This window comes from Cornus florida, unplaced genomic scaffold (assembly GCF_030987335.1).
Source record: "Cornus florida cultivar Cherokee Brave unplaced genomic scaffold, ASM3098733v1 CherokeeBrave_3.0.0_Hap2_Chr06, whole genome shotgun sequence".
NCBI classification, from domain to species: Eukaryota; Viridiplantae; Streptophyta; class Magnoliopsida; order Cornales; family Cornaceae; genus Cornus; species Cornus florida.
Genome location: NW_026775576.1, coordinates 41,525,371 through 41,597,459, shown reverse-complemented (window position 1 = coordinate 41,597,459; position 72,089 = coordinate 41,525,371). Strand labels below are relative to the sequence as shown.

The window sequence follows — 72,089 nt, the reverse complement described above, 5'->3', positions numbered from 1 at the left end:
TACGGAGGATTATAGCGTCATCTACTACAAAGACAGAGTATATGGCAATGACAGAGGCAGCAAGGAGATGATTTGGTTACAAGGTTTGTTAACAGAGTTAGGATTCGAACATGTGAAGAATGTTTTGCACAATGATAGTCAAAGTATGGTACATCTGGCAAAGAATTTAGCATTTCATTCAAGGACCAAGCATATAGGACTTCGATATCACTTCATTAGATCTTTGTTAGAAGATGGGGTGTTGACACTTGAGAAAATACTGGGCACCAAAAATCCGGCTGACATGTTAACCAAGATAGTGACCATGGAGAAACTGAAGCTATGCGTAGCTTCAGTTGGTTTTCTAGCTTGAAGACAGAGAAAAAAGCACCGACATGCATGGACATGCATGAGAAGAAGATGGAATGAGTTTACAAGTGCTTCAACCTCTAAATGGGAGATTGTTGTGGTTTTGTGGAGTCTGATTAGGTAATTATTTTTTACGAAGATATAATTATATGAAAACTTCAAGACTGCTGAAGTTTAGGGAAAATTCAGTTTTCTGATCTGATTTAACTTCCTTATTGGTTTAGAGAAAATTCAGTTTCTTAATCTGATTTGACTTCCTTATTGGTTTTGAATTCTACAAAAAGTAATTTCTTGTAGGACAAATACTTTGGGGGTATAAATATCAACCCTAATCAGTTCTTAGGGTGTGGTAAAAAAAAAAAAAAAAAAAAAAAAAAAAAAAAAAAAAAAAGAGAAGAAAAAAGAGAGAATCATCGTACGTGTTGTGTGATTGATTAATTTATGTTAATATAAGAGAGAGCAATTAAGAGAGATTGAGAGAGAATTCTCCATGGTAATTCTTCATCTTCTTCATAGTGAATTTGTTTAGTGTGATTCATGAATGTAGCCCTAAGATTTGGGTGATGTGATACCCCCGGATTTTCGAATGCGGGCTGGCCAGGCTCACGCCCGAATACCCAGAGATATCAAAAACAAATCGATAATAAACGAACATAGAATACAAAAGGATAATTAAGAATAGGTAAAATGCTGAAAAGAAAACTAAAATGATAATCTATAAATAAATCCTCAGAATAAATTTTCATTAAATAATAAATCTTCTGATACATCCAATCCTCCAAAATGCAACTCAGGAATCCATACTGTGTGCACCCCTAGAAAATCTCAAACTAATAGAATCAATAGTAACACTTATTTACAACTGAATACTAAAACATAAAGTAATATCCTATGTAGAAGATCCAGAAGAATGATGTTAACTGGTTTCTGCTCTGCAAAATCAAAATCTACATAGACCTAAAAAATAAATAATGGGTCAGGCCCACAAACAAGTTCTTTGTACTACATCTAACAGAGACCTAAAGAACGAATACATCATAGTCAACTCATGCAATAGCTAAGTAGTCCATATATATAGATACACACTAAAGGAACCTCACTAGACTATAGGGTTATCTCAATCTGAATAGTAGGCAATATGCAAAACGCACATATAGTGGGCATAAGTACCTAGACCTACCAAAGTACACAACTACACTATATCTAGCTACACATCCATGGCAATATACGCACCCTAACCATGATCCTGAGACTCAAGCTCATATCATAGCATATAACTATATATATATAATCCATCATATCCAAACATAAAAGTAAACCATAGTATGTCATCCAACTATGATATTAACCCGACACGAGTATAAGTAGGACTTAATATTTTTAGTTAATCCATTCCTTTATACATGAATAGGTAGGACTTAACATTTTTAGTTAATCCATTCCTAATATGTCACCATCCCATACTAGTGCATATAATGCATACAATTCATAAATGATGCTACAGTTATAAGATCACATCAAATAAATCCATACATAGCATGATATAACTCATACAGATATTACTTTGCATTTAATTGAGCAAAATGTAACAAATTCTAAATAGCATGCACTGAATTTATCTCATAAAAATTTACATGCATCTCAAATAATTATACTCCTCCACAATCTGATCAAATTTATTTAAAACCAAATAATTGATTAAAATAATTTAATCCAACCATATGTAATTAAATACATATAACATTATCCTAAAAAATAATTTTAAATATAATAATTAAATGAAATCATTAATTAATCCAATTACGTGTATTAAAATAAATACCACGTTACTACCAATTTAAACATTATCTTTACTTTCCACTAAAGTGGTAAAACTATCCAACCACTAACTATTGTCCAAAAGTGGTTATATTAATTGACCACATAACACATTATATTAACATTAATGCTAAAGTTCCAACATCTAACCAATACATTATTATCCTATTGGTCCACTGACTAGTGTCCAAAAATGGTTATATTAATTAACCACATAACACGTTACACGTTATTATCCTATTGGTTATAATAGTTTTAGGATAAAATATGTATTAAAAACATTAATATAATGTACGTATATTTTACCAACACATAACAATGCTAGTTATCCAAATATCAATAACCACTTAACCCATAATACCACTTACAGTGTTAAAAGAAACTAAAAACAAACAACAAAATACGCTGCCTTAACAAAGAATTTCGGTCGACCGATTCCCTAATTCGGTCGGCCGAAACACCTATATCGGTCGGCCAAAACACCCACATCGGTCGACCGAAACACCTACATCGGTCGATCGAAATAAGTCGTCTTCTTCCTCGCAATTGCTATTTCAGACCTGCAACTCCTCTATTTGGGTCCTAAATTATTGTATTGAAGTCTAATATGATTATCAATGTTATTTAATACAAAGATACACAAGCCCTAACAATTAAAACAAAGAATTATACATAAACATTCAAGAACAACAAATCAAGAACATAAACATATAACCACATATAACCACATACAACCTCTGTTTTAATCCGAATTAAGCATGCATACTCGTTTAATTATCTTGCGTAATTATCCTAAAGCTGTCCTAAACATGCATTGAACCCTAGATCAAAGATGAGGAGTAGAACATAGAACTTGCCTTTAAGGGTTTTGAATTAAAAACCCAACTCCCTCCTTTCTTCTCCGGCCAATTGCTCAACGCCTACAGCTTTTGGCTACCGTCGATCTCCTCTGTTGAATTGGACAACACCCACGAATAGTCCTTCCTTCTTCCTCCTTGGTTCGGCCTTCCCTTAGCCAAAACCCCTCTTTTTCTCCTCTGTTATTTTCTCTCTCTCTGTAACTCTCTTTATCTATGTAAATAATATATATCAAAATATCAATATAGCCTCCCACAGACCTATACTATTATATATATATAGGTTAAGATCTAACCCTAATCCTATTTGTAAAACAAGTTAGTACAAAGGGAAAATAATAAAAGAAAAAGAAACAAAGTAATATTCATATATATATCCTATGTCATCAACGTGATACATAGATATATATATATATATATATATATATATATATATATATATATATATATATATATAATATTGATGAGCACTGAAAAGTGCGCATTTAAACCCGTTAAGCTTAGGCATTCTAGTACCTTTATCTATCTTACTTTGCCGTTTTAGACTTATTACATGTTATTTATATTTTCAGGCACTAATCCCAAAATTGAGCTAACTCAGCCAAATAAGAGCTTAATTGAAGCAATCCTGAGATAAACCAAAGGAGGGAGCAAAGTGGGGAAACAAAGGAGCAAAAAGGAATCAAAGTTGTGCAGCTGAAAAGTTCGATCGATCCAACTTAGAGTTCGATCGATCGAACATCTATGATCGATCACAGTACTTCTCGATAGATCCAACCTTGGCCTTTGCTGAAATTCCAAATTCGATCGATCGAACATCACCTTCGATCGATCGAACCCTATTTTGTCCTATTCAAATGATTGATCTTATCCACAGCTGTACGCCTACCAACCACTTTTGTCCTTTTCCCCATAAATATTTTCGAAATATCTCAGCCTTGTCCTTATCCGGAGGAGTCAGACCACTTCGATCGATCCAAGATGCAGTTCGATCGATCGAACCCATCTTCGATCGATCCAAGTTAAGGTTCGATCGATCGAACTTCCTCCGGCGAGAAAAAGTTAAAGTCCAGCTCATTTATTCCGGCCTTCACCCAATCATTGGAGAATATGCCTTGCACGACCACAACTCATCATAGGGTATATTTGACCTACCTATATAAGGAATATGATACACTTTTTGGAGAGCTCTCTAGAGTCTCTTGTCACACATTGAAAATCATCTTGGAGGCTATTCTTGGAGAGGAAGAAGAGAGGAAGCTAGAGCAACCTTTGGAGGAGACCTTCATCATCAAGGAGTAGATTTTCACCATGGATTTAGTCCTTGAGGGTTGGAGCTTTATCACCATGAGTGGCTAGGCATCCTCTTGGGGCTAGAGTTAGCCCCAAACATGCTTTCTTTACCTAATCTTGTGTAATTTTGAGGGATTTGTGTTGTAATGCATATTTTGATTCTTGAACTTATGAAGATCTTGATTATTCATTGAGTTTTATGGATTAATGCTTCTAATTGATCATTTTCTCTATCTATATGTCTATGTATGCTAGAGTAGATGCTCACCTCTAGATTCAATGTTATTGATGCATGTCTATGTGTATTAATGCCTTTAATCTTGAGATTGCCAAAATATGAAGTTCTTAATGTAATGCTCTTGTTATGTCTCTAAATGGTTCATACTTATTCCTTGATGGATTGTGCTTCTCTTTTAAGTAGTGTAGTGTTAGTTGGGGAAACAATTCATGCTTGTTCTTTGATGTTCCATGCTTTTGAATGCAAGAAGCATATGCTCTAATATTGTGGTGTAATGGAATTTTGAGCTTAATGAAGGATTAATGATTAGTTATGATATGTTGTATCTTTCACATGTGTTTAGACAATTTATTCCTCTCCCAATAGATATTTTGTACCTCTCACATGATGTTTAGATAATGCATGTTTAACTAAGTCATCCTTATGGATTGCTTGGACTTTGAGCTTAATGAAAGAGTCAATGACTTGAATTGTTATTTTGTTATCTTCACATGATGTTTAGACAATATATTCCTCTACCAATAGATGTATTGTGGCCTCACACATGTTGATTGAGACAATTTGCACTTGTTGAGTCACCCTTACCAATTGAATGTCTTTTACACACACAACATTGTTGCAACACATTCATTTCCCTCATTAGTCACTTGATTATGGTTTGGAATAGTATTGTTTGGTGGTGATCTCTACACCCCAAGACCTTTCATTCTTACTTACTCTCTATCTTATTGCATTGCTTTATTATAGTTTAGCTCATTTAGTATAATCAACCAATCAATCAACAATTGTGTGATCATTCGACCTACTAACCCTAATTACCATAGTTTCACAATTCGATACACCATCAAATCCCTTGGGACGATCCCTACTCGCCCTTTCTATATTTTATATTGAGAAAGGTAGTAGTGGCTTTCTATAAATGTAAAACTTGGCCACCTCCTAAATTCTCACACAACTCCTCAAGCTTGACTTGGTATCGCGACCCTTGTAAAGGACCGGTCAAATATAATTTATAACTATATAAATATTACTACTATATTAATTATTATTAATAACTATAATTGATGATAATTATTATTATAATCTCCTTATACACATATATACCCATATATATATGTACACCAATCCATGGGTAAAAATCTGTACCCATTAAGACTCTTATCCAAATAGTCCATGCGACTCAATGGTTTGGTCTATTACTACTATCCAAATCAATCCTTTAAAATAAAAAATAATTAAATAAATAACACTACCAATTAAACATTTACATAGCATATAACTATAAACAACTACTCAAATAAATCACATCATTTACACACACAATTTAATTAAACAAATGATATGAATAACACATAGATAAATAGCCAATTAATCATGTAACACTTAAATCAATTAAACACATAAACAATTAGCCAAATAACCAATTAAACAATTAAAATCTAATTAAAACAAAAAAATAAATACCGAGACTGTCCTTTTAAAATTAGGGCTAATACAGGTGAATCATGTATATCTTGTGTTCTTATGTGTGATTTTTTTTATTCTTCGTGATTACTTATTTATTTCTTGAATAGCGTTGTTTATTTTGCGTTTCTGCCAGAACAATTGGTATTAAATCCGGTTGATTGTGCAAAGCAACTCCAACATATTCTAAGGATGTTTTTACAATTTTATCATTGTATCAAATATGTAATAATGCCGGTATACCATATCTTGCATTATTAATCAAATTTAATTATTTGCATATGGGATCTATGAATTAATTTTGTTGTAGTCTGATCAGCAATTCATGTTCGGCTCCTAAAAACCGTGATCCTTTCCAAGTGCGGAAAGGAGGGTGAATTGCGGGCATGCGAGAAACTACTGTCATTCCAAAGTGGATATCCGAATAATTATCTAGTAGGAGATTGTAGGGATCAGGCGACTGTACGAAGGATTGAAATTACCACCTTCAGAGGTTCTTTTTGCCTTGAAAATGGACTTCTGGACTACTCTATGGCTAGTGGAAAGAAGAGCGGTATTGAAAGTGCAGGACTTCAATGTAAGGTGCTGGAAAGTAAGAAAAATAAGTGCATGACTTGAATTAAACATATTAAAGGTGCATTACATGAATGTAAAGGGGCATGAAATGTAATTGAAAGATAAGGTGTTATTTGTTATGTGTGTTGAACAGGATTTGTATGTTAAGCCTAAGTGCTCTATTTATAGAGTTTCTTTGCAGCAGTTGGAAATATAGTAGTTTCAGCAGCTTACATTTGGCTTTTCCTCAGACTGCCAAGTGTCCCATGATCTTTCAGCCTTCTCTCAATGTTACCAAGTGTAAAACCATATTCTCCTATGATTTACAACTGATAAATAGTGGTATTGGCAGATGTATACATGTTTATAAACCTTCTCCCACATTTTGGAACTGCCCAGATGGAAAGGCAACAGTTACAGCAGCAGTTGAGAACTTCCACCTGGAAGATCCAGATCTTGCCACGTGTCCCATGTCTTCCTTAGTCTTCTCCCTCATGCATGGTCTTCTCCTTTATTTCAAACTCGAGTTTATTAACTTAACCCTTATCATCCACAATCAACGACAACTTCCTCAGTTAGTGGCAATAATGGCATGAAACACTGCCACTTTCAACTGAAGGATATTGGTCAAGTACCCCACATCTTTGATAACTTTTCCCTTCTCAGAATTTTTCTTTCTGTATAACTCTATATAGATCATGCATGTATATAGAAGTTATTTGCAGACCACGTTCTCCTCAGCTTTGTGTAACTTCCTTCCAGTTGAACTTTCCTTTTTGGTCTTTGTTTCATGGCGTCGTGGCCCCTGAATATCAACGACTTCTTCGTTGTGGGATAAATTTGATATAAATATATATGTGCATAAATATATATATATATATATATATATATATATATATATTTATAAATATAAATCATCCCATATCCCTTTTCTTCTGCAGACCACGTTCCTTGGATTTTTGGTAATTCCCCTTCTTGAGACTTTCCTTATGAGTTTAGAGTTCATGACACCATGGACTCCTTGATTTTAGCAGCCTCTCCATCGTAAGTTATATTCTAATATATATATATATATATATATATATATATATTTGTACACACACATATATATGTGTGTGTATATCCAGAAATATATTTTGCTATTAATCAACTTCCCTAAAGAATTGATATAATATGGTAAGTTCCTCAGAACTCGCCATGTGTCAAGAGCTAATTGGTTGACTTTGTCTTTAGAAATTTCCTGAGGTTACCTTCATGGTAGTATTTCCATGTCATAATTCCTCTTTCCAAATAGGAATATGTGGACCCTTGATTTAAAGATGGCAAGTCCTAGTTGGACTCACCTCTTTTCCTTTTAAAATAGAAACCCCTCGTGGTAGGACTGTTGTCTTTGATTTCAATTGCTACGTAATATTAAATAACTTTCAATAATAACTTATTAGAGTTGCGATTCAGCGTGGTAAGTTCCATTGGAATTCGCCACATACTTCTTCCTTATTGGTGGATAACACAAAATCAACCTTCAGCAATTTCATACTATGCTTCCTCTTTTGGATATTTAAAGCATCAATCCAATGTGGTAAGCTCATTGGAACTCGCCACATGTCGCCTTTCCATTGGGCCAAAAATAATGAAGTAAACAATTCGCATAGGAATAGGACACTAGCAGCAGTGGATGAACACTAGAACGTTGTAGTCAATTGGAACGTGTTAAATTGTGACGGTCTTTTATAGAAGGTTTCAATATTAACAAAATCTTGAGCAGCCTTCTAGACATTGGCATGGATTAATTTTGTACTAAAAACCTAGAATATCTAGAGGAGATTAAATGATAAAAAAATTAGAATTTATTTTTTTATTATTATTATTTTGTAATAATCGAAAAATCTAGAGAATGTAAAGAGGTGAGAGTGGGCTATAAATTACCCAAAAATAAAGCTTGTAATGCATAACATCCAATCTCCTCTCATGGTTAGACAAAGCATTCCACTCAAATTCTACCCTAATTTATTACTGAGTGTAAAAGAAAACAACTCATTGTGGTGGAATAATTCTAATGATGTGGGGCTTTCAGACTTATATGTGGTAAATGGCAGCGGTATTTGTTGAAAAATCCTACATTATTATGTGATGATTTTACAAACATATGATATCAAACTGTGTCTTATCATAAGCTCGTTTTAAATAGATTGGGGAGGTGATTAGATGATCAGCCCAGTTTGAAAATTGAATATAAAATAAGAAATGGAAGAAAATGATAGATGTACAATTTTTTTTATTATTATTATTATTAGGGCAAATTTCGTAAAACCCCCAAAACTATTAAAAAATTATCATAAACCCCAACCTGTTTCTAAAAACCCCTATACTTTTAAAAAGTGTTCACATTGACCCAATATCCGTATCCGACCCGTTAATTGGGCTGTGAAATGACAAATCTAACCTTACCATTTAATATTAAATTAAAAATTATTTTTTTAAATTACAAAAATAATTTAATTCAAAGCTTAAATTTCATTCAAAGCTTAAACCCGTGGCGGATCCAAAACCTAACAGCGGCGCTCCCGTTCCCGCTCCCCATCCTCCTCGCGCAATCCTCCCCTAGTCCAACGATCTAGTTCTGGACTAGAATTACGAAAACCCGAACCAAAACTTGAAGATTTTGCAGGCATTAGCTTCTTCACAGATGCCCAATTATCAACTTCATCAGCCCTAGACATGCCTCTTACCTCAACACCACAACTACCAAGCGACCCGTACCGATTAGAGAGGCCGGAATCGAAGGACGGTAGAGATTTCTTCCCCGATGCCCAATTATTGACCTCATCAGCTCTTGAGGGTTGATGAAAGCAGCTAGCTTCCCTAAGAAGCCAAAAGCAAGCGCACAGCTGCCGCCATTTCTAGGACCGACTGACGCCTCAAACGAAAGTGCGCTCCTACGTACTAGCTGAAGAAAGGAGAGCTTTGGAAGATGACCAAAGATGCCACTCGTGACCTCTATCAATCGGTCGTATAGGAAAATACGAAGAAAGAGTGAAGCTTTCAATTATTCCTTTTTGGTGAGACACCTCTTCCCTCCCTTTAAAAAATCAGAATAAGGTAAGCTTCCAAAGCTCTCTCCGAAACCCTAGAAGGCGAACCCCTACTATCGTCATCGAATCCACCATCGTAAGATCTCCGATTACTTCCGCAAGTATTATCACCATCTCCGTCTCTATCTCGCATACGACCCGGTCCTCCACCGGACTGCATTTCCTCCGTAGACCGCTCCTTCAGCCCGGTCGAAAGCCTGAGCATCTCTTCCGGCGTCAAGCCTTTGTAATCAAACGCCGATTCTGGGCGCTGCATCTTGAATTCCTGCAAGCTCATCTTATCTTCTTCGTCTTGGTGCTCACCGCATCCCTCAAACTCGGAAAGCTCTTCGAATCCCGGCCACCCGCCGTCACAGAAGCAGCCGCCGCCTTCTCCGCTTGCTCCCTATGTAAGGGTGTGTTTGTAATTTAATAAAAATAATTTTTATTTTTTAATTTAATATTAAATGGTAAGGTCAAATTTGTCATTTCACAGCCCAATTAATGGGTCGGATACGGATATTAGGGCAATGTGAACACTTTTTAAAAGTATAGGGGTTTTTAGAAACAGGTTGGGATTTTATGATCATTTTTTAATAGTTTTGGAGGTTTTACGAAATTTGCCCTTATTATTATTATTAAAAAAATAGCTACAAAGAGCTGGCAAATTTCATAATGAAGAAGGATCTGTTTGTTTTTTTAATGCTATTTAAAACTTGGCTGGCTCACATACAGGAATTTATTGATCATTGTAAAAAATTATTACACTCTAATAAACCCTATTGATCCTACAGTTAACAGCACTAGTGCCGAGGAGGTTAAGGCAATTGTGGACCATCTCGGGTCTGACAAGAGCCCAAGTCTGGATGGATGGATGGATGGATGGGCAAGATGTAATAAAGACTCAAAATTTCTCTCAAATAATTGTATTAATTAAGAAAAGAATTGGAATTCAAATATGGTGATCCTTCATTTGATTGATTCCTAAAATTAATAAATGTGTGAAAGTTGCAGGTTACAGGGCAATGGTTTTGCAAAATCATTACTAAGCTCTTGGCCACCAGATCAAAAACTATCTTGGAAATTTTGTTGGAAATGAACAAACGGAACCTACATGACAAAATAATTATTATTATATTTAACGGTTATCATATTTAGTGTGAATAAATTTTTTTGTTCATTGGTAAACAATAAATTATTTTTGTATATATATAAACTATCAAAATAAAAATATATGAAAATATTTCTTCTCGCAATTTTGGAATGTGAGAAATCATGGAGGAGCATGCCCTACTCTTGTTCAGTGGTGCCTCACAAGCCACAATCTCCGTCTCATATTCTGAATTCGAAATTAATGTATATAAATAGTTCTTCTAAAACAATAGTAAAAAACTATATCTCTACATATAATGATGATATAATTAATAGTATGGAGGATGAGATGGGGGCGGAGGAGACTTGTAGTCATATGGAAGGTGGGAAATTTCAATGGTGGTAGTGGTGACATAGGAAATGTGTGGAGGTGGTGGTGGTGGTGGTGGTGGTGACTTCAAAAGGAGAGGAGGTGATTTGTAATAATTACGAGGCGATGGTGATAGAGGTGGTGGAGGTGGGGGTCTTGTAGTAGTTCGGAGTTGGTGGCGACTTAGATGGCGGGGGTGGGGATTTGTAGTAGTATGGTGGTGATGATGATGTTGATGATGGAAGTGGGGACTTGTAGTAGTATGGAGGAGGAAATGGTGATGGCGGTGGTGGTGATTTGTAACGGTAGGGTGGAGGAGGGGGTAGTGAATGTGGTGGGGAAGCCTTGTAAAAATATGTAGGTGGTGGTGATGGTGAAAGTGGTGGTGGGGATTTGTAGTAATATGATGGAGCCGGAGAATGGGATGGTGGAGGTGGTGATTTGTAGCAGTAAGGCAGTGGAGGAGATGGGGATGGTGGTAGAGGTGACTTGTAACAGTAGGGAGGTGATGGTGATGGTGATGGTGATGGTGGCGACTAGTAAATGTAGGGGGGAGGTGGTGATTTGTAGTAATAAGGTGGTGGAGGTGACAGTGATGGAGGAGGTGGTGATTTATAGTGATAGGGAGGTGGTGGTGATGGAGAGGGAGGTGGTGGAGATTCATAATGGTAAGAAGGGGGTGGTGATGAAGAGGAAGGTGGCGGGGATTTATTATAGTAAGGAGGGGGTGGTGACTTGTAGTAAGGTGGTGGAGAGGGCGATGGTGGAGGTGGAGGAGGAGGTGGTGGTGACGGTGACGGTGACGGTGACGGTGGAGGTGGAGACTTGTAAATGCATTGGGGAGGTGGCAATGGTGATGGCGGAGGTGGTGATTTGTAGTAGTAAGGTGATGGAGCTGACAATGATGGAGGAGGTGGAGATGGAGAGGGAGGTGGCAGGGATTTATAATAGTAAGGAGGGGGTGGTGATGGAGATGGAGGAGGTGGTGGTGGTGGTGACTTGTAGTAAGGTGGTGGAGGAGAGGGCGATGGTGGAGGTGGAGACTTGTAATTGTACACTGTTGGAGGAGACCCGGATGATGGAGATGGGGGTGGTGGCGATTTATAATAATATTGTTGGGGTGGAGAAGGAGACGGTGGAGGTGGAGGTGGTGACTTATAGTAATAAGGTGGCGGAGAAGACGGATATGGTGGTGATTTATACAAGTATGGCAGATTAATATAAGGGTTGTCAGCAACTACCGAAGTCGTTATCAACCAAAACTCGCCTGAAAATATAGTTCTTAGAACTAATGGTTTGTGTCTTGCATTGTGAAGGAAATGAGCATCCCTATAAATAACAATTCCGCGATCCAGATTGAAAACTAAACATGCTGGAATAGAATATGTATATCCAACTATTAAATTAAGAGTGGCTTCCCACTAAGAGATCAGTTTGAGGCCATGAACAAGTAGAGATGGAGAGTAGGTGATATGCTATACCGTTGTATAATCTCAATTTTTTCGTCACGTGAGAAAAGGCGTTTCGAGCAAATGGATTCACAGTTTCTCTATAATGAGGCAAGAAAGAGAGAAACATACATTCAAGTTTTAAACCAAGCCAATCTTCCTCACTAATCTACAATACATTTCGAGACAGATCTTAAACCGATAAATCCAGAAGTTTAATGCCACGGTAGGGGTAATTGCTATAAGCATTCAACTTTAATAGCAAAACTGTAAAAAACGTAGTGATACAAATTCCAACCTCACCGGCAAAACCATCAAGTACAAGGTTTATGGACTTCATTTATTACAAAAGCAAATAGAAAGGTAGATCTACTGAAGACAACAACGATGACCGCAAGTAACATTCTGTGTGAAGAAATGAAAACCTAAAAGAAGAATAGGAAGACGAACCAAAAACAAATGAAGCCACTTCTCTTTATGCTCAGTATCTCTCTAATTTGTTAGTGTTTTCGACGAGTCACCAAACACCTCAGTGTAACAAATGGGGCAAGCCTGATTAAACAACGACACGGTCAACAAACATACTGGCTTGATGGTAAATTAAGGACCATATATGATAAGTTATTAGAAATATTACCTTGTTGATGCTAAGCCATCTTGTACCACAATCAGCATGATAGACATGTTTGCACGGAAGGGTCATCTGCCGGTCACCTCGTTTATATTCCATCTGGCAAATTACACACCTGTTTTACAAGAAGAGAAAAGAAAAGCAGTTGGACCATCGAGCAAGGGGATGCAAAATTTTATATAATGTAAATGTAAAGCAAAATTCTATCCAATGCTTCAAGTCATTAGAAAGAAAAGGAAATGCTGTTTCTTTTACTACGCGAGATAGAAGAACGTATGGTCTCAATAATCACCTTTAGAAAGGATTCTTTCGGTAATCATTAAAAGTTGACCTCACAAGCATATAAGTGAACTATTTTCAGACATTATATCTATATCCGTTTTATGCATTTACCAAGCATCTCTCACAATCTTCCCAGGGATGCAGAAACCAAATGGGACAATTTTACTGTCCAAAAATTTTAGCTTTTTATTGCAGATTAACGATCTAAAAGAAAATTCCCTAGCTTTTTAAAAATCCAACTTGTTCCCCAGAATCAGCTTCAACTAAAATTCAAACTGAAGTTAAAATGTCAAAGACTTTCTACGAAGAAAGACATGTCAATAAGGAATTTTATTTTAACAGTTTTGGAAATAGTTATCCAAGAAGACCAAGTATATTCAAGGTTTAAACACAATGGGTTTGGTAACAATAAGATATAAGACTCGAGTGTTTTAGTTCTTTAAGATGTTAACTATGATTCTCTACATTATAATTTTCTCAACAATGATGAAATTCTTCCTGTCCCAAGCTATTTTAGTAATAATTTTCTATGACTTTATTACCTCAATGCTTACCATGATATGAATTGTAAATATGTCAAAAAGAGAGACTCTCATATTCCTAAAACATTTACAAGGGAAGCCTTTCACATTAAGGAATGAGATTTTTTATATTTCAATAAATTCTGGAGAAGACAGTACAAAACAGCAAAATTCACAAGTCTATTTGATATTCGCATGATGCACATTATCATCCAAATAGTTTCTTTTAGATAAGTAATTATCACCCAAATAGTTCACAGAAATGAAGCGTGCAATAGCATTTTCACACAGTTTCTAATGTGATGTAGATTGGTGCATCCAAGTTGTTTAAAGAGGAAAAAGCATGCAATGGCATGCTGGACTGATTCATCATTAGGTGTCATTTCAAAGGGAACGCATCCTCGCCAAGAAAAGTTCTCTCCAAGCATCTACGAGTATTAATCCTAGGGCTGTTAAGGCGCCACATCAACAATTTAGTTGGTTAGTAAATATGGTATCGTGTGGACTAAAACACGCCGTTACGGAACTTACGACACTTTCCCATCCAACTTTCAGATTCAGGCAGCAGTTTACCTTCCTACAATTGAATTTTTCTCTCTCAAAACCAGTCAATCTTTCTCTTTGAAAATATGATTCCATTGTTTCTCTCGGAAAACACCAGCGGCATAATGTATGAATGATCCTTCTCTATCTCAGAACACGCTGATAATTATTATTCCCTCTTAATATCAATCTAGCAGAACACGGATCGTTGGAAAATATAGGTCTGATTAATTTTGCAAACCTTCAACTGTAGCAGTCAAAGATTGATGATAGTAGATTAGTAGAGGACAAACGAAAGAGGGAAGCCTGCTGTGAAGGGTAACTGTTATCACGCATAAGGGCGAGTTTTAGTCTAAAAGATACCATATTCACTATAAAATAAGTTGTTGATGTGGCACAACAGCTGTGGGATTAAATACCTGCAGATGCTGGGAGAGAACTTTCCTTGGAGAGGATCCATTTCCTATTTCAAATCCACGGTTTTAGGTTACTAAATCAATTGGATTTCGTGGATTTAAAGTTCATATATCCAATGAGTTATCCAAATCCGATGTATGGATTTGAGCACGTGAAATCCGCAAATCGAAACGTTTGATTAGTGAATACATGAACTAGTTGTTCCTCTAACTTCACAAAGGGCACAGAAATATCTCCATTATTCATTATTCAGCTCCACAAAGGGCATACTTCAGCTAGCTAGCTGTTCATCTATCCTCTGTGAAGACGAAGCAACATAGAGAACAATCTGAGTCTCACACTAAGTTCAACTAAAACCTGAGGGTTGTTATTTTTCTAGTCACTAAAAAGTGTTTCTAAACTTGCTTTTGGCATGGAAAGTATTTTCAAAAGCTCAGGGTTATTGCTTGGTACACTCCCCACATCCCTGATTAAAGAGGACTACACCTGGCGGGCCCTCGAGATGGATTTTTGAAATGAATTTTGAGCACATTTTGTGCAAACTAATGCAGTGAGAATCGGTACTCGCTGTTTTAGCACCAGTACTTAATCACCAAGCATTCAACTTTTGAGCATCACTACTTGACGTTCCAGAAAATCTACCCAGCCTCCTTTCTGTTTCAATGAACAGTCCTTGTTTATGGCATTATGGTTCCATTTCAGTTGACCTGCCGGTTTAGCTGCTAAGTGTTAGCCTTTACCCAGAAAAGGAAGTTTGAAAACATTCCTACAGTACTACTCGTTATCATTTCACACTTGCAATGTTATCCTATATACATCAGTAATACATTGAAAATTCCAATTAATGTATGTGTTGTCTTAGAACAATATATAAATCTAAACAAAAAGAAAACATCTTCAAGAAGTTGAGTATTCTCTCCTATTAAAAGACAGTCATGTTGGGAAAAACTAGCAAATGCTTAGCAGGAAAGAGGAAAAAATTACAAATGGCACTTTAACCATGTATATGCGCTTCATCGGCAGCCAATAAATCGTATCCTTAAATTGACGCTGCTAATTCTACTTTATATATATATTTTTTTTTTTTCTTAAGATTAGAATTTCCTATGTGAAATGTTTGTTGCAACATGCAACAGTAAACATTCCCGAGAAAAAAATAAAATTTAAAAATTATACCATTTTTCCTAAAGGTTCTAAAAATTTGTTGACTGCTGATGAACAATTCAACTTAATAGCACCAGAAATTCAAATAGCTTAACAAGACAACAGGATGAGCAATTCAATACTTGAAAAAATGACTGCAGCTGGTGAATTGAGAGAAAAGAGATAAAATAGTTAACATGCCTAAAGGTTACCTCTCATTTCTTGATTTCTTTCTTGAGAAGAGGCCACGCTTGAACTTTGAGATGGGAAGCAAGGAGATAAGATTTTGGGAAAGACCACGGCTTTGAGTTCCAACTGCCTCACCTAACTCAAGTAATTCCTGCAAATGAAATTCTTGCTGATATGTTGAATAACTTATATGCACAAATTAAGCCATGGTTAAACCACATGTACAAGAGCTTTAATTATAGTTGCTATTGATTTTCAATAGTGGCTGTTGACACACAAAACGGAACATACTGTTAACTAGTTGTGTATTGGAAATTACACACCAAAATATCAGTTTCATTTTTGTTTCCATAATTGGATACCTGTACGCAAATCAGCACATTGCCCAGATATGAACCTTGATCAAACAGAAAAACAGTAGCACCTTCATTTCTTCACTTTGAAATAAAGAAGAAAAAATTAATTCAACATCTAAGACCCATCTGGTATGATGATCTGCAAAGGTACTATGTTCCACCATAACAATTGTTGAAGTTCCTAAACAGGGCATAAATCAACTAATTTCAACATTTCTAATGACGATCCAGTGTTATCAAGATGTCTAAGCACCCCAAATCAATAGGGTTTACCTTAAATTGGTGTAGCTTTAGTAATATGTAGACACATCTATGGAACACAAAGGAAGTTTTATATCAAATATGAGTTCATAAGAAATTGTTTCATAAGATATACATTAAACAACATAGACACAAATATATTAACACAATAAATTATTAAAGCATAGTAGAGGATATAAAGTAATAAAAATTTCCAGTCAATGGCAAGTGATAAAACTTATTTTTTGATTCATGTGGTTGCTCGAAAACAAGAAAGTTAAGAAACTACATGCACAGACAAAAAACAGCAATTTTGATTGTCTATATATCATTAGATGTCCAGCTGAAAGCAGCAAATTTTAACAAACAAGTTATAATGCCAACATGGCATCTTATTAACAATTTTTAATAATCATATCTCATAAACCCACAGAGTGATTTAGTTTATGTGAGCTTCGTGAATCAACCAAGAGATCCCAGGTACAACTTCTACTGTTGCCTTGCCCAATACATGGGAAATGTGTGTGTGGTTTCTAATCCCGCTTCTAAAGGGGGTGGGGACACCCCTTGTCACAATTAAATAATAATAACAATCATAACTAAAAAAAAATTCATATCATGATTTCCGCAAGGTCAAGCAGTATGATTGGTCATCTACACCATTCAATTGCATTGCTTTTGACACATGTAGACAATCTAAATCATTTTGAAACAATGTTTGCAAAAATCTTTACATCAAATGGTTGGAAACCATTGGATGACACCAGCTGCTGACTACATTATTTTCTAAGTAATACCCTCAAATAATGAACCTATTTTATCCCAAATGTTCCACATAACCAACTAGAGCTATTGAGGACCAGTTTGGCTGAAGTCATTCAGGCTACATCACAAGCTCACACTTTGTTCCAAGCTTTCCCTAGTCATCACATAGCCATCACAATATATGATTGTGAGTAATGGTTCAGTCAGGCAACATGATGCTTTAGTGATCCACTCAAACACTCTTGAGTCTCTGACTAGATAAAAAGGAATGGAAACGATAAAATTTCTACTCTAATAGGTAAAACAATAAACCTAGCCGGAAGATAAAAACTTCTTTGGAGTGTGAAGGCAGAAATTTCTTCGCAGTGTTAAGGCAAGAAAACCATCAATATTAGTGAAACTAATAGAATCATTTAATTATAAATCTAAAACCATGAGAAGAAAAGTAGATTTTTTGAGTTGTGGAATCTTGTATTTGGCATGTATGACCATTTAATATGATGCAAACCTGTACCATAAAGCAAAAAAACTGCAAGGTGTTGCATTTCAAAATAAATTCCAACCTCGGGAAGTCAAAATCAAAATTGATAATTATTCCAATATTTTATACAAGTTCGGTAAGATATCTACTAGAAAAGATTAAAAAAAAAACAAAAAACAAAAAGTTCCAGAAAAAAAATTCTGAAAAGATAAAGATAAAAAATTTTAATGTACTTTGCGAAAACTTCTAGCTGATGTCTTGTGTTTTGACCCTTGCATACCATCAGATGTTATAAATATAAATGGGCTCAAATGCAAATTTTGGGTGCAAATACATGTCTTAAGTGCAATATTTGTCTAATCTTTAAATCTTAAAATCCGGGAGAGCAATTTTCTTGCCATCCTAATGATAAGGTTATACGACATTTTCCTGTAAAACTATGGGTTTGATACAGGTAGTCAAGCTAATTTTGTAATAGCAGTGGAATAAAAGAAGAAATTTAAAGAACCCCAAGTAATTGGGAAAAGGCTTGGTTGTTGTTGTTGTTGTATAGATAACAGGAAATTTCTGGTGAAATATTAAAATATAGCAATATTCCTTTGAAATAATTAAGTGTTTTTTATTGTTTATCTGAGTCTGACACACTTGCTGGGTGTCCAATAGTGATGCATCAGACAATCCCATGTTGTTCTTGAATCATGCTAAGTCATGAGTTTACCAAACATTTCAACTTCCAAGTGACTTAGTTTGAATACTGTACAGATGCTTATAAAAAAGCGACCTTCTCCATGAACTTGTCAAACTCGCTGTATGACTTTTATGTGCACATGTGACGTGTCTGAAAGTTCAAGTTAAACACTTGGATGAACCAAATGCAGTAGAAGACTTGTCTTCATACCTTTTTTAATATCAATGTTTGACTAAATCAAGTAATAAATGTTATATGAGTTTGTTGCTATTCATATAATATGGATGTTGGATGTTTCAAGGCCATATCATTGTATGGTTCAATTTAATAATATTTATCCATTCATGAATCAGAACAAGCTACTAAACTGAGATTTTTTTTCCCCTTAACAGTGGGCACTTATTATGTACATCTACATATATTTTCATTCTCATTAGAGCTTCTGCTACTCATTTGCCTAAAAAATAAAGACTTAAAATCAGAAATCCAAAGTGCGACTTTATAGCACATACTTTATCCAAAAGCTAACGCATTTAAACAAAATTAGAACCAAAAATTTTGTTTCATCTTTCTTCGTATTTTCGGTTGGATGCAATATATTGGATTTACATGTCCATGATAGAAAATGCAAAGTATATTTATCTCATAACCAAAAGAGATCTTATTAAGCAAAGAGAGCACATAAAGGTTTTACATATCAAACCTCATAAGTCATGTGGTCAGGATCAACGTTGTCTTGCCAAATAACCTGAATCAGTCCACAGACAAGATGAAAGAAATTAATTAACTGCCTCAGGATCCTACCTCAACTTATTAAATAAATATGTATGAATTTTATTTCAAATAAGAGTAAGAAGGGGAAGAAAAAAAGGAGAAGAAGGTGGGACTTGAAATGGAGCGGATTCATGTGAAATATGACCCGAATCCATATTTTAATGACAGAATCCATATCCAATTCCGAATCTGGATAGGATCCTATGAACAGGATCCATATCCGACCATAATTTAAACATGATCTAAAATAGATTAAGATATAGTTGATCCGGGTTGAGCCTCAAGTAAAATCTGTTCCTTTCAAGAATTACCAAGAATCATATTTGACCCAAATCCGTCACAAACCTTTCAGCAAAGATTTCTATTTGACCTGTTTTTGAATTTTGAATTCAAAATTAAAATCCAAACCCATTAAAATGTATTTCGGATCGGATCCTAGGTCAAACCCACTCCATTCAAGCTCGACACTTGTTATGTGGACTGTATTGTAGTACATTCAAAATGTTGCACTCATTGAGAGCAAAGAAAGAACTTTGGAAGATTTGAAACATAATTAATTAATATCATTAACATCAACTACCAGCACCGCAAATTTTAAAAAATAAATAAATAAATGGAGGGGGGTGATCTTGTCAACCTAACAGACTAGACTGTGTGAAGAAGAAAGACTTTACTTAAGTTGATCGAAATTTCCACCCACCACTATATTTCTATTAAATATAAGTACATACCTAATGTGTAGATGCATATATTCAATAAGTATAGGAGCACAAATGCTGCAGATGAGTTTATTTTGCAGTTAGGATCATCCAAGGATGAAGTATTCAATAATAAAAATGGTTTACATATATGCACAAGTCACTTAACAAGAACACAGGCGGGAAAGCTCACTTATTTACCATGCATGGGTTAACATCACTTTTGCTTGTGTGTTTACAGAATTTAAAAAGTAAATAAAATAGAGGCTTTTCCACATATTTAAGGCATTCTGGGTAACATACCTGGACTCTCCTATTCCCCTTACCACACCCATCTCGACACGACACAATATGGGATGGGTACAAGAAACGTGTCCGACACACGTACCCAAATCAGACACTTGAATCCTCCAATCTTGATGGTGGAAGAAGAAGAAGAAACCTCAAATGTGATAGCAAAGAAGGGTTACCTACTTCTGAGATAGATGAAATCTCTCTTTTTTCACCATGTTTCATTTAATTTTCATTATTACTGAGTACATTTTTAAGGAATAATCGCTTCATGTGTACACTTCAATGTAATATATAACATTTTCAAGTGTTTAATATTTGTCCACGTACCCGTATCCAAATTTTGGATGCATTTCAATCCGAGCCTATCTATACTAAGATTTGGGATTTATGGAGGTTTGAGTGGTCTGACATTTAGACATGTACCCTTACATGATACAAGTACTGGAGTCCAGGTAACATGGATTTGGAACAGTTTGTTTTACATTAGACTACCAAAGAGAAAGCATCACACCTGATTATCACGAGCATTGTGATGACTCTGGGGACCTGGAAAAAAAATAAAAAAATTGACAGAATTTACATTGTTAAAAATCTGTTAGATATTATTGCACAGAATATCATATGTGGGAAAAGAAACAAAACAGTTATAATTTAGGAAGCTACAACACTTCTGAACATACTGCTTCCAGGACTAGGAGATGAACATGAAAAATTTTCTCATGGTTCCAGTTACTTCCCACCATCCCACAAGGATGGGCTTCCTTTCCTTTTAGCTGCCATCATGTTGCCTATAATAAATATCCAAGGTGTGACCTTTTTCCAGAATTGCAAAAGTAGAATTGTATCAGAAAGATGTGAATGCATAAATTGCATCCACAAACATTGCCTTGGTCAAAGAGGCCAATCTTAGTGGGATGAGTAGTAGTACAATTTTTTATGCATAACACCTTAAGAGTCAATATATTAAACTAAAGTGTGCCAAGAACAAGCTTATGCCGATTGCAGATTATATTATTCCCGGAAAAGGGTGTGCAAGGTTTCGGAAATTGAAGGAATTACAGGTTGCTTCCCACTGTGTTCTGGCTTGGGATTTCTTGCTAAGTAAAGACAGACTTTGGGTTCCTTGGTTTCAAAAAAGGTATGCAGCCAGTTCAACATATTGGAATGCAGTTCCAAAGGTCTCTCATTCAATTCTGTGGAAAAACTTGATTAATTTTAGGGACATTATGCTACATAATATTCAATTTTCAATAGGTACTGGGCAGCTTTTTAAGGTTTTGACAGATCCTTGGTGTGAGGGGGAAACTATTCTACAGAAATTTGGACATAGAAAGGTTAGAAGGCTGGGGTATTCATAGTCTTCTCCTTTGTCCAGTCTTCTAATTGATGGTGGATGGAATTTTGAACTCTTGCAAGATGACATTTTCAGACCTATAAAAGATTCTTTGCCTACATTGCCTATTCATGCTAGATCAGATAGGTTCCTTTGGGATGGTGGTGCCTTTGCTTTCAAAAAAGCTTGGCAGGGCTGTAGAGTTACTAATCCAGATGTTATTTGGTCCAAAATTTGCTGGGGGAAGGCCAGACCTAGATGGTCAATTCATGGTGTCTTTTTATTCCAAGGCAGATTACCTACAATGTATAATTTGCTGAAGAGGAAAGTGCAATTGGCTCCAAGATGTTCTAACTGTTTACAACAGATTGATACCAGAAATCATGTTTTTGTTCAATGTCCTTTTGCTAGACACTTCTGGAGCTGGTTGAAGGATGCTCTTGGATTGGGGCTGGACTGAAGTTCAATTCACACTATTGATGATATGCTGATATGGTTCACACAACAGACTAGCAAACTGATCCAAACCTTATTTGTTGCTGGCTGTTGGAGTATTTGGAAAGAGAGAAACAGAAGACTACATGGAAATAAATCTAGTCCCACCTCTGAGGTGGCTAGACAAATTATGTTTGAGGTCTTAGATGTTTACAATGTCTTTCTTAGAGACATTCTTTAGATTGCAGCTCATTGTTTTATTTTTTATTTACTGGAAATGTTTCTTCATTAAGAATTTGTACTTTCCAGTAAAACTCTGAGGGTATGCCCTCTGTGCGCATGTAAATACTTATCTTTTCTTTTTATACAAAAACCAATTATGAGAAAAAATAAATAAATAAATTGGTATATATGAAGGTTCTGTATATATTTTTTATACGAAATTTTGTAGCCAGAGTTTAAGCAACTGCTCGACTGAACTAGTAATAAATTGCAAAACATGTATTTGTGATGGAAAAATGCTGTGCAACCTATCTACCCACTTTTTATGGAGATTCCAAGAGAAAGTTGATAGTCATGGCAAAAGAAGTTTTTTTTTTTTTTCATTATTGGAAAAAAAAAAAAAAAAAAAAATTATTGATGTTGTATTGAAGATAAAACATGAAGTACAGGTGCACAGAGGGCATACCCTTGGTCAGAAGCAAGTAAACCGCAGAAAAAGGTCCTATGTACTGAATAGGCCCATTTCCAATACAAGTATAGGAACCCAAACAGAAGAGTAAATCTAAAGATCATTGAGAGAAGCATTGTTAACAACCAGAACTTCAAACAACATACTTCAGGCCAGAGACTCGTGATCTCTCTGAGTAGAACCATGGAGTCTAGCAATACTTCTGGCCAGAGACTCAGCATACTTCTGGCGAAAGATGATTTTAGAAAATTAAAGGGGCAGCCAATAACGGTGGAACTCTCAAAAGGTAACTTCTCCCTATGGCTGCGGTCTTTAGAAAGCTATGATGTTACATTTTTGAAAGGGGAAGCAGAAGTAAGCTAGGGAATGTACCCATGCTTGAAATTTTCTAATGATTGCATCGATGTGGCTGAGAATGCTTGAGTTGTAAACTATCTGGCCATATTCTGAGAGTTGGTCAGTAGGGTAGTATAGTCTCGTTCTTTTGCAAGAACCATCAAAAATGTGTAATTAACATTTCATCAAACACTAAATTGATTAAAGCTGCTTATTTGGGACCCCTAAGAAGGATCCAAGATGATCTGCTACATATAAAGTGGGCATATAGTCATCTTTGATTGACCATGATGGGGATCCTTTCTCAAAGAAGCTTAAATGGTAAGACTTGATCACATCTAAATTTTCTACTTCATTTGATAGGCAGTACTGTACTGAACAAGGTACTGATAACGGATAACCTGATATCTATTGATTGAATTATCCATGTCATTGTGCTCTTTGTCATAGAGAGTAGGAATCAGAAGATAATTAGTTTATTCAGTACTCAGTACCTCCACTTACTGTGCTTCCCTCTACGGAAGTTCTCATATGTCCTGAGACATGAATCATTACAGATATAATAGGACTGTTGGGAAAATAGGCTTGAGATGCTAAGGCTGCATATTGTGAAGATTGTACCTTGATGTGATTTGCTAATGGACAGAAAGGGGACAAAACGACTTCTTAGGAATTAGTTTTGGAAATGAACAATCGAGAGAATCAGTCATAGTGTCACATGCATACTAAATTTCCAGGACATCACATTAGAGACTTCACATATCCTAGTCATCTTCATGAATGAAGGCAATTTTCTGGAAATTTGGGATTGTGTCCAGAATAAATGGTTGTACAGGTCACATATTTTATTACCAAATATCCTGGACATTTATCACAGAAAACTAAAATAAGAAAATAGACAAAGAAAAGAACAGCAATATATTCAATATCAGATTATTAAATTTGCCTTCTACCATGCCAAGTGGCCAAGGTATCATTTTATCTTGTTTCGTTAGAATTAAGGATGCATGACAATGGTAGAGTAGCAGATGAACCACATAATAATTTCCAATTGCAGACATACAAGACCAATAACATCTGTTTTCATGGATCTGACTTACTAAAGTATGTCGCCAGCTGATAAGAAGGAATTCATCTAGACACATTTATCTACATTTTAACCATTAATCATGAAATAATCAGCTTACCCAACCAATATCTTCACTTTTTGAAGAAAATAAATAAATGCATAATAGTTGAATAGAAAAATCCACCATTCTAGTCAATTGTTTAATAGCACCACAAGCAGAAAACCATGCATTGGAAATTCATCACCAAACCGGGACTCAGTATTAACTTACATTCTACGGGATCAGCAGGTTCATTTGTGCTTAAATTTTCTTCCCACTGTGTATGTACAGCTGCAGTCTGTTCATTAGTCATTGTTGAAGAGTTCTCCAATTGTCTATTGTATTCATCAATTCCCAGTGAATGATCATTGACCAGAGGAGCATAACTATGATCATAGTATGAAACACTCCCTGGTTCGGATAACCCAAACTTGTACATACTCATATGCATTGAAGGGTACATGCTCTCCTGAAAGAAAAAAATATATATATGAACAAATAAATCCTACTTCATTTAAAGTTAATATAATCATTTTAAGTGACTTTTCTCATACATCAAAAACTTCTCCCATAAATATACACCAACATAATGCAGACAACTGTTTTAATTACAGACATTACACTTAATAGGTAAGTAGAAGGTACAATTAAGTATATAATACTATCGTACAATACATATATAGTTCTAAAACAGCACAGTAAACCAATGGAATAGTCACAATTCATATGCTGCAGAAATCTTCAACTTGAATTCAGTAGTTGCCAATAGCATATTAAACCAACAAAATGTAAAATAAAATAGAAGTAGAGGAAATTATATGGCAAAAGTACCTGAGCATGCAAAGCATCAGCAAAAATGAAATTCACATGTTCATATGCAAGACCTTCAAAGAAATTGATAAAGCTTCCAGCAGAATTATAAGGAAATGTAGTGTTTGCGTAGTGAACTTCCATTTGTGGGTTCCAGCTCATTTTCAACCACTCTGTGAGACGGAAGATCTCTGGATGATTAAAAAACACAATGACAAATTATCAAGATGATGAGCATTTAAGTTTGAAGAGAAATTTAGCAAGCGAGAAAACAATTAAGTGGATGCAAACCTGATATTCTAAGAAATCAAGCACAAAGACCCATTAAACAACAGCCAAAAAATCGTGCGCCATCACTGTTTGCACATCCTGAAGTAAGAACAATGACAAACAAATTAACTTCAAACAAGGATTCAAAAGATATTAATTACAATTCATATCAAGTAGAAATTGAATAGCTAATGATCTAAAGTACTGTTAATTTTTGTTTTGAGAATGGTTTGTTCAATCATTTCAATTTTATAGTGTGAATAGATATTTGTTCCCGAAGTTAATCAAAGAGATGCAGTAATTTTTCACAGAAAAGTTCTCCTGAAATCAATTTTTTTCACGAAAACAAATAGGATCTAAGTAGAAATTTTATGCAGAAGATATTTTCCTTCAAAACAGGGCCAATAGAAATCTGAATAATAGTATTCGACCCTAATATCAACACAAAGGCATCAACATCACATGTGACGAACCAACTCTAATTTTCAGCATAAGTTAATATGACTTCCCAAGAACACATTACAATTAACTGAAAACAGCAGAAAAAGAAATTTAAAATTTTGTATTTTTCTTGACGTTTTCCCACATTTCTCAGCAACCAAACGGATTGCAAGAACAACGTTAATGGACAATGGAAGCACATTATATGCCAAAACAAGCCATTGAATACCTTAATCACATTACATTCATCAACCTCCTCTTCCCTCGAAACAACAACCAAAAGAATCAATTCTGAAGAGAGCAAAGCAAATCACGTTTTCCGTGATGTTAACGCAAGAATTTTCTCGAGAAAGCACAAAAGAAAAAAATTGAGATCAATCGACTCGATCGATCAAATGACTTATGCTTAAGATATATAAAAAAAGAGATATGTATATATATATATAGTGAGATATAAAGAAAAATGATTCTTGAGAGAGACTAAAGGGATTAAAGAACCGACATTGATCACTTTTTCAACACAGTGCCTTTAGCTGAATGAGCCAACCCCTCCCTCTCTCTAAAGATCGCATGACAATGAGAAAAAAGAGAATGTGTTCCTGATCTGTCTCTTTCTCTCTCCACACACACACTCTCTCTCTCTACCCTTTCTCCTACCTCTACGCCCCCCCCTCTCTCTCTACTTTCTCTCTCTACACTCTTGGTGTGTGTGGGTGTTGCAGCGCCTTTATGCAGGGGTCTACAGAGACGCTAACACTCCGTTATACGGTGAATGATACGTTGTCTCGCGGGTACACAACAAAAACGACGTTACGGACTGTTGGGTGGTTTATTTACGTGACAGTCCAATCGAGTCACGGGAAGGAGGATGCGTTACAACGAATACTATTACGCCACGTGTCTTGTTGTTGTCTTGTCCAATCATGTACAGGTCTGTGACATACATGTAAGGTGATACTTGTGCCTCGCGTATTTCTTTTAACTGGAAACCGGTTCAATCGGTTCATTGATATTAATATTTGATCTTTTATGACCCCACTTAATTATTTTAAGAGAAAGGGAATAGCCGGTGTTGTTGTTCTTAGGTGCTTCGATGTGTTCAAGGCTTTCTAGCAGATCAACTACTATAAACCAATTTCCCAAAAAAGAAGTACTAATATAAACCACCCTCACTTTTGCTTTTTGGGTAGGGAACAAATGGGTTGAGATAGACTCAATATTCGATCCTAATAAAAATTAAAATTAAATAATAAAAAAAATTCGTTTGTTTAGACGTAAAGTAAGATATTTTTTTTATTTTTATTCTTTCAATATTTGTTAAATGTGTAGATTGAGTTTGGAGTCTAATCGTCTAGTTCATCAGACTGAACTTATAAAATAATTTGTCAAGAATTAGTGAGTTAGTTATTTTTTTAAGTTTCATTGTTTAAAGTCAAAGTTAAAAGATAGATGCAATATGGACCTCCATTAAAAGTCATGAATGAGGATGGGGATTTGGATACTAGGGTATGAAATGGATTGAATTTAACTAGAGATAAGTCTAAACTAAATCCATTTTAGTATATTAAACTTGTTTGGATTACAATTGATTTTACATAGCATGGATCCTTAGGCTCCCACATTTTTTTTTAATTAATTTTATCTACATTAATTTTGATCTGTTTCCGCTCTCGTAATATTACACTCAATGTAAGTTATGTCAGTTTGTTTCTAATTGGTGTACTTTAAGGTCTTCTTTAGACATGGTTAAACTATATTAATTAATTTTTTTTTTTCTCATTTTTGTTTCAATTAATGTTACTCTAACCATCTCATGATCATTTCCAATTCTATCTTTCCTAGTTTTACTGCACATCCATCTCAATATTCGCATTTATGCTACACTCACTTTATGCAAATGTTGCTTCCTAAGTACCCAACAATTGGTGCCATAAAATATGACCGCTTTAATAGTTGTTCAATTGAACTCTCCTTTCAATTATAATGGAATATGTCTATACATCCTCCTTGATTCTATGGTTAATCAAAGTGGCATACAAATAGCATTGATAAGCTCTCTCACTGAACCAGTCAATGAATTAATTAGGCAAAATACTAATTTTTATTTTACAGGAGCACTTTTCTGGTCTATCTCTAATATACTAGAAGATAATTTTATCCTTAATTTTTAACCTCATTTATTTTAAAATATCAGCTAACTAAAATGACTAATTTACTCCTCATTTATTACCTCCACCTATCCCCACTTACCTATTTTTATTTACTCATTTTTTATTTGTATCCTTTTTCTTATATGAATTGCTGTCTTTTTCTTCAATTAGTTAATGTTGCACGAATTTGTGATAGTGCTTCATTATATCTTAATCAATTATTTTTTTATTCAGCTAAGTGAACAGTTAAACAGGAAATTTTTTTTTTTTTTGTTTATCAATTTTTGAAAAAAAAAATAATATTACAATATCAATGCTGCTTCTTTAAAAATAAAATAAAACAAAACAAACAAACAAAGCACACACTGCCTAAACAAAAGACAACTCTAAATAATAAACAGAGGTAGCATCTCAAGAACATAGAAAGCAAGAGCTGAACAAAACCCAAGCATGGGCAGTGACGGAGCTGGGATTTCAAGTGGGGGGGCACACTGCCAAAAAAAATAGTACGGAGTACAACTATAAAATTTAAAAAGACAAAGAAGAAGAAAATTATTAAAATATAAAAGGAAAGAAAAATGAAAGAACTTTCATAGGAAATAGTTAAAAAGTTTTAATTGAGAAAGAAAAATTTGACTTTTTCCAATAAGGAAATTTAAGAAATGTGAGAGTAAAAGAAAAAATAAGAATATAATTTTAGGAACTACAAATTTGAGGGAGAGCACTATATAAATTTTTTCATATATATGGAATTTTTTTTTCCCTAGGCCTTCATTGGCTCCGTCCCTGAACATGGGTATTTTAGTCTTTTAAATAATTCCTTAGGGTTAAAGGGGATTTTTGATAAAGTTGAAGGATATTATAGTATGACTGAGAAACAAATCAAATATTTGTAACATAAATTTTTAAAATATATTTTAATATAATATTTAGCCGAAGCAAGAGAAATCGAACACCATCTTATTTGTACTTGTGTACATATACATCAAGGCATCATCAACCAACAAGAGATTCATATTTTCCACCAACACCCGACTACTTTCACACCCACTAAATCAAGTTTTGTTCTATACATGCAGTTATGCACCATATGAAATTCCAACAACTTCAACCATTTTTTCCAACTTGATTAATTCTCCAATGCCACTTTTATTTTCCTAATTCTTTTCCACCAAACCAGTACCCAAAAGTAGTGATTTTAGATATTATTTCTGATTTGGTCATGCCCATAACAATTTAGAATTTTTATAAGCCCATACAGTTTCTTTCCCAGAAATAAAAATAAAAAAATAAAAAATAAATTCATAATAATTATTATTAGGGTAAATTATAATGACACCTCCTGAGGTTTGTCTTATTGACAGCCATATTAAGTTAACCCATTTTTTAATAATGATACCCTTTGTTAAGTTTTGAACATAAAAATGCTATGGCATGTCTAAATTGCCCTCATTTTTTTAAAGCTTTTTAATAAAAGAAGAATTTATAAACTAAACGACCATTTTGCTCCTAATAATTAAGTGAAAATGAATGGTCATGGTCCTATGTAATTCTACCGTGATGATATAATTGATGTATATATATTTGCCTAATAACTAGCACTATGACAAAAATATTCAAAGTAAATAATTGAATCTGCAATATATATGAATACATAATATTTTGCACCGGCTAAGATTTATTAATTAATATATGTAAGTATGCTTGTTATAATATTTATGTTAATAAGGCAACGGCCCGAGGTGCTATATGTCCCAGATTCGAGCCAATCCATCCCTATTATATTCCCTGGTGTTGAGGTGTGGGGCCGTCGACAGCATCCCCAAATTTGTAGTTTAGGATGGATTCCGAAGGGACCCTACCTAGGTGAGTTACTGGTGCAAAAATAAAAAATAAAAAATAGTCTATATATATATATAGTTTGGTTGATAAAGAATGAAGTGAAGAGTATAGAGGTTAGTTTGATCTAATAAAAAATGACTTGTAGAGGTCAAAAACGTAATTCCATAATTTAAATTAGTTAACAAATTAAAAGGCAATTATGTCAATTCATCATGTGTCATGTAACCATTGAGGGTGGGTAAATAATTCGTAAATCCGTGAATCCGTGTGAAATTTATATATATATATATATATATATTCAAATAATGTATTAGTTAATTTAATTAGTTAATGATCATTTAATGGAATTTAAGAATGTATTACCTAATGATCATTTAAATATATGAATTAATGTTGATAATTAAAATGTTATTTAATGAGCTATGATTAAAAAAATAAATAATATTGAACAATTTAGAAAAAAACTTTTCAATCCACATATCCGATCTAATCCGTTATGGCGTTATTCCACAAATTGGTAGCGAATTAAGATTTGTTCAATCTGTTGGATGCGAAACGGATTAGTATTGATGAATCGATGGCCAGCTCTAATTGGCAATCTTATTGTTAAAAAATTGGTCAACTTTTGTGTATATCTGTCAATAAATGAAGGATGAAAGAAAATAGTCAACTTCTTATCCTCGCAGCAACATCTTGCAGTGAGTGTGAAGGAAAAAGTGGCCGGGAAGGAGGCAAGAGCAGCCAATGTACCAAACAAGCCCAAACAATTTACTGCATGAAAGAGGAGAGGAAGTGAATTGCAAATCCATTTCCACTCACAAACACTTTTGCCCACACAAGAAGATTCTCAATTTCCGGAAAAGAATCGTCTATAGCCCTTTTTTGTACCATACTTTGCGGATGTGCAATACTAGTACATTGAGGATCGATTTAACATCTGACAAAAGAAAAGTTAATTGAGGATCAAATAACTATAATTAACAATCACAAGTTGCAGAGGAAACTCAATTGCTGTCTAAATTATGCTATGCTATGCAGTACTACCTTTTTAAAATAGTAAAAGAATCCTAAAAACGACAATAATAACATATAATTACAAAAATTTATAAATAAAAATAGTCCAAACGGAGTCGACCTTCAATTAAAATTTTAAAATAAATAATCAGATCAGACATAATATAATGCATAATATGTTAAATTTTATCTAAATATTATCAAACTGTTTTTGACAAGCCGTTGATCCGGATTGTATAACCTCTCCTCACTAAAAATGAGGTTAAGAATTTTGAGCATCGTGAGGGGGAATGCAGCCTTGAAGTTCCAAAAAATGTATATGTTTTTTTGCATTATTTTCTTTTTTCTTTCCTCTCCCTTTTCTTACTCTATATTTTTTCTTTAGAAAAATAATCAAATACCTAATTTTCTTTTAAAAAAATAATCAGATCCGACATAATATAATACATAATATGTTAAATTTTATCTACATAGTATCAAACTGTTTTTGACATGCCGTTGATCCGGATTGTATAATCTCTCCTCACTAAAAATGACGTTAAGAGTTTTGAGCATCGTGAGGGGCAATGCAACCTTGAAGCTCCAAAAAATGTATATGTTTTTGCATTATTTTCTTTCCTCTCCCTTTTCTTACTCTATATTTTTTCTTTAGAAAAATAATCAAATACCTAATTTTCTTTTCTTTTCTTGTTCACTTTTTACTTTCCTTCTCGGACTTTTTTCCCTTATCATGATTTGGCAACCTCTTTTTCCATTACAAATGTTAAATATAAAAGAGAGAACTCTGTATATTGTATTGATGTGTATAAGAACCTCTTTTTCCATTACAAGTGTTAAATATAAAGGTGAGGACTCTGTATATTGTATTGATGTGTATGAAATGTGTAATACAAAGGTACATGGAGGTTTATATATGAGAGCTCATGTGTGAGAGTAAAACATTACCATATAAGGTAATTGGTAATGAGGGTAAGTTAAGACAGTTATCATATAAAGTAATGTTATATATGACAATGATAACTTATAAAATATATTCTAACAATATATGGTAGCAATATATTATAGAATATATTCTAATAACAAAAATTACTCTAGAAAATTGTCAAATATTGGATTACACTTTTTAAAAAAATTACAAAATTACAAGTGGATATCTCTCGTTAGTAACAAACCAAATACGAATTATAAATAACTTGTCAAATTGAAATATTTTGTTACTTAGGTAAATTAAGAAGAGAAGATACTCAAATACGAGTATATCCGTTCGGAGAATTGAACACTCTACCAATTAGGGGACCGAATAATTCCAATAGCATTTTACTAAAAGTGAGTGAAGCACCCACTATCAATGCCATCATGCTCAACAATAAAAAGTTAGACAGAATAAATATATTTTATCATCACATCATGTTACCAAATCCTTGCTAGTACAAGAATGAGTTGTTCGGTATAGGTTAGATTTATTAGAAAATGGGTGATGAACATGGTTGAAAAGAGGTCACCAAATCCATCTCATTTTGGTATAAAGGAAGTTGATGTACGTTGACTTTAGTCAAGAATAAGAAAAACGAAGTTTGGTTAAGCTTCCATATACTAACTTTTTCCTCCACACGTAGACTTTGTTGCATCAAGTGTTGTGTGGGCCACCTATAGACCAAGTACAATTATGTCCCTTGCCTTTTGTTGAAATTAGGGTGGCATTTTTTAGATTTTATTTTTTAATTTTTTTTAGGATTAATTCATTGAGATCACACAATCGATCCAACTATTATGAGGCTCGAGAACACCTTCACATTAAATTTACCTATTTCCAACCAAAATTTAATGTGTTCAAAATAAATTTAATTTTGTTAAAAAATTACATCACAGTAAAAAAAATTCGCTACAATAGAGAATCTAGACTTCATCGTTAATGTTGTTTCTTTTTTAAGAGGTTTTTTTCTAGGGTTTAGGATGGATTGATTTGAGTATCCATAGAATTGGAGGCTAAATCAACCTAGTAGATAAGTTTAGATCAATTCTAATAGTCTCTCGATTGCACAAAAAGTGTCTACCTTTTTATTTTTTGTTGTCTCAATTTTTTTTAATATTTCTAATTAACTCTTTTTGTATTATAAGAATGTGGATCCACTATAAAAGGATATATTTAGAAATTTATTCCCTACCACTATAATAAATAAATAATATTAAAAATTACACACATGGGACCGAGGGAACAGTTTTTATCAACATGTAATCTCAACTACTAGAGCAAGTATTAGCAATCTTTTTAAACATTGATTAGTCGTTGTTGTAGTGTAACGGAATCAGCGCATACGCATAATACGATACGAAATTTATATATATCTATATATGCGTGTGTGTATATATTTGTTGGACTCAAGTATGAAGCATGTGAGAGAGAATTCCACCATCGTGTGTCATGCAAGCACTATCCTTGATGCCAAAAGCTTCTTAAGCATTTTGTGTGTGTGTGAGAGAGAGAGAGGGAGAGAGAGTGATGATTCGAAGTAGAGAATGAACAAAACCTGGCGTGCAAGGGAAGGATGAATAACTTATTATATTCTCTATTCCTTTTGTCGGTCCACAAAGCGCCAAGTTTTACAGCCAATGTCTCACTCCAATTATCATCAACTTCCTACCATCCATCTATAATGATGTTTGGGCACTCCTTAATTCATAAGAAAATGATGCGTCTTTGTGTAATCAATGTGGTATTTGAGAAATACCTTTCTTTTTTTATTGACAAATAATTTCCGCAATATTATTATACGAATCTGATTCATTCAATTTTATATTAAAAATATGATTTGTTGTATCAATCGGTTCGTAACTTTTTTTCAAGGGTACGATATCATTATGCATTTTTATGAATCAATCAATTTAGCCAATTTACACCGATATTCACCGATTCATTACACCGCAAGCAATATCCAACTACGAATCATGACTAAAAATAGATGAAATATCACAAAATTAAATGTGTTAGTGGTTTAATTGAGAATTATTTAGCAATGTAATCATTTGAAATTCAATAGTTATTTGGTACAGCATTTAGAATAGTGGAGAGCAAATTTAAACCATCATTGCCAATAATAAGATGCATAACAAAATAAATTAAATTTACAAAATGTCATAAATTCATAATGATCATCTGGTAATTTGAAAAACTATTTGTAAATCGTTTGGGTTTTATCTGCAATTTATTCAAATTTGGTAATAACATAGTAATTCAAATTGGGATTTGGAATTTTTAGGTTAATCAGACAATAAAATTAGAAAGCACATGTCTAACTCATCAATTGCTACATAGATTAATAGAAATGCAATCTTTGAAGACATGCATTGTAGAACTTGGTACAATGAAGTGGATTGAAAAGATAAAAAGTTCTAACATTTATTGTGTTTTGAAGTAAAATTAAAAAAAAATTAATTTAAAATAGGTCAAGAAGATGATTTTACATAATTCGAATAAGGGTAAATTGGTCATAGTTTTGATCATGACTAGAGAAGAAAGGTGTGATTTCTATAAATGAATTAGCTGAGATTTTTGGTAAAGTATGGTCATATATGGGGGGTTAAATATACAATGGAGCATCCAAAAACTCTTAAATTTCCTAGAAAAGTTAAGGCATGGGACATCATTGACTCTGGAAAGCGCCATTGAAGCTATTGTCAACCGCTTTGAACTTCATTCAATTTTTTGGATTTGCCTTTAAATGTGAGGGGTGACATTCATGAAAGAGGTCCCATCACCTTCCACATCATGTCTTTATCTTTCATATAAACTTAGCATTGGCTCCTTAGTTTCCAATCCAATAACCTAAATTCGTCCAACTAGTCAAAACAATTTTAGTGGGTATATTACACCGATTTCCTACTTTGACTTTAAATTATCCTAAACTTATTTTCTTTTAAGTGTGAAAAATCAATAACGCCTTCGTACTTTTTTATAAAAGAATATTAAAATTGTCATTTTATAAAATTTGTTTAATACGTCAGACAAAAAGAACACGCCAAATCTCAATCAAAGTAATAAACGCTTATGCGTATAAATATTATAAGAGATCAGTGTAATTAACCCATTTTTTGTTTGTACTCTTGAATGCATTATCAATAGAATTCCTCTTTTAATTCAAGAATCTTGGCATAATCTAGTGACATAGTTGGTAAAGCGTCCAACTCCCCAAGTGGATGTGTCCGTGTTCGAGTCTCCCCTCCTCCTAGTTTGCTAGGAAATATATATATATATATTCCTGCATCTCTTTATATGCTTATACATTTCATTCTAGAAACCTAAATTCAAAGAAAGAAAATTGAGTTCAATTGAGATTAGTCACTTGGTTAAGGCCCAAAATCTAGAAACCTAAATTCAAACAAAGAAAATTTTGGAGTTCAATTGAGATTAGTCACTTGGTTCAGGCCCAAAATCAGTCTACACTCGCGAGTGAGATAGAACTCAAGTATGAAGACTTGAAGATGTTCATTACAAATGTGAATGGGATCGACTTTAAAAGGCTTCTAAAGAGTACCGAAATGACTCACACTACACTTAAATCGGTCTGGTTGGATGAATCACCCGTAGAAAGAGAGTATTGAACCTCCATTCATTCTCTCTCTCTCTCTCTCTCTCTCTCTCTCTCTCTCTGTTTTTGGCACTAAGAAAAGAAGCCATACAGCATCTACAAAAATCTCCATAAATGGCCATACAAAGACAAACAAATCATAAAGCACAGAAGATAAACTGAAGATCAAGCTCCAGATTTGTTGAGAAACACAACAGCGGAAACCACCCAGGGAGGAAAGCACCAATGAGAGTGACCCAAAGGTTAAACCATCAGTAAGGCAACCGCTCCAAAACTGCATCTACAAGGTGGGCCGGGGAAGAACCCCTAAACCCCGCACAAGAGGCGAGGACAACAAAACCCACACAGAGGCGGGGACCACAAAACCCACACAAAGGCGGGACTACAAAACCCGACATAGATCGAAGATCTAACCAGAGACAAAAAGCAAATCTACCCTGTCAAGTCAGAAACAAGCCCAACAGAGCAGATCTAACAAAAAAACAACAAAACGGCGTAAAAACTCACCCATCGAGCGAATTAAGTATAACACGCCGAGTTTATTAAGCGGTGGGAGGCGAGGATCGACAGCTCCCTACCCCATGGGAGGGGGTGGGGAGCAAACAGAGGGAGAAGAACGAAGGGGGCGGTTGAGGGTAGAGAGAGGCGAGAGAAAAAGTTTTAGCCAGAGAAAAAGGTTTCTGCCTAAGCCAATTGTCCAACAATACTTTAACAAATAAAAATATAGGAATTTAACTTATCTCCCTAAAGTTTGTCAATATTTCACATAGACTCTCTTTACGTTTCATAATCCATGAGATTATGATTAATGTAACAAATTCCTCCCTGCCTGACCATTTTACCTTGTTAATGCCTGAAATGACAGCAACCATTTCATAGGCAAAATAGTAAAAAAGGCACTAACAGAGAAGGTAAGTAAAATTATAAAACATAAAAAGATTCTCCGTGAAATATTGACAAACTTTAGGGGAGGCAAGTAAAATTTATCCAAAAATATATGTGAACAATTAGTGAAAGTTGTTGAATCTATATCATGGACCCTATATGGTTCGCCCAAAACTGCTATCGCAAACCATGATCTATGTATACATCTATAAACACAATATGCGCGCGCGCGCGCAGAGAAACCAGAAAGAGACTCAATGCAGCCAATTAATGACAAGTTGCTCACAAGTCGCAACCATGATATTAAGATTTGAAAGTCAAGAGATAGTGAAACCAAAAGTTTAACTGAAGAAAAAAAAAATTTTTGATTCCTTGTCTGATTGACAAATCAGTCATACTCCACATCAAAGTATCACTTGTGTCTCTTGGAACAAACTCTAAAAGATTAGATCTAGCCTGCTTTCTAAGTTTTCTCTATCAGCTTGTAACCTCTTCATTTCACACGTCATAACAGCATTACAACCTTCTACTATATAAATATTTATTTCTACAGTAACTTAAGGCAAATGCAAATATAATTACTTGAGCTGCCCTAGAAAAGTTATGAATCACCACATAAAAATAGAACCGATATGCGACGGCACCAGATTTGATGCTCCCAAATATAACAAACATGCAATTCAGATCAGAAATCCAATTTGTCATAACTTTCAAGACAATTGAGACTAGCAGAAGATGAAACATCTATGTATTGAACCATAGATTCTAAGATTCAAAATGATAAAAAAAAAACAAAGTCAATCAACTTAAACTGTTCACCAGTTTTTCACAGAAAGTATCACTTTTGTAAACACCTAAATATATATTTACACACACACACACACATATGTGTAAGCAATTAAGAGATAACCAACAAAATGAGTCTAAATATTTAGAAAAAAAACAATTATGATTGCCAAAAATATTAAGGTACAAGGTACACAACTGTACCTTTTCAATGATGTTTGTAGATATGAAAAATCTTCTGAGGAAGGAAATAATGTTGGGGAGATGAACTCCCTCTAAAACTCAGTTATTCAAATGAGTAGATATTGTGCTAAATCAACTCTAATATGGAAAATCCAAAATAATTTTCATCAACATCTAAGGGAAAATTGGGTGAGTGCTGAGTAGAGTAGTCTCTCCATGGTCTCAATTAGCCCCCACCAGATCCGTACTTCTTTCCGAAAACAATGACCTGAAGCTTGTCATAACCGGCTAGCACACCAGCACCAGCAACTGCTCGGAGGATGTTAGCACCAGCACCCTTGAACAAAGATTTGGCACCCTCGTTCTTGAGGATTTGAGAGAATGCATCGAGTGAACTCTTGTATTTGACAGCTTCACCAGATGTCATCATCATTCTTCTACGGACAGTATCAATTGGATAGGAGGCAAGGCCAGCACCATTTGTGATGACCCAACCGAGAGCAAAGCTAGCGAAGAAACTATCCTGAAATCATCCAAAAACATCCACATATAAGGGAACCACCAGAGCATACCACAACATTTTCACCACTCAACTCAACAAAGCCAGATAACACTGTTTCAATAAAATGAACAGATCACCAATTTTCGAGAATATGACACAACAAATGCGAGAGAGAATAGGGATATGGTTCTATGACTAGTGTGACACTTTAGAGAAAAATATCAGAGGGGAGCTTTTATAATTATATGCACGAGAGAATAGGGATGTGGTTCTATGACTAGTGTGGCACTTTAGAGAAAAATATCAGAGGGGAGGTTTTATAACTATATGCACGAGAGAATAGGGTTGTGGTTCTATGACTAGTGTGGCACTTTAGAGAAAAATATCAGAGGGGAGGTTTTATAACTATATGCACGAGAGAATAGGGATGTGGTTCTATGACTAGTGTGGCACTTTAGAGAAAAAATATCAGAGGGGAGGTTTTATAACTAGTGACCGACAGAGTTGGAATCTAAAAAGGTGAGGCCAGAAAAAAATTCACCTATTGCTACTTAATAAAGCAAAGACCTTTTCCAAAAGCACAATGAAATGAATCCCAGTAAGGAGCACTAACAACATTCCAAATTCTCTAACCAGGTAATACCAAAAAATAAAATCAAAGAAAACCCATAAAACAATCTACAAACCTGCAATTTTCCAGTCAAGATTACTGGCTTCAGAGAGTCGTACATTCCGAAGTACAAACCACGGTAGACAATGATGCCGACACATGAAATGTTGAACCCACGGTAAAGACCAGCAACACCATCCGACTTGAGAGTCTTCCTATAGACGTCAACCAAGCCATTGAACTGCCTCTCTCCTCCCTTCTTTGCAGCCTTGGCATCATTTGCCAGACGAGTACGAGCATAATCCAAGGAATATACGAAAAGTAAGGAAGAAGCACCAGCAGCACCACCAGATGCCAAGTTACCAGCAAACCATTTCCAGTAGCCATCGCGGTCTTTCTTGAAATTGAACAGCCTCTTAAAGTAGTCCTTGAATGCAAAGTTCAAGGCCTGCACAAAAATTCAATCACTAATGAGCATATAACACAAGGGATAAAAGACAGAAAACATGTCCATACATTCATGTGCCCATCGTTTGTAGTTTGTACATATTTGTGTTATGATGAGATCCTGGAAAGCTGGGAGAATAATTTACCTGAGTGGGGAAGTAACGGATAACATTAGCAGTGTTCCCCCTCCACAATGACCCAAACCCTTCTTCTTTAATTGTTCGTCCGAAACACTCTCCAATTCCCTTGTAGGGTTCAGAAAGACGACCAGTCTTAAGCATCTCATCTTGATTTTGGATAAGAAGCTTCACACGTTCGATGGGAGCAGCAGCAGTTTTGGATACAGCAGCTGACACTCCGCCCATAAGAAAATCAATAGCAAAGCCTGCAAATCCTTTCTCTGCGGGAGCTTGGACAAACACAGGTGAAGCATTTGCAGTAACAAATGACAGATCACGGCATGTCTGAGTCATGGGATACTGCAAAGCTGCATTAGAATAATTCCCATATGAAAAACGTCTCTGGTGCACTGCAGGCCTTTGGAAGCTCCCATATCGCATCTGAGCATCTTGAGAAAGGCTAGAACCCATGTGCAGCTGGCTACCTAACTTCTGAACAATGGTTGGGTGCTGATGATTGTCAGCCATTATGTCTTCCAAATGGAAACCCCTGCAGGGCAAGGGGAAAAAAGTTATGATCCTGAAAGCTTATATTGAAGCAAATTCGCTTTCAAATTTAAGTAATTGGATTTCAAGATTTGTGAGGCAAGCAGAAATCAGTTTGAAAACTCGAAGCAGTTTTCTGGAACTTAACTAATTGGGACTTTAAGCTCTTTGACACAACAAGTACTTATTGCAAGAACTAAAGAAATATTAAATCACAACAGATCATATAAGAATACTTTAAATTGAGGGACAATATATAACTACACAAGTAGAAGAAATTACAAGGAACATGACTAATATAGAATATTCAAAATTATGATGAGCTGTCCTAATCATGATTCACTAGCGCATAAACATGCACTATGTAGTCATTGCATGAGCGTAAATTTTTTGCGGCTAGTAACAATAACACACTTAACCCTGCCACACCCAAAACAGCTTTTGATGCTCTCTCGACCATCCGTTTCTCATGTACCACCCAGAACTAGCAATATAAATTATATGCCAACCCAAAGTTTACACCATTTTGTTTAACATAAAAAGCAGCAACAAGAAACAAACTCAACACAAATACTCTTACTTCAAAAGGCATGTCAAAATTAAATGTTTTTACCTAAAATTTTGATTTCACAAGAAAATAAAACCACATATGTAGAAAGTTTTCTGAAAAAAGAAAAAGGACAATGTGACGAAAATTGAAGGAACCAGGAGTACTATTGTGCATTTTCAAAACATGCATGGGCAGAGAGTTATGCAAAAGTTTTCAAAAAGTATTGAATAATTGCCTTCTATGTGAATGGTGAACTTGAAAATACAATACAGTGTAACATGCTCCTTCAAAGCCTTTTATAACCCCGGTTTGGCTCTTCTCATTTTCTTTCTAAATCCCACACATGGAGGGAAAGGTAATCAAGGGGCCTGCTTGGTTAAATTTTCTAAAACCTTAGAAAATAGTTTCGAAAAAAATAAAAGACAGTTCTCCCAAAAAAAAGTCCTTTTTCAACTCAGTTTTCAGAATCGGTTCTCAAAAAACCAAACCAAGCAAGCCCCCTTGTATCCCCTACTTTACTTACCGTTTGCGAAATAATTTTGACATATAGATAGATAATCTACTCGTACTTTTTCTTTCTAATAAAAGTATATAATAACATACGTACTGCAAAAGAAAATATATTACTATAATTTATAATTACATTTTTAAATATCATTTCATACTAGTCCGTCCAAGCGAAAGTTTCTAAAATCCTGCCTAAAAAACATGTATTTCCTTCCCTGAGGGAAATGAGCATATAAAGCACAATATATATAAATAAACAAACAGATCTGAAAAACAGAAAATGATACCGTCAACGCAAAAGTTTGGAGATACGATTATAACCAGATTATAACCAGATCTATGAAGGTAAATCAAAAACTTAAGATGCATAATCAAAATACAGATTAAAATCTATAATAATTCACAAAAATCAACCTATCAACAAGTTCATATCAGATCCAAAAGAGAAGTGTGTATCGAACAAACCTGCTCAAGAATACAGAAATGAAAATTCTATACAGAATAGAGAAATGAAACGAAGAAAAAATTCACAGATCTACAGAAACAAAAGGCAAATATAGAGATCTGAAACGATCGATATAAACCACATTTGGCAGCTAAATTACTGGAACGAAAACAGTCTAAAGACCAAAGTTCCGTCCACACATTAGACAAACAACAGATCAGAGCAAAGAGCGACCCGATCGGAGCAAAAGTCTGGGAAATTATAGAGAGAGAAAGTTACCTGCGTCCGGCTCGCCTCCAAACTCGTTGAGTGTGAGGAGAGAAGAACGAGAGATGTGAGGGTTTCGACAGCTGAACAAGACTGTTTATGTAGTGGCTGACCTATAGAGATATTTTATAGGGGAGAAATGTTTACGTGTGTCGCAGAGGTATTGGTTTATATCGTTTCATTTGGGTTGATTGGTTTTGAGTGTAGGTTTTGGTGATGATTGTTAGTCGAATCCGACGGTAGGGAAGAGGACACCAGATTTTTGTACACCTGTTTTTACCCACCTATAATTTTGAATCATCTATAATTCTGGTTGGAAATTTCTTTGTACCAACCTTATTAGAATGTTCTCTTTTGGTCCAAATTTGACCATTATTCACAAAATCAAATCAAAGGTTTTGATATAGGTTTAGTCATGCACTTTTCATGAGTTAAAAAAGAAGTAATCTATGATTTGAATACTTCCATCACCCAAAAACATGGAGGGAAAAAGGAAATTCCAATGACAACTAGACGGTAAAGTTTTATCAATCAATAAAAATGTTACTCAACAAATTAAATATCTCTATTAAGAAATCTATTTTTTTTAAATATGAGTTTTAGTATATCTTAATATTTGGAACAATAATATGTGAATACGTGTTATTTTAAGTACCAAATTAGAAATGATAATCAAATAATTTCTAATTTGATAAGTGAATATGTATCTTATCATATTTGATTCGGTAATTAAAAAGGACATATACCTATATCATTGCCGCTGATGTGACTAATAACAAATAAATATTATTTTTAAGTATCAAATTAGAGATAATAATCAAATCACCATCTCTAATTTGGTAAGTGAATATATACATTATCATCTCTAACTTTAAAGAAGACATGTATAATATATATTATTGATCCACATTCTTATCCGTGAGGATTGTCCTTACCAAAATATCCATAGTGGTGGGTCCGTCCATATGGATTAGTACTATTTTTTTAAGATTAAATTAGTAATGCTATAAATAAATAAATAAAATAAAATAGCTCTTTGACTTTTTAAATGAGGTATTTATTTTGGGACAACCAAAAATAAAAAGATTTTCTTTACAGAAAGCAATAGTATGGTAGGACGAACTTTGGGTACTTGAATGAATTGAATTGAGTGTTGTGAGTGCGAATTCATATCCCCTCTATTATGCAATTTTGAAATCTAGGCTCCGTTTGTTTGAACATAAAATATTTTTTTAATTTTCTTGGTTGTCGTAAAATATTTACAAAAAAAAAAATATTAAAATTTAATAAAAATAATTTATCCGTAAATTTTCGACAAGTTATTTTACATGTTTTGTCCGATGGTTTCGACCTCAAACTTGACGTAAATCTTTGCCAAACACCGACAAAGTAAAAATAAAAAAATATTTTACTTAAAAAATAAAAATAATTTTCAAAAATAATATTTTACGTCGAAACAAACGGAGCCTTAATCTCACTCAATGTCATGGGCTTGAAACAGGTGGGAGTAATCTAATGAGAAAACTTTAAAAAGAATTAAAATGTTGTAAATTTGTCATTGACTCATTGATATGACTCAATTATATTGTAAAATGAAAAGTATAATTTCTTTGTAATTTCCTCACAGGGTTTTAGAACTGGTATAGACTTAGTTGATTCAATTTTTTAAACCAGTTCTCAAGGGCTTAGAGGTCAAGAAACTATTTTCAAATTATTAGAAAAGATAATTATCTTAATAAAGGTTTTTTTTTTTTAATTGAGTTTTTAAAAACAAAATTTGGTAATCAAACATATTTTTGTATAATTTTTAATTTTTAATTCTCTACGAATAAAAAACTGAACTAAATAGATTCATATGTCGTTGACCATAACAGTTGCCTAATGTGAACAGTATTTTTATCCTCGTAACAGAAAACACGGTTTTACTTTAAATTATACTGTGGGAGCATTTTATCCTTGTAGCACATTTACTAATTTTTCAAGTATTTGTTTTACAATGTGGAAACATTTTGGAAGTAAGCCTCTAAGATTAATGGCTAAAAACATTATGAAACTTTTCTCACACACACACACATATATATATAAACAATTTAAGATTTGTATAAATAATTAATTTTTTATTTTTTATAATTTATAATTTTATTATTATTATCATTTTTTTTTTTTTTGCTACTCAAAATGGATATAAATAATTGGGTATACAAAGGGTACTGATGTAACACAAATCTATTTATTTCTAGTATTTGAAATTACAAGAGTAATTTTGATAAGTACAGTCATTTTTTTTAAATTTCATTCTTTCTAAGCTAACAAAATAATATTCCCTCAATTTTCTTAAAGAAATTTCCTCATAATCAAATACGAAACTTAATTTTTTTTTCATTTACTTCACTTTCTTTTACATTTTCACTTTTCATCATATGTAAATTTCCGGACCCTATAAATTATTGAGTATAAACTACTCCGGTTTGACAATTTATGAGCATATTCATCAATTATATAGGTTTTTAAATTACACAATTGCATAAAATTAGCAAGTGGACATATTTTTCTGACAATGATTCGTGTGTATATATGTGGCAACCTTGTGGGCAAGGGTGTTGTGGCGGGTGCAAGAGGCATTGATGGGCTATTACACTAAGCAAGTTACAAGTATATAATTTCGCATTGTCTGGGTAAGGAAAATGTAAAGTGCTTATATGTAGTGATATTATCTCTAATTGGTACGAAGCCTTTTGGGATAAAGTTGAAGAGTAAAATCGTGCGAACTCGGATCCAAAGCCAACAATATCATACCGCGTGGTGAAGTGGATCGTAACAAATGATATCAAAGTCTGACCTAGTTGAAAGTGTGGCAACAAGGACGTTGGCCCTCAATGAGGGGTGATTGTGGCAACCTTGTGGGCGGGTACAAAAGGTACTGTCAAGCTACCACAGTAGGCGAGTTACAGGTATACAATTTGAATAAGGGAAATGTGAAGTGTTTATACGCGGCGATGTTATCTTCAATTAGTATGCGGCCTTTTAGAATAAAGTTCAAGAATAAAACGAAATGGGACATTACAGTATAGATGGTTGATTTTAATTTCAAATTAAACATGGGACTAAATTTTGAGTTATGTATATGAATATGAACTCATTGGATATTACACTTCTTAAAATAAAGAAACTAACAACATGAGAGCACTTCAAAGTTCAAACTTAAAAAATAATAATAATAAATAAATAATAACAAAAACAATAGTAATATAAATTTTAAATTCACTAAATTCAGATAAACCAACAATTTAATTTAATATAGAACAATAATTGACAACAATTAGGGCCGGGTTTGGCATAACGACAAGATTGCTCTCATGCCACATTCTAGTCAAGAATTTAAAATGAAAAAAAAAGTTTTCAACATGAGTGAGACCTCATACATTTGACTTTTTCGAGACTCCACGATATTAAGAATCCGTGCGATGGACGAGCAATTAATCATGAATTTCCTCCATTCTTTCCTACTGCTTGTAGTAGTAGAAGCAATTGAAGGAAGTAGTATGACACACCCCCTATTGTGGCATACTGCAGCTTCCCTGTCCCTTCAACCGCCGGGAAATCATCGTCGGCAGCACGATTGAATCCTCCGGCCAACCACCCCAAGTTTCTGTATCCTTCTTCGTGTAGCTTTGAAACAGCCATCATAGACCTACATGAGCAAATTAATTAAATTTCAAATAGTTCTAGTGAATTTAAACATACTTGTGATCTATTATATATTAGAGAAGGCATACTTCCACAATTTAGACATGAATATATATACATATATGATATGACTGCATACAAATCGTCTCTATAAATAATATATGTATACATGTTTAAATGGTTCCTTGTCTGGTGTAATATATGGGTTGAGAAATTGGTAAGATTGAGGTCATGTGACTATGAGAGCTACCATTTCACATAGGACAATGCCAAAGATTATTTAGACCTTGTTTAATTCATTTTTCTTTTTTTCTCTTTTTTTTTCTTCTAATTAGTACACACACTTGTCTCTTCTGAGGCTTGAACCTCTGACTTCCCTTTGGAAAGTAAGAGACTGATACCGCTAGGTTACAGGTCTGTTGATTTCTAATTACAATATCCTATTTTCAGAATAATAAAAATCAAAAAATTACACAACTTATTTGTTTGTTAGTTTATAGAAAATTGTTTTCATAAAATTCAATTAAATTAAGTTTATCTAAAAATAACTTTTTCTATTTTATAAAAAATGTATAACATATATATATATATATATAGACACATGGAATAATGCATTAATTGAATATTAAAAAAATATTTGCCAAATTGTTAAAGAGAAAAGTTTGACTAAACTTTATTGATTGGTCAATAAAATAAGAGTCCAAATTTCTTATATTTTGTATGCATAACCCATCAAAATTATTCCATCCAGCAATTCACTATATAATATTTTTTTTAACCAATATATCATGTTATTATTATTATTTTTAATATATACTCATAAAATATTGTTAATACTCTCAAAAATTATTATAAAATTTTAATCTTGTTCTAAAATTCTGAATTCGCTTCTAAATTTGTTGATCCTAATTCGTGAAAAGGAAGAGGAAGGTCGAATGCGATTAACAAAAACAATTCAATCACTCAATCAACAACACTTGCAATTGACCGTAACTTTGCGTTGACCATTCTCCTTATATGGAACTTACTTTTTCAGGTTTTTTATTTTTTAAAGTATATTGACCTGAAAAGGGGTGTGATTGGGCGGTGCCGAAAAGTTTGAATAAGTTCAAAACTTGGACTTGCAGTTTCTATGTTATATAACTTTTATTGGGTGAGGTGTTTATTGGGAAAATTATCACCTACTTTTTCTCCACACAAATACTTTCTAAATGCTACGATTGGGATATAAAATTTAGACTCAAATTGTCATATATGTTGTTACAAAATTTGAATAAAAAAAAAAGTTAAGCGTAAAAAAAAATCCTTCATAATATACAAAATGTATAATTAATCTTCTGTTGTTGGAAAAACTCTACTATATTTTACAATTTGTGCAAATAACATTAAGTCAATTTAGCCATTGAAATGTCTAAAATACCTGAATAACAAAATTTTAAAAATATATAATAATAAAATTAGAATGTTCGTTGAAAAAAAATAGAAAGACATACAAAATTTTAAAAATATATAATAATAAAATTATATATACATACAAATATATATATATATATATATTATGTCTTTCTCTAAAAATCTTTCCTTCTCTCTCTCCCTCCGGTTCCAGTAACAAAAATGCACTTAACCCATGGTAACTCTGGTTTTAGAAGCAAAATCTTTATTTTTCTCTCTAACAATTTGTTGTTCAAAATATGACCAAAAAACTAGGAACCAGCTAGAACAAATTGGAGTAGAGGTTGTTGCAGGGATATATATAACATGTTCATGTAATTTAAATTTTTTGATTTTTGGAATGTAAATGAACAACAAGTGGGGAGAATTGAGCTTTTGCATCTCTCGCTCCATGGTATGGCGAAAACTAGCAAATTGAGATGATTCAAATATCTTTGCAACATTTATCTTATTGTAAAAATCTATATCTAAATTCACGACATTTTGAAAAATACTCATTTTTAAAGAATATCAATAATCCGTTTATTTTAAATTCTAATAAATAAACACCTTCATTATTCGTCCTTTTCGTGTTTTTACTGATTAAAATTCGTCCTTTATAATCTTGAAAAATTATATTGTTTTTCAAGCAATTTGCTTTAGAAATTACCTAAATACATAAAATAAAATTTATCGAAGTAGTGATTTTTAATACATATTTTTTTTTTATTTTATATATCAAAGTAGTGAATTTTAGGTAAAAGTTAATTCGTTGTTGCTAAAGCTTATAAAAACGTCTGGTGATCTACAATATATAGAGAGAGAGAAAGCTAGAAACGGTTTAGAAAGAGAAAGTAAAGAAAGTTTTTTTTTTTTTTTTAATTCATACATCGTAAGGGCATTATGGGATTTTTATAAAAGAATTGGTCAAAATTGATAATTAAGGGGTAATTTGCTCAAAATATTAATAATACAAAGATTTATGTGCACTTAATTTTTCAGGGGAGTGTTTTTTGCACATTTTTTGTATAGTTTTTTGCACTTAACCTTAAAAATATATATATATATATATATATATATACATTTTATCAATTTTTATAGTGTAATTAATTTTTTTTTATTTAAATTGTGTATTCTATCCAAAAAAAAATTTAAATTTATTATTTTAAACTCATACTACAATATTATCAACTCACTACAATTTAAGCCATTAAAATTGTATAATTAGTTCTATATAATGTCAGGCACCTAACCGGTTGACTCCACCTTACAGCCATTAAAATTGCTTTCAGAATTGATTGTCTAAGAACCAGTATGATAAGAGAAGACCCCATTTAGGCATTTATATATCATCATTGAAAATTTTTACAAACATAAATTATTAATATTATTTAAATTGATATATTAAACACCAAAGATGTATTATTTGAAGTTTTTGTCCTAGGTCCCATTGTCCCAACTTATCAAGTCATTTCTAAACATAAGCTAAATATATTCATTAACATTCATGTTGTGTTTGGAAGCAAGCACCTAATGAGTGTCTGGAAATCAAAACTAAGGCTTCGAGAAGTGCTTTCAAAACTTAAGTGGCATTTGAAAAGTTACGCTCAAATTTTCACCAACAACTTCACAACGACAATTCTACATTTCTTTGCTGATAAATTTTATTTATATATTATTATTATTATTATTATTATTAGTTTGGGTTAAATAAGAAGAGAGTCAGCAAAGAATAAATATAATTAAAATTACCAATTAACAAATATATATATATATATATATATATATATATATATATATATATATTCATGCACCTTAGTCCTTCTCCACAAGCTATGAGCAGCTTAGTGTCCTTTTGAGGAACCTCCATCTCCAGTTGCTGAACAAATTGAGGATTGATCATGGTGAAATATTGGCCAGTCCAAAGCCCAATGTACCCAAAGTGCACCCACTTCTTCAGGAGGGTTATGGGGCCATTGTCCATGTCCTGGACGAAGAGAGGCACGTGCAAAGAATCTGAAACTCTGGCTCTTTCTCTCTCCCACTCCGGCCGGACGTCCAGGAGGATGTAGCCTTCGGATTTCATGGCGGAGGCTGCCTCCTTGGCCGGTATCGGCCGGACTGTGCCGCTCCGTATTAGCTGCTGGCCGGACACTGCAGCCTTCACCTGTAAACGTTGAGTGCCGGAGAGGGGTGGATTGGGTTGTTTTCCATGCTTTGGAGTGGATATGTGGTGAACTTGGTTCAATTGAATTGCCATCTCTCTCTCTACCCTCTGTTTTTTTCTCTCTCCTTATCTTGAACTTTACCTTGGAACTTTTGCAACGTCCCATTCTTGAATTCAATTGTATTTGGCCCTTTGTCTTTTCTTTTTTACATTTTAATACCATATTCTTTAATCCATTGGCATGACACCCGTGTTTTTTATTATTATTATTATTATTATTGTCTCTTATTAAATAATAGAATTATCGTAATTCTTTTCTTCCTTTCTTTCTTTTTTTCTTGAGAAATGGAAATAGAATCAATTTCTTAACCTCTCTCGAGTCGAATTATTCTTATAACGTAACCCTAGTTTAAAAAATTAGAATAATACTTGTCTCCAAAATCTTTTATTTAAAGATTTGTTTGGTTAGATAGAATCAATTGAAAAAGAAAAGGAATAAAAAATTTTAAAACTTTTTTGTAATTTGGTTAAATAGAAAATGAAAAGTTCTAGAAAATTAAGATTTTTGTAACTTTTTATTTTCTCCTAAAGTATCATCTTTTTATTTAATGTTCCTTATTTTACCCAACAACTTCATGAAGTATTATTTTATCCAACAACTTCATCTATATTTGGAGACAATAATAATTTTTTACTGGGTTTCAAAGAATTAGAGTCCACCAACAAGTTTATCATTGATAAAGTTTCAATTAACTTGACTTCCACTCCTAATTGTTTTTCATCATACATGAATAATAGTAGTTCGGAAGGTCTAAATTAATTGAAAACTTTATCATTTTTTTAATATAATTTATTACTAATTCTTTATTATTTTTATCAAATATGGATAATTTAGGTATCCAAACTATAATATGATATTTTCCTACAATTTTCTTAAATAAATTTTCATCATAACCAAATACATATTAGAAAATCAATTTTCCTTTCATTTTTCATTTCATTTCTTTTCTTGCTATTTTCATTTAAGCAAATGAAGCCTATTATTTTTTTTTTCCTAGTTGGTAGTTGGTAGTTGGTACTCACACACACTTGTCTCTTCTGAGACTTGAACCCCTGACTTCCCTTTGAACAGTAAGAAACTGATACCGCTAGGCCACTGACCCATTGGTAAATGGAGCTTATTATTAAACCACGTCGTTTTATAATAGTAAAAAGTAGATAAATAAAACAAAAAAAATAACTTATTTTTTTTCTTGTGTGTAATGACCTGGTCATTTTCCTTCCTTTCATTTTTCTCCATTTTTACGGATTAATTTTTTTTTTCATTGAAATTTCCTTTTTTCGTACTCGGAGTTGGTTTTTTGACTTCACATACTTCCATTCTTGTTGATTTCCTTGAAAGGCGTAACTTTACTTTTGGAGAAAAACTCGCCGATTGTTTCTTTTTCCCGCAAGGGTGTGGATGAAGAGATTCTTCAGAACCATTTTCGTTTCTTGAGGTATTTTTCGTAAATATATTTTCAAGATATTTTGATTTAGGGGTTTTTAAAAAATATCTTTTCATTTGGGTCACTTGCGTAATTATCTTTTTGTAATGAAAGTTAATTACTAAGTGTCTCATTGGGGTTTGAATCCTCGTACGGGATTTATTTTCACATTTCGTCGAGTTGTATACTTTTAGAATTGTCTTGCGATCGAACTCCCCAGTTTTTGGGTTTTTGACATCGGTTAGCGCCAAACTTGTTTGGGGCATATCTCTCTACTCGGGACTCAGTTTTCAACGCCGTTTCTTCAGTTGTTCTTTATTTTATTTATTTATTTATTTATTTATTTTCATTTTGGTTCTTTTTCGTTCACGGAATTTTGCAGTTTGAGCGCGTCTGCTCAAATTTTACTTTTTCGGACCGACGGGGCCCGTTCGGGGCATTTTTTGAAATTCTATAAATAGGGGGTTCTAGAAATGAAAAGGCAAACCTCTCCTCTCTCTTCCTTGGCCGGCCAGCCATGGTTGCCACCTTCTTTCTTCTTTTTCCGGCCACTTCCCTTTAGTAAAAAGTCGTAGTACCTTAATGTTTAATGTTCGCCTTGACGAGGCCTTCGATTACAACCGATTGGAATCCCGTTTTGGCCATTTTGCGAGTTCGGGTTTGAAGCCAAGTTAGGATTCTGGTGTGACTTCCTTGGGGTTTAATGCTCACCTTGTAGTCCCCGACAAAACCCCGAAGTATCATCGGATTTGGGGCGGTTTTCTTTTGGTGGCTTTTGAGATTTTCATCTCAAATTAAGGTAGGAGATGTCATAAATTTATATTAATGTTGTATTGATATTTTAATAGCTTATACAATTTGTATGCATGCCTTTGTCCAAATTTTAGAATTTAATTTAATTATTTTCTATGTTTAAGATTTAATTCTCATGGTCATACACAACTTAGAATTAAATTGTGACATACTTGTAAATTAGGCCTTGGTATGTTTATTAACATATATTAAATTGGGAACATTTGACTAATAATTACAATTTTTATTTAATAATTATATTTTATGAAAGATTAATTCACATAGTTGTAACAAGTATGAAATCAACTTGTAATGTGATATTAAAATAGGCCTTGATATGTTCTTTAACCTATGTTAAATTGAGAGCATTTGGATAAGTTTAGAAATCTAGAGGTTTTGAATTAAATGAATTAATTAAAATCTAATTAATGGTTCCATTGGCTTGGTTGAGTTTTTAACTTGATAATTGTAATGTCTAGGACTTGTTCACTAATATATATCAATTTAGGGCCATTTGGGGTTGTTTTAGAATATAGAGATTTAATTACCGTGATTTAAATTAAATCCTATTTTGTTGTTTCAATGACCTAATTTAGTTTTGAGTTGGTTTATGCAATAATCATGTTATATTGTATTACATATATTAATTAGGGGTTGTTTGGATGAGATTGTGTTTTTGATATTGAAATGATATTGTCATAGTGTGTAACGAATCGCACATTGAAGATTCGACATTGTGAAAGTCATTGTAGACTTGAAACTCTAGGACATGGTTTGTGTGGATTTAACCTTACTTGTGCATGGAAATTGATTCCTATACATTATTTGAGTTGTATAAGTTTGGTCTAACTTATCAATTTTGCATAAGTTTTGAACTTTTGTTTTTAGAAGGCTTGTAAGGAAAAGGAACATGTGATGGCTAGAGTTTAGCTCTAATACGGCGACAAGAGTCTCCTTAGTCATATGAAGTGTGCATAGGTAGTACCTTGTAGGAGTAATTGCCCAGAATCACTTATACATGGCACACTAGGTAGTACCTTGTGGGAATAATTGCCCGGAATAATTTGCTTGGTCATTAACCAAGTATTCTTAGTCCTTCCACTATTTGACTTGATTACGCATTCCATTCCAAGTTGTTAATCATGGATTACTTATAGCTTGTGAATTGGTGTTTGCCTTGTATATTTGGATCTCATTTAGTATACTTGAAACCGTATATTTGCTTCGTGTATTTAGATCTCATTCAGCACACTTGAACTTGTATTCTTGTTTGTGTATTAGAATCTCCTTTAGTGTGCTTGAACTCGTATACTTACTCCGTGTGTGTAGGTTTCATTTAGTATACTTGTGTTTGTGTACTTGATTTACGAGATTTCCATATTAAATGTATACTTGTGTAGATATGCTTAGACATTGAACAACTTGTTTTAATATGGTTTAGTATACTTGAAAATGTATGCTTATTCGTCGTATAACATGTTTTGACATTGTTTAGTATACTTAAGCATGCATACTTATATACCGTAATTCATTTCAATTGTTAGCGTAGCTTGAGATGATCCCTTAATCCCACTTTTGACATAGACGTTAGGTGGCATGACCCCTTGAATTGTTTCACGTTAATGTAAAAACCTTATAAAAAGTTAGGTCTATGCATGCTCATTCCCTACAAGTAACTTATTTACTCACCCCAAAGTTATCGGGCTATTTCAGGTATGGACACCTTGATACGGGATGCATAATATCCCTAGGTTGCTTCATCAGATTGAAGTTCTCTTAAATAAATTCTTGTTCACATGCAAGTGTTAGCATGTTTGAGTTTTACTTTTAAAGTTGTAATGTATAGTTAGGTTAAAATGTCATTTTTACCTTGAGACTTGTAAGGTGTGCATAAGCACACTTTTTGACATTCATTTTATGTATATGATATGTAGCCAAGGGCCAAACCATATTTGAAATCCATGTTTATTGATAAATGTTGAAATTTGCCTTTAATGCAAATACTATGAAAATCATGGTCTTAGCATGTCATTTTTGCACCAGAGTGTGCATTGGGTATGAAATTCATTATTTGGCCTTTATTTAATATGTATGAGGTGTGGCTAAGGGCCGAACACCATTTTGTTTTAGGTCTTGCATTTTGGTTTCATAAATTGCATTTTTGGGCAAAACTAGAAAAATCCGAGCTTTTAAGGGTTTCCAAATCGGGTGCACGAGTACATCCACTAGGACTCATTTGATATGTATGTAATGAGACCAAGGGTTAAGCATGTTTATATTAGCACTTGTACTCATTTGGTGCCTTATTTTGTTTAAAAATGTAATTTTACTAACTTTAGCGGTTTGACATATGATTTGGAGTAAATGGGATGTAATAAGGCCGTAGGCCATTGTAGCGCATCTAAAATGTTATTTTATGTTTGCGTGCATGCTCACAATAGCACACAAATGCAGGGTTTTAAATTTGATCATGTTATAGGGGATTTAAAGGAAACTTAAGAACTCTTTCATCTTCTGGTGCATAGCAGGCCTGATTTACACATTTTCGACCTGTTTTGGTCGACCGGTGGCTCATTTCAATCGACTGGTTCTATGTTCAATTTGATTTGAACAGTATTTTGTCAATTCCAATAGCTAATGTTCTGTTTGGGCCAAAACCGGTCGACTGATGCATCATTTCGGTCGACCGATGCATTTTTCCTTCATTTTTAAGATTTAGGGTCATTTTGGGTTCATTTCGGTCGACCTAAATGCTTCAGTTCTTTATTCTTCAGTTTTGGGACAGCACTGTTGCACCGACTTCAGATGGTCATAACTTCTTCATTTCTTGTCCAAATTGGGTCATTTTTTAGTCTAACCTCAAGAGTTTGAAGTCAGCTTTCCAATGGTACCAACCACACATAGAAACTCCAACCGTAATGAGAGTTGTGATAGTTTTAGTGAGATAGGGTTGTGGTATCTCTTAATCGGAGGACGTAGTATCGTTTTATCTTCATATCTTTTCCGTCCGGACTCGGAATCAGGAGATTCTTGAATCTAACTTCGTTCATTTTTTGTTGTCTCTCCAAGGGTGTGCACAGTGGCACCCATTTCAGTTTGGAATGACCATTTTTCCCTTAGTCCATTCCTTGTAGGGTTTTGAAACCCTAACTCCAGTTTCACTTCCGTTGAGTCACGGGACTCCTCAAAAGGTCACTCTCGTGTCTTAGGGATGATGTACATCTCTTTGGACTTGTTTATGTTTAGTTTCCGCATTTTGGATCCGTTTTGGGTCATCACAGGACACACTGGGTTTGTAAAATCTAGGGTCGTCACATTGTGGGTTAAAATGATACTAAAAAATCTGCTAAGTATGGTTCTGGCTTGACCCGAGACTTCCCAGGGGTCACCCATCCTGGTACTGCTCAAGTTAAGTACGATTAATTTTGGAGTTATGATGAGTTCACTGCCATCACGACTTTAAAGCGCATTGTGTCAATATACATATAGCACTTGCCCCATCCACACCTGGGCAATGTGAAATTGTGCACCTATAGCACGATAGCCTACTGATGCCACCTGCACATGCTCAACCTCTCAGCCATCACAATCCACGAGTTGCACTCTCTTAAAGTGGTCAGATTAACAAGTATGGTCAACTCACACAAAAACACGCCTCATTGCCTGAATCACGTCAAACCCATTTGAAAACGTGTCAAACTTTTATTGGTCATTCGACCGTGTCATGGCGTACAATCAGTTTTGCATTTGATGATGTTGACTCTAGACTATTTTTTTCCCTAGTTGGTACTCACACACACATGCCTCCATCGAGGCTCAAATCCCTGACTTCCCTTTGGAAAGTAAGAGCCCAATACCGCTAGGCCACTAACCTGTTAGTTTGACTCTAGATTATTACTCGAATATAAACACACCCACTCGGAAAATTGGCGCTCTACCAACTAAACCACTTGGTAATGCCCTAATATTAAACTAAATTGAAGGACAAAGTTTCAGGCTTTGGCATTGAAAAACTACTGCAACAAATTATCCTGATACAAGTTGATACAAGAGGAAACTAATAGAGTATAGTCTCTCCAAGCATGTGATGCCATTTTGATCTTTCTCATCTGAAATTCCCTGAAACATGCTGGTTCAACAGCCCACAACTGAGAAATAATTTATACCAGCAAGAAAAAAATTGGTATTTTAAGTACATTTCTCATTTCTGCAGAAAGCAAAATTGTAACATTGCAATCTTAATATTATTATGCTTTCAAATTCTTCTAGCATGGCAATATACAAAGTAATGGCATGGGTGAACAATCAATCATCTCAGCAATTACTACCACCCTAGTTAACAAGAACCCTAAAGCTACAGAAGCTAAGAACTAGGCGTAACTGTTGATTCTCATGTTGATTTGGTGTATTCAATTGATCCTCGAGCATCTTCAACTTGCAAAGGCTTCTTGTATGACTGCAAAAGGAGTGAAGAACAAACCACACTTATGGATGAAGCAGCCATGCAAGCACCAGCAAGCCAAGGAGGTAAGCGGATTCCAGTGAAGGGGAATAAGATTCCAGCAGCAATCGGCATGCCAAGTATGTTGTAGCCAAGAGCCCACACATAGTTTAGCCGAATGCGGAACATGGTCTTTCTTGAGAGATCTATGGCTGTGACTACATCTTCCAAGTTGCTCTTCATCAGAACTATGTCAGCTGCTTCTATTGCTACATCAGTTCCCGCACCAATTGCCATGCCTACATCAGCAGCAACTAAGGCTGGTGAGTCATTTATTCCATCTCCAACCATTGCAACCCTTGTGCCGTTCACCTGCAACGAAAATTAGTTCAAATAGTCAAAATCCAGTTTACAGTGTTTTATTGTAGTTCATCATTAATAATAATAATTATTATTATTATTTCAGCAAAAATGAAATGTGAAGGGGGGGCTAACAAGTAATCAAAGTAACTAAATTAGTCGTCAGAAGTTCAAAGTACCACAGTGTCATTGAATAACGGGAAAAGCGATATGCATATTGAAATTTGTTCATGTTCCTGCACATGTCATGCATATGCTTGTGCCTGTGCCATTGACATTGCAACTTGAACACCAGTGTTTAAAAACTACACTAGGTACATTCTCAGATGATTATCTAACACAACTTTGGCTTGCCTGACTCAAATCTCAAGCAACTTAAATACTTGGACATTCTTAAATAAAAAAACATATGTTAATGCTCATTATCTTTCTCATCAATCTATTGTTAATGTGCTGATTTCCCATATTCAAATTTATAATCAACTCCGTGACCTTAACAATCTTTTTTATTGTTTGTAGAAGAAAAGATAGAATAGACTCTGCAGTAATTCAACCTTAGAACACCATAGTTTTATATTAACAAATCATTGCAATCACCAAGATGAGATTAGAACTAACGTCACTTGACAAAATATTATACGAGTGTTAAAAAAATAAAATAATAATAATAATAATAATAAAAAGTAAGAAGAAGAATGTTTTAAAGCTATAAAAACTCCAAAATTGCATTTCTAAGCCATTTAATTTACTTATTCTATATCCATACTTTATAGGATGTCCAATGTCTACATTATTGAAAATCCACTACCAAGCCCCACCGATGAACATATTTTTCTTGCTTCTCAAACTATATGGTCAGATGGTATCACCAACTTCAAAAACCCAGTTTTGGTGTTAAAATACCATTTCCTAGAGGAAGAACTCAAGCAGCATAACACAGCTCAGTAATACTACTACTACTTTTGTGGTTGTTACATGCATAGAACTCTAGCAAGGCGATAGGAGAGTCCAACAATCCTAGCAAGACTTTTAATTGCCATTTAAAATGGCAAGGTGATAGGTGAGTCCAACAATCCTGGAAATCCTATAGTACATCACCACATGGCAGCATATTAGCAGTATATAGACTTTCTTGGATTGGATATTCGTCTTCCTTGTGCTATTGGGTTTTGGCCTTCAGAATAATTTCTCAATTATGAAAAGATCTGAAATTCACATTGGTCTGTGCAGACTTGGTAGCAAGCAGTGTGTAAGAACAAACTTACCTGCAGGTCTTTTATCTTATCAGCTTTTCCCAGTGGATCTGTCTCAGCAAAAACCTCCTGAATTCCAACTTCCTTTGCAATTGCGTTTGCTGTAGCCCAGTTATCACCAGTCACCATGATGCTTGAGATGTTCATCGAGTGGAGATATGATATAACACGTGCAGCCTCTGGCTTCACTGGATCAGTCACAGCGAAAGCTCCAGCAGCTCTCTGATCAATGGCAACTAGCACACAAGTGCGAGCCAGCTGCTCAGTTTTTGAAATGTAGTCCTCAACCTCAGGACCAAGTGGGACATTGAAAGCCCTCATAAGTCTCCTATTCCCGACCAAGACTAATCTATCTCCAACTTTTCCACTCACCCCAGATCCTGGGTGCACCTCAAAATCCTTTGCCTCAGCCACATGTTCAGTTTCGGATCCATGATTCCGGCGCAGCTTCTTAGCATGCTTCACCACAGCTTTAGCTAGTGGGTGCTCGCTATTTGCCTGATGATAAATAATTGTTCCAAAAAATTAAGTTTGTGCATTGAAAATCAGAAAAATACAAAATTACCCAACTAGGGCCTGTACTCTAAAAGTCCTTTTTCACTGTGTAAATTAGCATCTTTTTCTGTCTAGGGTTCAAAAAGTTCGCAGACCACTCATACATGTTGAAGTATTCCATTGACAAGATATAATGTAAATTTTGCAACAAATACGAGGACTGCAGATATTGCTTGATTTATTTGCAACACTCCTAAATGATTCCACAAATTCAAACATGCTTTTTTCATTATTATTACTATGAAATGCATTGCTTCAAACTCGACATCCCGTTTCTTATTTTGCCCATATCAAATCCATTACTAGTTCCTATTTCAAATGATTCCCAAAACTCTTGCCAAGCCTTTTTGTCACCACAGGTTTCCAGTGTTTCCACAAAATTCCCAACTAGCAACTAGAATCCACATCACTCAATTCCTGAACTCTTAAATCGAAAAAGCACTTAAGAGATAAAAATGCACCTCTGCAGCAATACTCATATCACAGAACTCCTCCATTGAAAATTTGGAAAAAAGAACAGCACCAACTACTGTTGGTTTTCCAGATGTCAAAGTCCCTGTTTTATCAAAAACAACTGTTGTCACCTGCAAGGATAAAAAGGGATCCATCAAGAACTAAAAACCAGAACCACAGCTTATGACATGAAGAAGAGTCCAAAGATTTGCTTAAATGGCCTAGACGAGATGCAGAACCAGTCATTTTTCAGAAAGCAGCCTATAAGGAGTCAAAAAATTTTAAGTAGACAATTTTAAATTGCACTGTATTCCAAATATATATTCAGATTTAAACCCATTTCGACAAGCTGCACCCAACTGATTGGATTAGGCTATATTAGATATTGTCATGTAGTATCAATCAAACACTATAATTAAATGACAAAACAGTTCAAGAACCTTGTGTGCCTTTTCAATTGCATTTCCACCCTTGATGAGCACACCTTGTGAAGCACCCTTTCCCGTGGCAACCATCACTGCTGTAGGGGTTGCTAGTCCCAGAGCACAGGGGCAAGCAACCACCAGCACTGAAATACCGAACTGCAGCGCAAGCTCAAAACTATCCATGGCTTTTGGTATCCAGTGTTTAGGGTAAAAACCAGCTTCTCCAAGGATAAACCATCCCAGCCACGTTACGAATGCAGCTAGAACGACCTGAAAAAAATAAGTTACTCAATGAGCACTTGTCAAGGAATGTGAAATTGTAATAAATGGTACATCACATAAGAAATGGCATGATGCAAGTGCTTCACGCCCAACAGTTCTTTACCAAAATTAAAATAAGTCACAACAATGCTGCAAAAACTGCAATGTGCAAATTGCAACACCAAAAATTTTAGATAATTTGTAAAATAAATTATATTTTTAGCTAACTGGACCTTGTTCCAAGATCAAAAGAAAATTGTTTGGTCCCTACATCATACAGAAAACCAACAGATGTCATTGCCTCCAAGATCCACTTAGAGTAATTAAACACGTTATCTGTCGGTCGAGCATTGTCCGTGATGGAAATTGTGATGAGTTCCATGCACCACGTGCTTTACATAATTGTTTTAGGCTTAGGCGCAGAGGATATTTTAAGATTTATTTTATATTTTATTAGATTTTCCTTAGTTTTAGGTTTTTTTATTATTGGTAGTTCTATTTTAGTTGCCTATACATATAGAGCTTTTTTTTCCCCCAGTAAGTCAATATATATAGAGCTTGATACACTGGGTGGATTACTTTGGATAATTGATTGATATTATTCAGCATTGATATACAGATTCTCTCCCTCTAAATAACTCTTCCTCTTCCTCATTCTTCTTCTCCTCTCTCTTCTTCTTCTTCTTCTTTTCTACTGGTTCTGCATCAGTGGGTGCAATACTTCGAAAAAGAAAAAGGAGCCGTATGGATGCAATATAGAATAAAATAAAATAAAAAGAATAGCACAGTCGAATCTTTTTTAATAACATAGCTCCATAAGCTATCTCCTGAAAGCAAAATGTGTCTTGAATTTAAATTACATTTCTCTTTATTATTGTAGAATATAGTGAAACAATCACATTAATGTACACTGATGATATCTACATCCTGAACCCCCCACCCCCACACACAAAAAATAATAATAATAATAAAATAATAATAATAATAATAATAAAATAATAATAATAATAATAATAAAAATTTGCAAAAACAAGTACTGACAAAATCTGCAACTTAGCGTCAAGGTAACAAGTTGACATATTCTGGAATGAAGAAAATCCAAATATCGTCATTGGTCAATTGAATGTTTAATATCTCTTCGTCGCAGCCAGTTCTAATCCAGACTTAATTTTTTTTAAGTTGAAAGGAAAGTAAAGGAGGAAAAAGAAGAAAATCTTAAAAGAGAGCAAATTATTTAAAAACACTATAATAATCAACCTTTGTATTAAAAGATCTCAATAAAAAGTCTGAAGTAAAATGTAGAATGAGAGAGGGGGGGGGCTCACCATAGGAACGAAAAACCTTGAAATCCGGTCAGCTAGTTTCTGAACAGGTGCTCTGGCAAGCTGAGCAGCTTCCACAAGCTGAACAATTTGGGAAAGCGCGGTTTCTGACCCAACATGAGTGGCCTTAACCAAAACACATCCGTTCTCATTCACAGTACCACCAATAACCTGTTCATTAAATTTAACATAATAAAATCAACAAAGATATTGTTTACCATTTAGAATTTTCAAAGTCGTAAATATCAAGGACAGCAAACAAACAAACAGTACCCTGTCACCAGGTCTCTTAGCAATTGGCCTTGCTTCTCCAGTAATCATACTCTCATTGACATGACTCTGACCACTTATAACAATACCATCAACAGGAACCTTTGCCCCTGGAACAATCTTAATTATGTCATTCCTTTGTATCAGCTGAGTGCTGATTTCTATCTCTGAGATAACATTTCCATCAACATCCAATGCTAATAGATAAGCAGTATCAGGAGCAAGATCTGTCAACTTTGCTAAAGCATCTGATGTTTTTCCTTTAGCCACAACCTCCAAATATTTTCCTAAAAGAATAAAGGATATCAACATGGCACTGGTCTCAAAAAAATCTTGCCCTTCAAATGTATCTGAAGCGAAAGCTTTTATCAATATATACATAGAGTAAAAATAAGCAGCATTGGTGCCTAATGCAACTAAAACATCCATATTGGCAGATCTTCGCCTCAGTGCGTGATATGATCCTACATAAAACCTGAAAAAAAAAAAAAAAAATTCAATTGACTATCAGGTTTTGTATGGCTACCTGCATAATACTTCATCTCAAAGAAAAAGATAATAACAATAATTTGGTGCAAATTTTTTTTTTAAATACTAATCATGTACCTTCGGCCAACAACAAATTGCACTGGTGTGCAAAAGATCCATCTTAAAAGCAGCCCAACAGTGATCATATTGTGAATCTTGTAGTCTAACCAGTCACCATAACGAGGAAGCATTGGAAGTACCATGGAGAAAATAAAAACTGGAACTGAAAATAGGCAACTCCATAAGAACTGGTTTCTGTACATCAGGACTTCATGCTGCCTCTCGGTTTCCCGTCGTCTTGGCGGGATGTATAAGCTAGCACGATAAAGGTTGGGGCCAGAGCCAGCTTCTTGGATGCAGTGGATGAGAGACCTAGGACCAGTGACATCTGGATCATAGCTAACAGTTACCTTGTGTCCTTCCGAGTCCATTTCAACCAGATTCACACCTTCCATTGACTCAAGGGAGGATTGAATCAAAGTCAAATCACCCACTGACTTAATACCTTCAAGTTTTAAGTGCACTTTGTTCACATCACTCCCAGAGCTTATGAGATCGGCTCCAAAACCAGCGTCCTCGATTGCTTCAATGATGCGGTCAGTGTCAGTGACGTTTGGATCAAAATGAATCTTTGCTTCTTCAAGAGCTAGACCCACCACTGCTTTTTTCACTCCGTCAACCATCGAAAGGGCACGCTCTACAGACTCAGAGCAGCTGGTGCATGCCATTCCTTTAATTTTAAGCCTGCATACTGCTATGTCTTGTTCTGGGAACTCATCAACTTGAAATCCTGATTTTTCCACAGTTTCTTTTATTGTTTTTGCCTAGAATAAAATGTCATTGTTAATGCCCTCATCTAAGAATAGAAAGATAAGGTCAAGACCAACTCAATATAATTTAAGGCCTTCAGCGAAAAATCTAGGCCTTTTATGGCACCCAAGTAGAAAATCCCTAAATGCTAACTATTAATACATGCTATTGGCTGGGGCCTTAGGCGACCACCTACGTTGCCTAAGGCTCCAGCTAAACCCTGGATAAGGCAAGAACAAGAATAAAAAAGCTAGAGATCATAAACATCCACACACAGAATTATAATATAGGGACCACCATGTAGCATTATTATGGAAAAACTTCAAAATCTATCTAAGTTAAGCTTCATAAGAAGTGTCACAATCAGTCATTCACATCAAAGTTAAAATTTTATGACTTAAAAGTATGCTTAGAATGCCAAAACTTAATCAGGAGTGCCTTCTTATTTGCATTTTCTCTTGCTCATCATCATCACCTTCTTCTTATTTATTCTTTTTTATTGCACACATTTAAAACATGGACAAAAAGATACATATGGTAAACATGTGCATGAGAGAGAGAAGTTATATATTCTTTATATATATAGATTCGTTTTTTTTATTTAAAAAATACCTTTGTACTTACATTTGCAATACATAGACACTGTCAATTAAACCAGTAAGATTTAAGAAAAGCAATAAAAAGAACACCCCATTCAATTTCTGAGGATACAGGGGGTGAATAATACTTTAAAACCTTACAACCATAGTTCTAATCCCAGAATATTCAAATATTCTTCTGCAATATTCCAAATTTCATTTCCTGACCTCCATCATCTCAGCATGCACATGAGCAAAACATAATATTTTTGGTCAATACAAGAACACTCGTATAAAAAGGCCAGACATTAATACTTAAGGACATCATATAATCAAAGGTGAAGTTGCATATAAGAAAAAAGAGCAAGTTCGAGTTAGATTTCGTTTGCATAACAGAAATGAGAAAATACAGCTCCCAAAAGGTTGCAAAGAAACATATAGAAGCCAATTTCTACCACAATTTCAAATTATCATGCCTAGGCAGCCTGTTAAAATGAAAAGAAGTATGTATAACTTTACGGAAATACAACTTTAATAATAAATCTGACTTACATTAGTGTGTTCTGGCATGTAACTGACTACAGCCTGGCCTTGGAGCGGTGACACCATAACACTCTCGACACCATTAAGCTTACTGAGTATAGGTTCTAAGGAAGTCGCACAAGATCCACACTCGATGCCGCTTATTTTGAACATAATCGTCTTAATTTTCTTGACATCATTATTAGTTGGCTGAGAAATGGTGACCGCAACATTGTCCAAAGATTGCAAAAGCGGCGTCTTCAAATCATGCTCCCCGTTTACTTCCATATCTTCATTTAAAATTTAAAAGTCAACAAGAAGAAACAGGAATTGATCCTCATATAATTCTAAACTCGTTATACTTAAGCTTACCAAACACTCAATTTTCAATAAAGAATTCAATGCCAAAGTGGACTCAATTTAACAACAATAGAAGGTTACAAACACTTTAACAAACATTCCAAACCCATTAATACAGTGAGAACATTGAAAAAAAAAAAAAGTTCACCAAAAATATAATTCCAAAAACTATAAATGATTCCCAGTTCCAATGCCTGTAGATAATCAAATAAACAATAGCAAACCACAAAGACTACATTTATTCTACACTCCAAAAAAATCCATTGTTTTTTTTTTCTGGGTAAGTCAAAATAATCAATCCGTGACAATAAAATGGCAAATAAACATGATTTCTGACACAATTTTCAAGGATATAGCAACAACCCATTACCTAATGCAGACATCCCTGGTCTTTAAGAAGTCAACCAAACAATAAACTTGCGCATACGTATATATTTTATATAAGAAATCATCAACTGACTGTTGAATTGATCCAAGCAAGCTCAATAACATGAGCTAAACAAGACAACATGTCCAATATCTTAACAACAGGTCAACAACAGAGGAAAATTTTGATAAAAAGAACTAAAAATTCACAATATATCATCCTACCTAAACTAGGTAGAAACCAAAACGATAGCTATGGGTTAGTTTACTGATCCAATCAAACAGTAAAATCTCTCAAAACACACACACATACAGATATATTTAGCAGAAGTACCTTCTCTATATATAGACATAATCGCTGTATGATCACGACACGATCACGTACGTAATATGATGAAGCAAAAAGGTGGATGAAATTGAGAGACCTTTTTGAAAAAAGGCTTTGGGATATGATTAGGGTCTTTGGGAACAAAAAGGAGAAAACAATTAGGGTCTGCGGAATAAGAGAGATAAAGGCGAAAGGCGACTGGAAAAATGAAAATTAGGGTTTATGCGAAGGTTAGAGAGAGAAAGAGGAGGCGGCGACGGAACAGGGAGGAGAGAGAAAGTGGCGCAGAAAGCAGAACAGATGGAAAAGTTTTCTTCGTCTAGCACTCGCCTGGAGATTGTGGGTTTGGAGAAGAGAGAGGTGTTTTTGTTTGTATAAAGAGGTCTTTGGTGCCTCCACTCAATGATTTTTTTTTTCCCCATTTTTTGAAATTTCGAATATAACGCCCTTTGATTCCCACCAATTTAACTTTGCTGATTGGACCCAAATAAATGTCAAATCCCATATCTTGCCCCTCACTTTGTCATGAATTATGTTTTTTTTCCTTCTTTTGATCATGAGATAAATAGATATTAGTGTTTGATTATCTTATTTATGAAGTTGACAATATGGCAATGCTATTTTTAACCAATTGTTTGACCTAATTATCTTCTATCTTTAGATATCTTCAACTTCAAGTGCATCTTACTTAGAATATCCTCTAGGGCAAAAAAGTTAAAACATGCATAGTGCATGACCATTTTATTTGGATAGTTATGTCCTCCTTTTTATTTAGATAATCATGTTGTATGCAACTCACTTTCTTATAATTGGATTTATTATTTCAATTTATTATTTATGTTTTTCCTAAGTTAGGTTATATTCCCAACGGCTAATCGAATAAAATGTAACTTTCATATTGCTAATGAAAAAAATATGTGTTTGTCAACATTCTACTTCGATTGAATTTTTTGATGGAAAGTAAAAGTGAAAGAAAGTGAAGTGAAGGAAAAAAAAAAAAAAATCAAGTTTCTAACACACATTTGGTTAGTAGGAAAATTTTACAAGAAAAGTGTGGAAAAATATTGTTTTATTAGTTTGGAAAGCATGAAATAAAAAAGAAAATGATTGTACTTACCAAAATTACTCTTGTGATTTTAAATACTAAAAATAAAATAAATTTGTGTTACTCCCCTAACCCAATTATTTATATTCATTTTTAAAAACAAAATAAAGAAATAAATAATGATAAATTATTAAATTATTAAGAATTATAATATGATTATTTATATTAATTTTTAAATTATTTATATGTGAGAAAAGTTTTAGCAGTTGATTTTAGAGGCTTACTTAAAAAATACATGGTAAAACAAATATTTGAAAAGTTACGTGCATGACAAATGTTTTTCCATAATTGGTGTTCTAAGTTATTGTCATATACAAATATATTAGAAGTCTATAAAGATAATCACATATACAAATATATTAGAAGTCTATAAAGAGTTAATCACATATACAAATCACCAATTGATAAGGAGTATAACAGAAAGTTAAAATATAGAGTCACAACTTTCACAAGAAATTGAAATTTTCTAGTGTTTTATGCGGAAAACATTTTGAGGAAAATAAAAAAAGTTGCAGAAAAGTTACTTTCTTCAAAATTTTCACTTTCCTTCTAACCAAACTCTTAAAAAAAAAAAAAAAAATTCCTTTTCTTTTCCTTTCCTTTCCTACTACTTCCATCTAACCAAACACACCCTAAAAAATACACTACGTATACCTTCCCTCAATAGAGGGGGAAAAATATAATGGCAATATTCCCAACAACTATATATTTGTTGACATTATACATAATTTGAAGGAAATAAATAAAAATTTGTTATACATGTTTTTTCACAAATAAATAAATAAAAGAAAAATACACTACATAAATTATGAAGAATAAAATGAGTAAATTAAATGTGGTATTTACAATAATTTAAAAATATATATATTTGAAAAGCCAAAGAATTAGGCTCTTTGTTTTTTTAAAAATAATAATTAAAATATTATGCAAATAAAATGGCTCTTTTTTAATTAATTAAATTATGGTTCCTTTAAAAAAATTTGTTGTAAATAATAGAACCAAGGGTCCACCAACAGGCCCTTAGTTCGCCACTCCGCTCTCCACTTATTATAGTATTTTCCAAATGAATTCAGGTTATAGATACTCTTACAAGTGATTCAATTAGATTTGCTATTCATTTTGAAAAAGAGAAAAGATAAACTACGCCGAATAAAAAATATGTAAACAAGTGTAACCCCACAACACAACATCATGAGATCATTACATCCCCACTCACACAATAATCCGTCAATATCTTCTAAATTCAAAGAATGTGGGGGTATCATTTTTCTTGATGTTTTTTCATAATGTTATTTCCTTTAAAAGTAGTATATTCTATCTTGCATTAATACGGAAAGAAGTGCTTCAGAAATGATTAGTGCTTAATTGTCTTTATATATATATATTCTTACAAGTGAATTGTTATTATTTTGTTTTTTGACCTTTAAGAGTGAATTATTTATTTATTTATTTATTTTTTGAAAGGTATAAAAGTGAATTATTTGTCATATTGCATTATAGCGTGTTTTATTCTCAATGGTACTATTGTACGAGATATAGCACCATCACATGGGTCTTGGTCGTTGATTCAAATTTACACTAAAAGGTGTCTGACATTTCTGTTGGATGACATCAGGAGGAATTGTGTTTTTATCTTTTTCTTGTTGTTGTATAGATAATTATTAATGGTAAAAAAATAAAAATAAAAATAAAAATAGTTATATTATGTTATTTAAAAAATGAAGTTTTAAGTGAAAAAACAAGAGCAAGCATAGTACTATTTTGTAACTTCATTTTGCTGATATAAAAGATTCTATGTCTTTATTTATTTTTTTAAAATGTTAGAATTTGGCCCCCTTAGAAGATAAAAACAAAATGAAACAAACAAGGACTAGGTTCATTATGAGCTTACGAATGTGTCTTGTCGATTTATCCAAAAAAAACAAGCCAACAATCCAAAAATGTTCTTGTATATATATATATATATGTATTGACATGTCAAATCATGCATTGGCACCAAAATATGAATCCACATGGTGTATGGTCCTGTGCCTGGTGCTTTTTTTCTTCCTGCAGGCATGCGTGTACTGTAACAGCACTAAGCGAATTAAAGTTGCAGACTAGACACTGCTGCCAATTAACCTTGGATGAATTGCGGATGCCATTATAAGGGTTGTGATGGCAAGCTACACACACATATACATATATATATATATGTATGTATGTATGTTTATGGTCCCAATCACTTTTTATCTTCTATCTGATCCGACTTGTTTTTGATATAGAGTTCACATGCATGAACTTACCTCTTCCATGTTCAAGCCAAGCTTAACCCTATGAATTGCGGATGGCATTATAAGGATTGTGATGGCAAGCTACACACATATACTACACACATATACATATATATGTGTGTGTGTGTGTGTGTGTATGGTCCCAATCAATTTTTATCTTCTATCTGATCTGAGTTGTTTTTGATATAGAGTTCACATGCATGCACTTTCCTCTTCCTTGTTCATGCCAAGCTTAACCCTCTGAATTGTGTGTTTGTTGTTTCTATAAAATAGTTCTTAATTCCTGCAATATGTGTACCTCTTTTTAACTTAAAACAAACTGTGTGTCTGTGGTATCAGTATGAAGAACAGATATCTTCCTTATTCCACAGGATATGATTCTCTTCCTCTCTCTGTGGAAATGTCTTGAAAATTTGGTAGTCTTTCTGACCTAAGCCTCTTCAGTCTTCACCCAAGAGGAAAACTCCACTCACTCTCTCTCTCTCTCTCTCTCTCTCACACACACACACACACTTTATTTATGTATATAAAACACACAAATAAATTACGCTGACCTCATGTGAGCTAGGTTTGGACAAATTAATACTGACGTTGAATGTTTATTATTTTGATATTTTCGGATATTTGACACGTACTCAATGGTTCCTTTAACGTTGTCTTTTCGACGCCCACATTGATCAGATAATTTTATCCTTCGGTCTGTATAAAATGTAATATAATATACTATTATAATATAAGGGCATTATCGACTTTTCATATTTAAAATCACTTTTTAGGGATGTTAAAAATAATAAATAAAACAGATTTGAGGTCAAAACAATTGTAAGTTCTTAGTACTTGGTTGGGGTTCAAAATCATAATAAAGTAACAAATGGTGAGTTATAACTTGCAACGTAATAGAATTCGAGATGAATTGAGAGAAGTGGAAGCCAAGCAAACTCGAGAGAGAGATAGAAAGAAGTTGGAAGTGTACAAAAAATACCATTGACTCCCTTAGAGAAGGTGTGAAGTGCGGGGAAAATATGGATATGAGAGCCTAAAGAAATGTGTAAGTGCTCATTTTCCTCCTCCTTAGCCTTGGATCATCTTTTTAGGCCAAGTGAGAGTGGGTGATGTCATTGATGACATCACGTGTGGATTTATTAACAAAAAAATTAAAAGAGATTAATTTCTCAAATATTTATAAAGCAATGTTAAATAAGACATGGTTAAATGATTGGGCGTCAAAATGATATTTCTCTCTCCAAGTTAGGTCGAGTGTCGACTCGACGAATCCTGGACTTCAGCCAATAAACCAAAACCTCCTCAGATCCCAGGTAATCCTGAGTCCTGCTCCCAACTCGGGTCTTCGAATCTTCAATTTTCTATTTGAAGTATGTTGATGTACATCGTGGTAACTTTGACCATTGACCAGGTTATGTTGCCCATTGTTATTGATGTGGCGTAACACATTGACCGTTTGACTTAGTTGTGTGGGCCATTGTTGATAATATAGCGTTTGCCATGTGGACTCGAAGGTATGACACCCACAACAATAAATATTGATCGATTGTCTAATTTGCCCCAAACTCAACAAGGTCAATGTAATTTACCTAATATTATATATACCTGTTATTGGTGAGAACAACGAAGACATATTTTCCATATTAATAAGGAGCTATTTGTCATTTTATGTAAGAGAAAAATATTACAAGAGGTGCTCGAATTGTGTCATATGTGCCCAGGGAGAATATTTGGTGTGTGCAAACACATACCAGGGCGTTTCCATCGTTGAAAATATATCATTTTATCAAATTAGTCTCACATATATATATTTTTAATTACTCTCAACTAATAGCTATAGTGATTTTGAGCATACCTATAACCGATGCACTAAATATTACTTTGAAAGTGGGATGATACATTTAATGAAAATTCAAAACATAACGTGTCACAATGTTTGTCATTACTTTAAACTAATTAACTGCTGGACGTATCAGTCACGCTTTGCATAAAAAAATAAAAAAATAACATTTCTCTTGTGAGACACCCATTCAATCTTGCTGTCTCTTTCTAGATGTGAACACATTCATCTTCAAATTAATTTAATGCATAATAGATTAGATTCAGGTAGTTAAGTAGCTAAACCTCAAATTTATTCATTAATCTTTGCCAGGCTCTCTACTCATAACCAATTATAATACATAGCTTGTTGATACTGCTGAACGCATTTTAGAGATTTTTTAAAACCTTTTGAATGATTGCTTTGGATCCTAATTTTATAAGACGTGTTAATAGAGGAGTCATTGTGAGTGATTTTTTTTTTTTTTTTTTTTTTTTTTGAAAATTAAAGCAAATTGTATAAATATAAAGTGAAAATACAAAGAAGGCCTTTGGCTAAAGACAACCTTTCACAGGAAATACAAGCCCAAAGCAACCCAGCCCTCAACCAGAGCAACCTAGAGCAGAGACCCAGCCCAAGAACAAAAAGATCTACAAGTAGCAATGAAATCGATACTTGGAGAACTGAAACCAATTCCGGTAAGCGAAGCTTGCGGTGATGGAGGAGAGAGCCTCCACATCTTAGTCTGGTGGATGGGGAGGAGGTCTACAACAAGAAGGAGAATGATTCCAGCTGCTCAGAATCCATCTAGAGGCCATGCAATCCTTTAGACAACCCAGGCGAAGCAAGGATGTGATTGAGTTGCAGACCTTTGTTAGAACCCTGTTCTGAGTTGATGGATTCCCTCTGAAGATACGGTTGTTCCTTTCCTCCCATGTGTGATATACTAAGGCTGACAGGGAGATTTTCCTGAGGATGTTCATTGGAGAATTTGACTTCCATCGGCTACTAATCCACAGAATCATGTCTTCCCATATGAGAAAATAATTGTAGAATCTGCATCTAGCTTGGATAAACTCCCAAAGAGGGGCTGAGAAGTCACATCTAAAAAAGAGATGGGAATGTGATTCAATTTCAATTCCACAAAGGACACAGGTATTACCATGGTGAACCATAGCTTGAGAGTCAAGTGTGGGAAGTCTGCTTTGAACTGCTAGCCACATGTTAAATTTCATTCTTGGGATAGAAGCTGTGTGCCACACCAGGTTGTACCATGGAACTAAAGGACCATGATCCATGAGGTGGGAAATTGTGTGTTTCAAGCTAAAAGAATCAAAGGGAGAAACAGTCCAAATCAACTTATCCTTTCTGTGAGGCACTGGTTGTTGGATTGAGTTTAGCTTTGGAATAACAGAGAGGAGAGCAGGTGGGAAATTCCAGCCATTGTTGACAATGAAGTTTGCCATACTTGTATTCTCATCAATTCCTAAGAGTGATAGAATGGTTGATGAGAATCTTAAACACAGAGGCCCTCTAGCAGACCAATTGTCAAACCAAAAGGAAGTATCAATCCCATTGCCAATAAGGTGCTTGATAAAATGCCTTGCATGGTGTCTCAGCTGTAAAATTTTCCTCCAACTCCAGGAGCATGAGTGAGGAATCTTCAAGTCCAGAAGTTCCTGCCTTTAATGAGGTGAATTCTACACCAATTAATCCATATTCTGTTTGAGGTATCAGTTTGAAGCTCCCAGATGGACTTCAAGATTGCTACTTGATTAGACAATTCCAAGTCTCAACCTTAGGCTTACAGACTGCTCCCCATGCAATTTTCCCTCCATTAGATTTCATTTTTGGCCCCATACCAGAGGAAAGATCTGAAAATTCTATTAAGCTCATTGATGACACTCTTTGGGAGAATGAAAATACTGGACCAATATAATTGAGTAGAAACTAGAACAGATCGAACAAGCTGTAATCTTCCTGCATAAGAAAGAGATTTAGCAGTCCAGTGGGATATTCTGCGTGTTATCTTCTCTATGAGTACTCTACAGTCAGTAGCCTTCAGACATGTTGTGATAAGTGGAACCCCCAAATGTCTAATGGGAAGACAACCTTTGTGAATACCCAGCGGATTGATAATGGCTTCTTCAGTATGTGGATTAACACCAGTGATGAAGATTGTGTTGGGATTTATATGCCCTGGCATAGCAAATTCCTATTTGGATTAAAGTGACATATGTTCCTGACATTTATGAAATATTTATGTTTTGTACAATTGGTAAATTCAATGTATTATGTTTCGATTCATTATAGAATTGATAGTGTCCTCTTGATTACAAGAGATATTTATATATGTATGTGATGGCGATCAATACATGAATATAAATAGTAATCATAAATTGTTCATAGTCGGTAATTATGGATGGAATCATAATTAATTAAGATTTGAACTGGATCTGCGTTAGGTTGACATATATTGTGAAAGCCGTCGTATGCAATTGCTCCCTATCACCGTCATGGCATTTGACTCTTAAGTATGAGAAAAGTATAGACTCTTTTATTAATTAATAATTACTTTGATTTGTTCGGCGGATTCTTCGGGATCCTTAGACCGACACTTTGGGTGGTTATGTAATTAATAGTTAGAGAATTATATTTTTAATATTTGCATCATTACTATTTGTATTTATTTTGTATTGATTATGGTTGATCACAAAGTAAATTCGAAGGCCTTCGTGTGTTTTTAGACAAAATGATTCATTATATATTTATTTATTTAAATTATTATTTTTGTCAAACAAATGTTTTATTGTGATCGAATCAGAAATAATCAAAGATATCAAAATAAATATATTAATTAAGTAGTCGGATTGATGGCTTTATTTATCCGATAACTAATTATGCATAGAGGGGTCAAAGTGCAATATTGACTTAGGGGTTATTTATTATTTAATTGGAATTCAATTAATTTCTTTTAGTGGAGTAGAAATTAATTTATGAATTAATTGAATTGGGTCCATGGACCGGGCCAATTATTAATTCATTGTAGCCAA

The 72,089-nt window shown here is 34.1% G+C and overlaps 5 protein-coding genes across 9 annotated transcripts; all 5 read right to left on the bottom strand.

Moving 5' to 3' along the window:
- Nucleotides 1-12,784: 12,784 nt before the first annotated feature.
- LOC132311366 (E3 ubiquitin-protein ligase BIG BROTHER-like) lies at nt 12,785-26,712 on the bottom strand. 5 transcript variants are annotated; one of them, XM_059809256.1, is made up of 10 exons: nt 26,504-26,711; nt 26,231-26,292; nt 25,582-25,659; nt 25,312-25,481; nt 24,712-24,949; nt 21,088-21,122; nt 19,514-19,558; nt 16,304-16,431; nt 13,192-13,300; nt 12,785-13,106 (listed from the first exon to the last, which is right to left on the bottom strand). In XM_059809256.1, exons 4-10 carry the CDS (start codon nt 25,450-25,452, stop codon nt 13,047-13,049), a joined length of 756 nt encoding a protein of 251 aa, XP_059665239.1. In that variant the 5' UTR covers nt 25,453-25,481; nt 25,582-25,659; nt 26,231-26,292; nt 26,504-26,711; the 3' UTR covers nt 12,785-13,046. The 5 variants fall into 5 exon arrangements, with proteins under 5 accessions (XP_059665239.1, XP_059665242.1, XP_059665240.1 ...); XM_059809259.1 differs by lacking the exon at nt 26,231-26,292 and having other exon boundaries at nt 25,312-25,463; nt 26,504-26,712; XM_059809257.1 differs by lacking the exon at nt 26,231-26,292.
- Nucleotides 26,713-37,408: 10,696 nt separating this feature from the next.
- Nucleotides 37,409-41,559, bottom strand: LOC132311365 (ADP,ATP carrier protein, mitochondrial). Its single transcript, XM_059809254.1, has 4 exons — nt 41,453-41,559; nt 39,153-39,675; nt 38,636-39,007; nt 37,409-37,970 (listed from the first exon to the last, which is right to left on the bottom strand). Exons 2-4 carry the CDS (start codon nt 39,651-39,653, stop codon nt 37,674-37,676), a joined length of 1,170 nt encoding a protein of 389 aa, XP_059665237.1. The 5' UTR covers nt 39,654-39,675; nt 41,453-41,559; the 3' UTR covers nt 37,409-37,673.
- A 3,125-nt stretch (nt 41,560-44,684) lies between these two features.
- LOC132311364 (rhodanese-like domain-containing protein 10) lies at nt 44,685-48,879 on the bottom strand. The gene is made up of 2 exons (XM_059809253.1): nt 48,373-48,879; nt 44,685-45,131 (listed from the first exon to the last, which is right to left on the bottom strand). Exons 1-2 carry the CDS (start codon nt 48,816-48,818, stop codon nt 44,921-44,923), a joined length of 657 nt encoding a protein of 218 aa, XP_059665236.1. The 5' UTR covers nt 48,819-48,879; the 3' UTR covers nt 44,685-44,920.
- Nucleotides 48,880-55,208: 6,329 nt separating this feature from the next.
- On the bottom strand, nt 55,209-64,256 carry LOC132311363 (copper-transporting ATPase HMA4-like). The gene is made up of 9 exons (XM_059809252.1): nt 63,843-64,256; nt 62,813-63,072; nt 60,951-61,696; nt 60,348-60,819; nt 60,078-60,245; nt 58,507-58,761; nt 58,075-58,197; nt 57,071-57,556; nt 55,209-55,817 (listed from the first exon to the last, which is right to left on the bottom strand). The coding sequence occupies exons 1-9, from the start codon at nt 63,859-63,861 to the stop codon at nt 55,395-55,397; spliced, it is 2,952 nt and encodes a 983-aa protein (XP_059665235.1). The 5' UTR covers nt 63,862-64,256; the 3' UTR covers nt 55,209-55,394.
- Nucleotides 64,257-69,604: 5,348 nt separating this feature from the next.
- On the bottom strand, nt 69,605-70,896 carry LOC132313980 (uncharacterized). Its single transcript, XM_059812909.1, has 4 exons — nt 70,834-70,896; nt 69,906-70,715; nt 69,712-69,801; nt 69,605-69,652 (listed from the first exon to the last, which is right to left on the bottom strand). Exons 1-4 carry the CDS (start codon nt 70,894-70,896, stop codon nt 69,605-69,607), a joined length of 1,011 nt encoding a protein of 336 aa, XP_059668892.1.
- Between the last annotated feature and the right edge of the window lie 1,193 nt (nt 70,897-72,089).

What these genes read in the sequence shown, in the direction of transcription:
- LOC132311366 (XM_059809259.1), bottom strand. Translation starts at nt 25,452, where the DNA reads ATGAGCTGGAACCCACAAATGGAAGTTCACTACGCAAACACTACATTT. An exon ending in CTGATGCTTTGCATGCTCAG is followed by an intron (nt 24,950 to 25,311) that starts GTACTTTTGCCA and finishes TTTTTCTTTCAG; the next exon opens with GAGAGCATGTACCCTTCAAT. An exon ending in ACAATGCTCGTGATAATCAG is followed by an intron (nt 19,559 to 21,087) that starts GTGTGATGCTTT and finishes GGACTGATTCAG; the next exon opens with GTTATTTGGCAAGACAACGT.
- LOC132311365 (XM_059809254.1), bottom strand. Translation starts at nt 39,653, where the DNA reads ATGGCTGACAATCATCAGCACCCAACCATTGTTCAGAAGTTAGGTAGC. An exon ending in TCCGTTACTTCCCCACTCAG is followed by an intron (nt 39,008 to 39,152) that starts GTAAATTATTCT and finishes ATTTTTGTGCAG; the next exon opens with GCCTTGAACTTTGCATTCAA. An exon ending in TCTTGACTGGAAAATTGCAG is followed by an intron (nt 37,971 to 38,635) that starts GTTTGTAGATTG and finishes GGATGATTTCAG; the next exon opens with GATAGTTTCTTCGCTAGCTT.
- LOC132311364 (XM_059809253.1), bottom strand. Translation starts at nt 48,818, where the DNA reads ATGGCAATTCAATTGAACCAAGTTCACCACATATCCACTCCAAAGCAT. An exon ending in GCTTGTGGAGAAGGACTAAG is followed by an intron (nt 45,132 to 48,372) that starts GTGCATGAATAT and finishes TTGCTCATGTAG; the next exon opens with GTCTATGATGGCTGTTTCAA.
- LOC132311363 (XM_059809252.1), bottom strand. An exon ending in CAATTGAAAAGGCACACAAG is followed by an intron (nt 58,198 to 58,506) that starts GTTCTTGAACTG and finishes TTATCCTTGCAG; the next exon opens with GTGACAACAGTTGTTTTTGA. An exon ending in ATAAGATAAAAGACCTGCAG is followed by an intron (nt 55,818 to 57,070) that starts GTAAGTTTGTTC and finishes TTTTCGTTGCAG; the next exon opens with GTGAACGGCACAAGGGTTGC.
- LOC132313980 (XM_059812909.1), bottom strand. Translation starts at nt 70,896, where the DNA reads ATGGGGCCAAAAATGAAATCTAATGGAGGGAAAATTGCATGGGGAGCA. An exon ending in AGAACAGGGTTCTAACAAAG is followed by an intron (nt 69,802 to 69,905) that starts GTCTGCAACTCA and finishes TTCTTGTTGTAG; the next exon opens with ACCTCCTCCCCATCCACCAG. An exon ending in AATTGGTTTCAGTTCTCCAA is followed by an intron (nt 69,653 to 69,711) that starts GTATCGATTTCA and finishes TCTCTGCTCTAG; the next exon opens with GTTGCTCTGGTTGAGGGCTG.